General features: G+C 41.9%; 1 protein-coding gene across 1 annotated transcript; it reads right to left on the bottom strand.

The window, feature by feature from the left end:
* Positions 1 to 3,935: 3,935 nt before the first annotated feature.
* Positions 3,936 to 24,006, bottom strand: LOC120528354 (gastrula zinc finger protein XlCGF26.1-like). The gene is made up of 2 exons (XM_039752498.1): positions 23,518 to 24,006; positions 3,936 to 7,442 (listed from the first exon to the last, which is right to left on the bottom strand). Exons 1-2 carry the CDS (start codon positions 23,939 to 23,941, stop codon positions 6,064 to 6,066), a joined length of 1,803 nt encoding a protein of 600 aa, XP_039608432.1. The 5' UTR covers positions 23,942 to 24,006; the 3' UTR covers positions 3,936 to 6,063.
* Positions 24,007 to 72,089: the final 48,083 nt, after the last annotated feature.

Genomic DNA, 72,089 nt, shown 5'->3' on the forward strand with positions numbered 1-72,089 from the left:
CTTAATTTAAACTTATGGTTTACACCGTGCTTTGTTTCTGCAGTAGCTGCACTTATGAATATGCTTGAATGCGTCACTCGCTTAATATTCTTTTCCTGCTTTCTCAATTGTGTGTAATGCATTTTTTCTTCAGCGCTCTTTGGAGCTCTTCCTTGTTCTCTACGTACTGCGTTCACAGTCAGTTCACGTGATTACGTGGGAGGCGTGATGATGCGAGACGCAAGTCCGTCCCCCACGGCCATCGAGCTGCAGTCTATTACAGTATATGGACCCAAATAGGTTCCAGTTATGACTATTACGCGTACAATTTCGAAATGAAACCTGCCCAACTTTTGTAAGTAAGCTGTAAGGAATGAGCCTGCCAAATTCCAGCCTTCTACCTACACGGGAAATTGGAGAATTAGTGATGAGTCAGACAGTCAGTCAGTGAGGGCTTTGCCTTTTATGAATATAGATATATTTTATTTTTTGCATTATCTATTCCTTCTCAACTCTTTTTTTCTCATTTGCAGTTCTACGTATTTAATCTAAGACCTGTGAATCCTTCATTTTCCCAATAAATGAGACCACCATGTCAATAAGTCACACTGCACACTGGTGAAGAACCACCAGACTGATGCGTTGTGAATGTCAGTAAGACCAGAAGAAGCCTTTGTGAAGATCTCAGTACATAACAGGATCAAAGTAAGAGAGACATTGCTGCAGTGCTTAACACCTTCTCTCCCTTTCCCTGAATTTGCAGAAGGTTCCCCAGCTGTGGAAAACATCCTAAGTGGTCCCAGTGTCAAAGAAAGGGCATTCTAGTGACACCGAGGACTTCAGACCAGTTGCTTTCACTTCATACATCATGAAGACCTTTTGAGCAGCTGGTCCTAAAACAGCTATGGCCTCTTGTTTCAGCACATCTGGATGGTCTGCGGTGTGCCATTCAGACACATATCAGGGCGGAGGATGCTGTCGTCTGTCTGCTCCACAGTCCTACACTCACTTGGACAAAGCCGGCACCATAGTCACGATCACGTTCTTGGACATTTCCATGGCCTTTATCATCATTCAGCCTTATCGACAAGTGAAAAGGCTCAAGGGTATGCATCATGATGCCCCCCTCAGTCTCCTGGACTACGTGAATAACAGACAAGAGTTTGTGAGGTTCAAGGGCTGTGTGTCAGAACTGGTGGTTGTGAAGATGCAGGTTCTACACCACGCTCCCATCTAGGCTTCTGGGGAGCTCTCGAACCCAGCACTGTCAGTAATGTCACTGATGAGCTAGACAGTGAAGACATCAACAACGAAGCAAGCGATGGTGCAAAAAGTGCAAAGTGCTTTTATTAAAAACAAAACCCAAAACAGTGTCCAAATAAAAAAGTGCAGTGTCTCAAATAGTTCTTAAAAAAATAATCCGTTAAAACAGGTGAACTGTGGAGGTTAAAATCCAATAAAAACATCCTTTTAAAATGATAATGGCTGGAAGCAGTCTTGTCTTAAAACTCTATCGCTTTCTTCTTTCTACTGGCGGTTTCTTCTCCCTTAACCTTTGTTCCTGTTCTTTCCTTTTTTCCGACTCCCTTATCCCCCTCGCGCTTCTACTGTATATTACAAGGACGTGGATGAGGTGTGGCGATTAGCAACTCCCATCAACAATTATGGGTGTGCCCAGGAACTGCTCCAGCCACACTACCATGGCCCCTCTAAGCCATGAGTGTGGCGATTATCTATTTAAAAAATTTGCCTTTTTCATCTGAGCTGTGGACCCGCAATACCACAGTGGTGTGTAATACTGGAGCACCTGTAATGTTCTGCCTCTCTTCTTGTTCACCATCTACACAACAGCCTTCTAGTACAATCCCAGCACTTGCCACCTGCAGAAATTCTCAGAAGACTCCTCCATCATTGGCTGCATTAATAATGGAGAAGAGTCGAAGTACAGGCGGCTTGTGAAGGACTTTGGCTTGTGGTGCTGGTAGAACCACCTGCTGATCAAATATCAGCAGGACAAAAGAGTTGGTGGTGGACTTCTGGCAAGACAAACAGCCTCTGAGACCACTCGCTGTTCAGAGAGCGGACGACGTGCACGTGGTGTAGAGCACAAATACCTGGAGGACCATATGAGCAGCAAACTGGACTGGTCTGACCACACAGTGGTGCTGTACAAGAAGGGTCAGAGCATTCAAATGAACCACAAGGCCTAAAGAAACCCATCAAAAAGCTGCTCCATCACAGGGCAAGCCCTGGGCACTTTGGTGGAAGAAGGATGGGGGCAAAACTAGATGTCATCAGGAAAAGCCCCCTCCAGATGGGGCTCTCTGGGGGGTCACTTTTATCCACAGGCTCATTCGACCACAGTGTGCTAAGAAGTGCTTTGGGGGTCTTTGCTGCCTACTGCAAAGCTACTTCCTGACATCCTGAACAAAATCCTGATATTCTAAGTTCATATTGCTGTTTCTGCACAATTTACATTGATTGATTGATTCTGTTATTTGTCTTGTGAGTCCACATCCTTGATTTTTTATGTTTCTGCTGCTGTATGCTTCCAAAGTTCCCCTTGGGATCCATAAAGTTTATCCAAATTAATTTAGGTTCCCGCTTTAAGATTTCTTGCATGACGTGCCAGTCAATGTGGCCTCACTTTGAAGGGCAGGTTTGGGTCAGAGAGGACCAAACTGTCAACTTTCTTGAGTCTCCAGATGAGTTCAGTCTTGTAAAAGTGAGAAGTTTAAATAAGACCATTAATCAGGAGCTTCTCACACATAATTCAACATGGCCAAGCAGGACTTGCTGTTAAGTCACTTGGTAAGAGTCCTCATTTCTCTTGGCACACTCATGCCACTTTAACAATGCCAAGCCTTTAAGGATGATGTCCAGTGCTGTGTGGAGTAGTGTTTGTGCTCAGGGGTCAAGGGAAGACCCTTGTTGGTAGTGGAGTGCACTCATTGTCTTTCTGATGTGTTCCATCTTCAGGTCTTTGGTCTGACATGGTCTTCCTCAGCTCACTCTTAGACTCTTTGCCTTGATTCTTTTTGGCACTAAAGCCCCCAACCCAGCATAATGGCACAGAGCTATTAAAGCCCCCCAGCGGTGACACAGAAATTTCAGAATGTTCAACGCCAATACCTATAAAGAGGATACAGGCTGCTTTGATTTTGAAAAAAACAGCAGACCAGCCAAAGATGATGGGGTTGGCTTTGTGGATCCTTATGTTGAATGGACGGTGTTGTTGTGTCAGCCACTAATATCCAGAGATGATCTGCTGGACGGCAGCGTGAATAATGTCCACCTGCTTTTAAGTTTTAACTAGAACTGTCACCTGGCAAGAGTAAATGTGGCTAATAAGATGTTTGCACATCGAGAAACTGCAGCAGAACTCAATAGCTAAAGAATCAGAGCAGGCATTTGCCACAAACCAAAGTGCTTAACGGAATCATAATGAAAATCACCAGCAGTCACCGACTAGAAGATGTGCCTTAAATCTCGATGTTAAAACTGCAAACAAACTAAAAATGGTATTTCTCTGACTTGATCATCAATCCTATGAGTACCAACAGTGAAGATCTTAGAGGGTTGAATCCTCAGCCTCAGGCCATTGACAAACCATACAATAATTTAAAGGAATAACACCACAAAAATTGAAACTTACAACTTTGAATGTAGACAAAGCGAGATTTGTCAGGAGCCGATAATCAGATGACATACCGTCTCCAAAATCTAGACACTGAGCCATTAACGCGGTCAAAGTGAGAATAAGCCTGAATTTATACTCACACACAATAAACTAATTAACAGTTAGATCAGCAATTTTGGATTCTGCCTCACGTGTGATGAAGGGTGTGAGGCCGAGCGTCAGTGATGTGGCACTTAATTCTAGGGAGGCAACAGTGCAACACATCCTATCAACACAGTCAAGAAGGATAACGCTACAAAATAGCAACAGGCCACAATTACAATTTAACAGTAAAAACAGTTTATTAATTGTCAGTTCATTATTAACACCAAATGCTCATGTGTACAAGGCCACCAAGAAATCAAAGTAAAGAAGAAGAAAAAATATTTAAACAAACCAAAATGTCAAGAACGTTCACATTGTAACAGGCCTGGCTCATCTTTGATTAACTCTGCAAGTTATCAGATGAAACGCAGAAAGCAAGCTGATGAAATGTTGGCTAACAGGAGCACCGCAGAACAATCCCACCACTCAGGTGAGTCCTTCTGAATGAAGACAGACCAGGGAGGGCAGCTGCCTTTGTTCATGTCTTACAAGTCTGTCCTTCTCAAAGTGCCATCCACTTTGTGCTCCAGTCCCAAACTTCAAATGTGCTATGGAGTGCAGAGGGGTTGCTGATCTGGAAGTGGCACTCTATACTGGGCTGATGACAGGTGACATAAAAATCAACAAAAGTGATTGATCACAAATGCCACATTACGTGTTTGTATGATCTTTGTGATGACATTACAGTTTCAGAACATGCTAACTGATAAATAACAGACTTATTCAGTGCATGGTCACAGATTTGAAATCAAAAACACATGAACTCTGAAGTCTGCATGCCACGTTTGTACTCAACAGTCCACTCAGGAGTGACTGACAGTTCTCCCCACCAATCAGCTTTCTTCTTTTGTTTTCAGTTGGTACCTGCCTTTTCTGTGCTGTCCTTTCTGATTTTGTCCACGTCACCTCTGTCACTGAGCGTATTTCATTGATGTCGCCTATTCATTTTGTGGGCTCCACTTTTTATATTTTTCTGCCTTCCTGCATTTCATGACCAATGTACATTCCCTTTTTAAATAAGTCCTTGTAAGAGTCAAGCTATACTCACACATTTGAGAACATCAATGACATGAAATGTAAAAAGAGTGTGGCCAAAAAATGAAACATAAACTTACAAAATACAGAAAGTCCAAGCACAGTGAATCAATGCCGAGTAGAGACAGGGTCAAATTTGACCTTCAGTGGTGGGGGTACAGAAGGGGCCACTTCTGCTTTTTGGAGTTTTATGTGAAGTAAATGAATGAATACATTAATTGATATTCTTCACAACTTTGGTCCCCTTTGCTAACCCTGGTATGCTATTATGACTCCATCTTCAGGTCTTAAACATTTCTCTTTGAACCCTGGATGTTTTGATCTTCTTAACTTCCCACTTTTGGACTCCCCCTTTACACACAGCTGATGAATGTGCTTGGTTTGTAAAGACTCTTATCATTTATAAATGATAACCTAAATTAGCGTAAAAGTCTTATAAAGCCCCTTTACATTGGTCTGTCATGTGACGGCTCTCTTTTCAGTCTCCTGTCCCTCCCCAGTATCTGATTGGACAGCACTAGCTGTCAGCTGACGTCACTAAATGACTTCTTCATTATCAGGGTTAAGAACGGCTGTCTGCACTCAGCCCAGGCATCAGCCATCAGATGACATCCCAGAGACGGTACAAGTTCATTGCTCCTCAGATAAGGCCCCATCTCCAAAGTTCTGAAACAAAAATATTTCCCTTGTCAGTGGCACCTCCTGATAGCTGGCACCGCAGTGTTGATTTGACTTCTCCATTTTATAATTATTACATTGAACGTTTTCAGTTGTGATCTGTGATTGAAGTTGTTATCACTGCACAGTACCTCATTCTGTTGTCTGGTGTTTATATTGTTCACCATCTTATGTCACAGCACTGGTGCAGATATGATCAGTCCCTGTATGGCTGATGTCCTGGCAGTACAGTTTCTGAGTCCTTCATTAAATCTTACGTGTTGCTGATGACGGCTGATACAGGAGGACCACTTTCAGCATTCAGAACAGCTAAGAGGCTTACCAAAAGTGAGCCAGTCATTTATGAATATGAAGACCACTGCTGTCTGAAAAGCGTTTACCACATTTAGGACAACAATGAGGTTTTTTCTTGCACCTATAAGTTGTTGAAGAAGATTCCTATTGTTTGTGAAATATCTGTTGTATTCCAGTGTTAATGCATATGTGGCTCTGAGGTTACCTTACATCTAAAATCTGTTTTCTACCTTCAGTATTTTCTCCACTATTGTGATGTAGTTTTTAACGACTTTCAACTGGGGTCCTTTACCTCATTCAGATGATTTGTCTTCAATATTTTTGGTTGAGGAGCCAATGGAAAGATCATTTGTCATTTCTGGGACAGGCTTTACTCCAATATGACTTTGCGTGTGTCTTCGAAAACTTTTTCTTGAAGAGTACCCTTTACCACATTCAGAACAGGTGTACTGCTTCTCTCCAGAGTGGATCCTTCTGTGGCACCTAAGTGTTTTTGGATGTGAGAATCGTTTGCCACATTCTAGACAGCAATGGGGTTTCTCTCCAGAGTGAATTCTCATGTGATATTTAAGAGTCATGCCTTCAGAGAAAAGCTTGCCACAGTCAGAACAGATGTACTGCTTCTCTCCAGTGTGGATCCTTTTGTGGCTCTTAAGCGTGCTTTGACGTGAGAATCGTTTGCCACACTCGGGACAGCAATAGGGTTTCTCCCCAGAGTGAATTCTCATGTGATCTTTAAGAGTCCTGCTCTCTGAAAAAAGCTTGCCACATTCAGAACAGCTGCGTTTCTTACCAGAATGAATTATTTTATGTTTGTGAAGAGAACTGTTATATGAGAATCGCATTCCACATTCAGTGCAACTGTAAGGCTTCTCTCCAGTATGACTTCTCCTATGACTATAAAGAGAACTTAGGCGTGAAAATTGTTTGCCACATTCCAAGCAATTGTAAGGTTTTTCTCCAGTGTGAAGTCTGATATGAATCTTTAGGGTGCTTTGCTCTGAGAAATGCTTACCACATTCAGTACAACAATAAGGTTTCTCTCCAGTATGAGTTCTGATGTGGCGCTGAAGTGGACCTATATGTAAGAATCGTTTCCCACATTCAGAACAGCCATAAGATTTTTCTTCAGTATGAATTTTAGCATGTGTATTAAGACCTTTCTGGCTTGTATAACATCTACCACATTCAGAACATACATACTGCTTTTTCTCTCCAGTATGACTTTGTATGTGCCTTTTAAAACTGCGTTTGTCAGAATATTGTTTGCCACATTCTGGACAACAATAAGGTTTTTCTCCTGTGTGGATTGTGCTGTGGCTCTGAAGATCGCTTCTCCTTGAGAACGACTTACCACATTCTGGACAACAATGAGGTTTTTCTCCTTTGTGAATCTTCATATGCTTATTAAGATCACTTGTGTGTGTGAATTGTTTGCCACATTCCAAACATTTTGCTCCAGTATGAAGTTGGATTTCTTTCTCCACTTGTTGTCGATTAGTTTTGATGGCTTCTGTCTGTGTTACTCCAGTAGCGGGGAGAGAACTGCACTGCAAAAAGGCTGCTGTCAGGTCCTCTGATCCTCTTGTTGATTTCTTCATAGCTTTCTCTTTGTATTGAAGAGAGGGCTGACCAAATGAAGGTGGTGAGAAACTGCCATTCTTCTGTAAATCTGAAATAACACAAACATTTTAACTATTATTATAATTACTTTCCTGACATGTTTATCCAAGGTGACTTACAACATTTGAGACACAATTGGTTACATTTCTCTTCGTTTTCCACCTCGAGCACAGGCAGGTCACGTGACTTGCTCGAGGTCACATGGTGTCAATAGCTGAATTTGAACGTACAACTTTAGGGTTTGATGTCGAAATTCCTAACCACTACCTGCCTTTTAAAAATAAATGAAACAGTTCAAGTGGTGGCACACTGGTTGGAGATGCATCCTCACACTGAGGTGCCATTTATGTTCTGGCCACACCATGGGTGGTCTTTACATGTTCTGCTGCTGTCTGTTCAATTTCTTCACATTTGTCTAATAAGTGAAAGACACTTCGATCACAAATCAAAATCAGCCAATTTTCTCTCTAAGCAGGTAATGATCAGCAAAGTAGCTGATCTTAACATCTGATCATGAATGATAAAAAGCATTTAAGACAAAGTTCCAACATTACCAAAATACAGAAACACGTCCTCACCAATCTAACAATTTTATTGCCTTCCTACAGGAGATAACAAATTTGCGGTTTGGAATATATTTGCAAAAAGAAGTCAGCCATGGAGGATTCCCTGCAACACTTTCAACAATACAAACCTAATTCAGCAACTGAGAAGCCAACACAAAAGGGACTGGTGTGAAGAATGAGCTGTTCAAAGGCTGAGGCGACCAGCAAGCTTAGTCTAGCTCAGTCGCCTACTCTCACTCGGCCTCCAATAATGGCAGCACTTAAAAAACTCAACCTTATAATACTGACAGCAAGAACGCCAAAGACAGACAGCAAAAACAGTGGAATTCGTAAGCCTGGACAACCAGCCACGTTCAGTTCTGGAAGATGTCACCTTCAAGATCATTTAGGTCCACGATTCCATCTGCCAGGGCACAAGTATTTTACAGATGTTGCTTTGGTGGAGTTGTATCTAACTGTGCACAAAAATCTCAGCAGTCTTCTACAAGATAACGTCACTAAATTCAGTTTTACAAATGGCCTTTGGAGTTCAAGCACGTCTTCGGTGTCCATGTTCAGACTGGCCAAATGAAAAACTCTGAACTGATACAAGTGAGTCTCCTCCGCCAAGAATTCACAGGCTGGCATAAAACTGAAGCTCTTGATGCCGAGTGACACAATATGCTCTTAGCTTGTAACTTTACAAAATAGAAAGTGTATGTCAGACTGCGTGATAAAACTAAGAATATCACAAAGGCCACTGGAAATGCCGACTTACCAGCCTGCCATGCACGGCACTCGCCATTCAACTGGTGGTGAGCCAAGGAGTCCTGTCACAGCACATGATGTTTAATTCAGTGGCTGTATGAAGATGCAAAATTGGACACCTGATGCATCCTGTCCCAACTTAATCTCAGTTTGAAGATATTTTAAAAACAACCTGACCAGCCCATGAGAAGGTTACAGCAGGTGGGGGACACAGGGAGGAACAGTACATGATGTATGTTACACTTCCTGCGAGAGTAAAAACAGGTATTACTGGCTTAACTAGATGACTATAACATCACAATCATCTCTTCTGCACAGTGAAAATTAATACAAAATACGGTCTCTCACTAGACGAGGAGTTTGCTCATTGAGTGCGTCTGCCATGGATGTCATACCATTCATCAGGGCTCTAGAGAATCTCTGTAAGAAAAGTTCAGAGTCAAACCAAAGTGTAAAGACGTCAAAACCAACTATTTGTTAAGCAGGCGTAAGAAGATTGAGCAGCACAGAATCAGAACCTCTCTATGTAGTAGCCATTATATTCGATCCAAGGTAAAAAAAGAAGTTTTAGCCAGAAGAGGGCGACTACTCAAGATTTATGGATGTACTAGCAACGATACCTGTCCAAGGCAGATAATAGAATGGAAGATGGCGGCATCCATGCAGGCTGAGGTTTACAGAGCTACCGAGTCCGCTGTGTTTAGTTTTAATCTTTGTTCGTGTTTGTCAACTAGTAGAAGAAAAGAAGTAGATTTAAGTGATAGTGGTACGCAGACATTCATTTACAAGCGGCAAATCCTGCTCGATTTCTGAAGAAACTGTGCCGAAATATCCAGCGAGGTGACAGACACTCCGCAGCCTTTGCTTACTTTGGCCACCTGATAAGCTGAGCTGGGGGAAATGCAAGCGCAGCGATCATAAGCAGAAATGAGAGAAACACGACAGTGTTAGGACAAGGCTAAAAACTAACCCCACCAGACCTGCAATACCATTCATTCTGCTTGCGAACGTCCGATCGCTAGACAATAAGCTGGATTACATAAAGCTGCAGCGGGCCAAGCAGTGGGAAATCAAAGACTGATGCATCTTTATTTTCTCTGAGACATGGCTCCAGGAAAACATTGCAGGCTCAGCCATCCAGCTACATGGACTGACCATCTTCCGAGTGGACAGAGACACCTCTTTGTCCAGTATGACCCGTGGGGGGGACTGTGTGTTTATGTGAACAAAGAGTGGTGTATAAATGCTGCCTCAGTCACGCGACACTGTTCCCTGCTGATAGAGGTTTTATCAGTAAGGTGCTGGCCTTTCTACCTGCCATGGGAGTACAGCTGCATGCTGGTGGTTGCTGTCTACCTCCCGCCTAGCACAAATGCTAACCAGGCCCTAGTGGAACTCTATGAGATCAGCTGCAAACTGCAAACGACGCACCCCGAGGCATTTTTCATTATTGCTGAAGACTTCAAACATGCCAACTTGAAGTCAGTTCTCCCAAAATTCTTCCAGAATGTGAACTTTGCTACTAGAGGGGGAAGCTGTCTGGACAATGTTTACACGAGCTCTCCTGACTCCTACAAGGCCCTACCCCACCCCCACCTCGGCTACTCAGACCATACAGTATCAGCGTACTTATGGTTCCTGCATACAAAGTCCCTGCTGAAGCGCACTAAACCAGCTCGCAAGAACATCAGAGTGTGGCAGGTTGGTGCTGTTTCAACTCTCCAAGACTGCTTCAAATTGACAGACTGGGACATTTTCAGGGAGGCTGTTATGGATGGTTGGTAACTCCATCAATCTGGAGGAGTACACAGACTCTGTGACTGGCTACATCTCCAAATGCAGAGGATGTTACTGTTATCAAGGACGCTACCACAAGAGCCAACCAAAAGCACTGGATGACGAGAGAAGTGCACAAGCTGCTCAAGATCAAAAATGCAGCCTTCAGATCTGGAGACAAGGCCGCCCTCAGCGTGGCCAGAGCCAACCTGTCTCGTGCTGTAAGGAGAGCTAAGTGGGCATACCCACAGAGGATTAACAAACACTTCAGCAGCATCAGAGACGCATGTCATGTGGCAGGGCGTTCAGACAATTACAAACTGCAAGCCCAACCCACACATCAGCGACTGGATGAGCTGAACAATTTCTTTCCGCGAAAAAAGCAACACCTCCCTCCACTGACCAGGTACTCTGTCTCTCCATAACGGTCGTGAAGAGGACTCTATCCAGAGTCGATCCACGCAAGGCTGCAGGACCTGACAAAATACCTGGTCGTGTGCTCAAAGAATGTGCCAGTCAACTGGATGGTGTCCTAACAGACATCGTGAACACATCTCTGATCCAGTCGTCAGTGCCAGCATGTTTCAAGTCAACCACCATCATACCAGTGCCGAAGAAGTCATCAGTGACATGGTTAAATGACTACCAACCAGTTGCACTCGTGTCAATCATAATGAAGTGCTTCGAAAGGTTAGCCATGTCACACATAAAGACTAATTTCCCTGCCTCCCTTGACCCTCTTCAGTTTGCATGCCGCTCAAACAGGTCAACTGAGGATGCCAGATGCTCTGCCCTTCACCTCTCCCTGACACATCTAGATAAAAAAAAGACACATATCTCAGGATGCTACTCATAGACTTTAGCTCCACCTTCAACACAATCATCCCTCAAAAGCTGGTTGTAAAACTGAGCAGGTTGGGCCTGAACACCACCCTCTGCAATTGGATAATGGACTTCTTGACAGAGAGGCCCCAGTCAGTTCGGATGGGCTGCAACACCTCCAGCAACATCACACTGAGCACTGGAGCACCACAGGGCTGTGTGCTTAGACCTCTGCTCTTCACCCTGCTGACTCACGACTGCACAGCCACACAAAACACCAACCACATCATCAAGTTTGCAGATGATACAACGGTGCTGGGACTGATAAACAGGGATGATGAAACAGCTTACAGAGATGAGGTGGAACGGCTGTCCGCATGTCTAAAAGACAAGAGATAATCGTGGACTTCAGAAAATCACATCCTGCCCACATCCCACTCAGCATCAACGGTTTTGATGTGGAGACTGTTAGGAGTACCAAGTTCCTCGGTGTGCACATAACTGAGGAACTTACATGGACACATAACACCTCATCACTAATCAAGAAAGCCCAGCAGAGAGTACACTTCCTAAGGCGGCTGAAGCGAGCAAGTCTTCCCCCTTCCATCCTCACCATGTTCTACAAAGGCACCATTGAGAGTGTTCTGACCAGCTGCATCACTGCCTGGCATGGCAACTGCAAGCGCCTGCAAAGGATAGTGAAGACAGCAGGGAATATTATTGGGGTGCCTCTCCCTTCACTACAGGACATATTTTACAAATGCAGTCTCTGCAAGGCCTGCAGCATTGAGCAGGACCCCTTACGCACCTCACTTGGACTTTTCACACTTCTGCCATCCAAGAGAAGATATTGCAGCATCAAAGCCAGATCTGCCAGGCTGCAGGAGAGTTTTTACCCCCAAGCTGTCAGACTCCTTAACACTAGGCTGCCCCCTGGGATCTTCCACACGGCCTCAACCACCACTAAAACAGAACTTTTATACATGCAAGCCACTTTCCTGTAAAGATGAGTGTGCATGTAGAAAAGAACTGAAAATCTCATACTGACCTTTAAGGATTTTGACACTCTCGATATCCTTCTGCTGTAAAAAAAAACTCTGATTGTTTACTATTAACTGTTGTAAACTACTATTATTATACACTGATAATTTCTGTATTATCTATACAGGTATTACATATCTATTGCCTATATTTATGTATCTAGATTGCAAATACCATACATTGCATCAATGTTCATATTGCTGCTACTTCTTTGTCTTGTCTTTGCACAATGTCTTGTCTTATTTGTGTTTTAATTTTAAATTTAAATGTAATTGTATTTTTAATTCATTATTTGCACCTCATGTTGTTACACTGTGGGCCCTGATCTTCGCAATTGTGTCTATCTGTATACTTGTATATGGATGAGATGACAATAAATATCACTTTGACTTTGATAGTTAAAAATATATACCATCTCTTGCCCTACATGTACCTTCAGCACCTTTCCTCTGTATTCGCGTGTGTTAGTCTCTCTTCACCGTTGCTCCTTTTCTCAAGGGTTGTCCTGTAAAGCCTGCTTATCAGACAGTCATTAGTTTCGAGGTGCCTTTCTTGGCTCCCGCCTGGTTTAATACTTGCCATCTTTGAAGATGACTCTCTCAGCGTTCCTCATAGACCTTTACACCTCTTCATGCATCTCACACTCACACTTCCTCTCTCGCCGCGTCACCAAAGCCAAACTGACCAATCAGACTGCTCTATAAGAGACTGGACACACAGGCTTTATTCTTATATTAGAGAGTAGGTTTTTGAGGCTCTGCTCTTTTAATCTTTACAGTAGAAAATATAAAATATTATGGGACACAAGAAAACACACGTTAACTTTTCTTGCCAGAAGGCAGCCTGTTGTAATCGTGTCCTTGATATTTAGTGTTGATTTACAATTATGCATGAGTGTCTGTTGACTGATTTATTTGTATAATTAATTAACCAGGCATTAGATGTTTTGTCTAAAATCCCTTTTATTAGCCTTTCAGTGAATGTGTAGGTAGATGGGAGGAAAGGGATACAGAGTTTAATCGAGTTGGTAAATAAATATAAATCGTTATCAAGAGGATGTCGATTAGTTAGAAAGTGTAATCAGCCCTCTTATTGGCTTGTTGGGTAGAATGGTAAAAGCTGGCTCCACTCCCAATATATACACCCGGGCTAGTAAGGAAACAAATGGAGTGTGTGGACGAGACACAAAGGAGTAGGCAGATTCCTGGATTGAAAATAAAGGGTATTTATTGCACTCTCTCGGGGGAGAGAACTGTTCACCCCATTGAGATCAAGATCCCAGATAAATATGGAGTATCCCCAGGCCACCAGGTAGAAAGAATTAAAAATTGGGAATTCAATCCAGAGAGGTCCATCCAGGAGCAGGCTTTTGGTCTCTGGGAACAAGTGGCACAATGACTACAGCCATTCAAATGTGCAACATTTCAGATAGAACAGCAGGTAGCCTGCTTCCTGTTAATGAAAATTCTTCCCAAATATCTCACCAAGCCAGACTAGGGAGAGTTTAAAAACATGGAAGAGCGTATAAAGCTCATAGAACCATCTAAGACAGCCTCCCTAACTGAGAGAACAGAACGGTCCTCTGGTGAACTTGGGGGGGATTATGTCCTATAAACTCTGTCTCTTTCATACAAACATGAGCCTGTTCCGAAGTCCCCAGGAACGCAACCTAATCAGGAACAAGGAGGGATGAAGGTGGAGAGACAGGGGAGTTTATGTGCGCTTACAAACCCCCTGATGATATCACATATAGAAGTAGTAGTTGTAAATGGGTTCAGAGTTGAAGCTCTCCTTGATTCCAGCTGCAACATTTCCATTGTTGATTTGGCGATATGTACTACCGCGACAGTGGATGAAAATAAAGACCAGTACAATGTGTATACACTCAAAAATTCATAAATATAAAACCACCCTGTTTCATCAGTCATGGAGGATCACTAAAGAAATTTCCCATAGCGGTCCTCCCCAATCCACCTTTTTTGGTGATTTTAGGGTGGCACTGGTCTAACAATAAATGCGGTGTACTACTGACTACTCCTGATCAAAATTTAGGCCTACTTATAGACGGGAAAGACACGACTCAAGCGGTCTCCACACCGAGTAATCAGTGGAGGAGAGAGATATGGAAGTCCAAGAGGTGGATGGGGAGATTCCTGGGTCGTCACAGGCAGAAACGTCATCAACTTATGCCTCGACGAGCTGGGAGGATTCCCCGCTCCTTGAGGTCAGATCGGACCCTCTCTCCAAGATACAATTTCAATTTAGAGAGACACCGGCTTCTTTCAAATGGGAGCAGTGGAATGATGACTCCCTGAAATTTGTGAAAAATGCAGTGGTACTAGTCAATGACCAACGCACTCATCAGCTCATGCCACAGGGTCCTCACTTTGTGATAGAAAATGACCTATTATATCAGGTAGTGGAGCATGAGGGGGAGGTAGGGAAGCTGTTGTTAATCCCACAAAACTATCTGCAGCAGGTCTGTGAATTCATACCCACCCACCTGTGGTATAGCGGGTTCACAGCTCTCTCAGCAAGGGCCAGTTGTTTTTAAATAAATAATCACCGCACTTGCGGCTTAGTTAGATCTCAGGGCGATCTGCGCTGTGGGCGTTTCTCATCTAGTGCACAGGTGAGGGACTGCCCACATCCGTGATTGTTCCCGAGGCTGCTAATGTGCTGCAGCTGCTATGGCCCCTCTCAATATATAGAGGCGCGAGTCGGTTAGGAGGGGAGAACAAAAGAATAGATAGAAGGACGGAAGTTGCTGGAGGGTGAGGAGCAGGAGAGAAGAGAGAGAGCCGCTGTGAGAGGGCGAGCGAGCGCTCGCAGGCAGCTGTGTGGAAGCCTGGGTGTTAGGCCGACACCTGGGTGTCGTAGTAGTGGTCGCTCCCGCTGAGTGAGCATGTAGCGGGAGTGACCAATAACGAAGAAAGACTGTCCACGTAAGGCCGGGACGGCAGCGGGAGTCGGGAGGCTTGGTGGAGAAGTCCTTGGTGTGAGCGTCCTGCTTACCAAGGATTCCAAGTCTCGAAGCCAGGATCGGAAGGACTCCAGACCTCTGCGAGATGTGAGAAAGGACAGCTGCTGAGAGAGCGTCTCGCCTGCTGTAAATCCCAACCGGGAGAAGCAGGTGAAACGCTAGTTTAAAAGAGGCATTGGGCTTGTAGTTGGTTTTTAGAAGACTGCTTCCAGCAACGGTTTAACCTCAGCTTTTAAAGGATGTGTTTTTGTAAATATTTTTAAACCTCCACATTTCTTTTATGGATTATTTATTTAAGACTTTTTGTGAGCCACTGCACTTTATTTGAACACTTTTGTGTTGATGATTGTTTTAAATAAAAGCACTTTGTACATCATTCTCTTGCTATGTTGCCTCACTGCTTAGCTCATCTCAGTTACAGTGGTGTGAAAAACTATTTGCCCCCTTCCTGATTTCTTATTCTTTTGCATGTTTGTCACACAAAATGTTTCTTATCTTCAAACACATTTAACCATTAGTCAAATATAACACAAGTAAACACAAAATGCAGTTTTTAAAAGATGTTTTTTATTATTTAGGAGAAAAAATCCAAACCTACATGGCCCTGTGTGAAAAGTAATTGCCCCAGAACCTAATAACTGGTTGGGCCACCCTTAGCACCAATAACTGCAATCAAGCGTTTGCGATAATTTGCAATGAGTCTTTTACAGCGCTCTGGAGGAATTTTGGCCCACTCATCTTTGCAGAATTGTTGTAATTCAGCTTTATTTAAGGGTTTTCTAGCATTAGCCGCCTTTTTAAGGTCATGCCATAGCATCTCAATTGGATTCAGGTCAGGACTTTGACTAGGCCACTCCAAAGTCTTCATTTTGTTTTTCTTCAGCCATTCAGAGGTGGATTTGCTGGTGTGTTTTGGGTCATTGTCCTGTTGCAGCACCCAAGATCGCTTCAGCTTGAGTTGACGAACAGATGGCCGGACATTCTCCTTCAGGATTTTTGGTAGACAGTAGAATTCATGGTTCCATCTATCACAGCAAGCCTTCCAGGTCCTGAAGCAGCAAAATAACCCCAGACCATCACACTACCACCACCATATTTTACGGTTGGTATGATGTTCTTTTTCTGAAATGCGGTGTTCCTTTTACGCCAGATGTAATGGGACATTTGCCTTCCAAAAAGTTAAACTTTTGTCTCATCAGTCCACAAGGTATTTTCCGAAAAGTCTTGGCAATCATTGAGATGTTTCTTAGCAAAATTGACACGAGCCCTAATGTTCTTTTTGCTTAACAGTGGTTTGCGTCTTGGAAATCTGCCATGCAGGCCGTTTTTGCCCAGTCTCTTTCTTATGGTGGAGTCGTGAACACTGACCTTAATTGAGGCAAGTGAGGCCTGCAGTTCTTTAGACGTTGTCCTGGGGTCTTTTGTGACCTCTCGGATGAGTCGTCTCTGCGCTCTTGGGGTAATTTTGGTCGGCCGGCCACTCCTGGGAAGGTTCACCACTGTTCCATGTTTTTGCCATTTGTGGATAATGGCTCTCACTGTGGTTTGCTGGAGTCCCAAAGCTTTAGAAATGGCTTTATAACCTTTACCAGACTGATAGATCTCAATTACTTCTGTTCTCATTTGTTCCTGAATTTCTTTGGATCTTGGCATGATGTCTAGCTTTTGAGGTGCTTTTGGTCTACTTCTCTGTGTCAGGCAGCTCCTATTTAAGTGATTTCTTGATTGAAACAGGTGTGGCACTAATCAGGCCTGGGGGTGGCTACAGAAATTGAACTCAGGTGTGATACACCACAGTTAGGTTATTTTTTAACAAGGGGGCAATTACTTTTTCACACAGGGCCATGTAGGTTTGGATTTTTTTTCTCCCTACATAATAAAAACCATCATTTAAAAACTGCATTTTGTGTTTACTTGTGTTATATTTGACTAATGGTTAAATGTGTTTGATGATCAGAAACATTTTGTGTGACAAACATGCAAAAGAATAAGAAATCAGGAAGGGGGCAAATAGTTTTTCACAACACTGTATAACTATCAACGGTGTTGGGTTCAAGGGCTCCCTAACAGCGATTGGGAGCATGAAGCAGAACCCGCATCATCACACCACCTCCTAGGAGGTCATTTGGGCACCAAAAAGACATTAGAATGAATTAAACTCCGATTTTATTGGCCAGAAATTAATGAGGAGGTTCGCCGTTTTTGCGTCTCTTGTCCAGAGTGCCAATTACAGCAAACTCCTAGGAAAGAGAGATCTCCTCTTATTGCCCTTACCTTGATTGATGTCCCCGAGCGAATTAGGGTCAATATAGTAGGGCAACTAGAACCTCGCCTTTTGAATTATTATATGGACGGCAACCTCTGGGAATATTGGATATTTTGAAAGAAAGAAGGGAAGGAGAGGCCCTTCCCCCTACCAATATATTAGAGTATATCGCACAGTTGCACATTCGATTTGGAAAAATTCAACCTATAGTAAAAAGTCACATGGAAGAGGCGTAAGCAGCACAGGCCCACTATTATGACCGTGGTATGAATTTCCGAGAATTCCTTCCGGAGGATAGTGTCATGATTTAGGTTTCTACCTCCCATTCTAAAATTGCTAGCAAATTGGCAAGGCCTTTATGAAGGAGAGGAAAGGACTTGTTGACTATTTGGTGAAACAACCTAATCGTCGACCAAGCGAGCGGGTTTGTCATGTAAACTTAATGAAGCTGTGGAAGGAAAGGGTTCCCAATCCATCCCCTGCTCAGCCCCGCTCATTATTTACTCAGAAAAATATTCTCAACTTTGGCACCAAGTCCTACACAGAGACGGGAGCTCAATGCAGCTATCCTGTCCATCCCAGGGGTAGTTAGTGAAAAACCTGGAAGGAAGCATTTCATGTGTGTTCCATTTCTATAGTAATCCGAGTAAACACATTGTTAAAACAGAAACTTTTTCATATTTTAGTAATAAATTTTACAAACTGTAGGCATAAACTATAGAATGTATGAAGCCTGAAATCCAAAGATCAAATAAACACTTTCACAAAAAGTTCAAAGACAATACAACAGCTTCTGTGGCGTAACGCTAAGATTTGCCGACTTGTAATCAATGGGCCACCGGTTCGATCCCCACAGCCTCCTATATTTGCCATTTTCAGTAGTGAGCTGCTCTTATTGTTAATATTATGCAGTACACACATACATTTGGTTTGCGTCTGTAACAGACGCGCACATTTATAGTACTGTGGTTAATAATAATAATAATACATTTAATTTATATAGCACCTTTCCCATGCTCAAGGCTCTTACAGAATAAAAGAAAGAATGGCAGGGTATACAGTATATAGCATAGTATAAACCAAATAAAGAAGATTAAGACAGTAAATTCAGAGAAAGCCTAACAGACAACATAACTGATGGTCTCGCACACACACACACAGGTTACATGAGCATCTTGACAGAGAGGTAAACTGAGAGAAGGGGAATGAAGTAGAGCTAATAAGCCTTCCTGAACAAATGAGTTTTGAGTTGTTTTTTAAAAGAATTCATGGAGTCAGCTGACCTGATTCATTTCGTAGGTCACTCCAGAGTCTGGGCACTATACAGCTGAAGGCCCTGCTGTCACCCATGGAGTGTAGATTAGTGGGGGGCACAACAAGATTACCAGAATCAGAAGACCTTAGTGGGCAGACAGGCACATAGTGATGGAGAAGGTCACTGATGTAGTTTGGCGCAAGGTTATTTAAGGCTTTGTAGGTTATTAGTAGGATTTTATATTCGATTCTGTAAGACACAGGGAGCCAGTGAAGACGGAGCAGGATGGGTGTGATGTGTTCACTGCTGCTGGTTCAAGTAAGGACTCTTGCAGCTGAGTTTTGAATCAACTGGAGCTGTGATATAAGATTAGAAGGGCACCTGCCAGCAGCGAGTTACAATAATTGATGCGGGATGTGATAAAAGCACGGACAAGTTTCTCAGCATTAGAAAATGAGGGGAAGGAGCAAACACGGGATATGTTACGGAGGTGAAAGTAAGAAAGTTTCTTAATGTGATTTATGTGGGTGGAGTAAGAAAGGGAGGAATCAAAAATGACACTAAGATTCTTTGCAGTAGAGGCAGGTCTGATGAGATCACCACCAAGATCGACTGGGAAGGAGCTCATTTTATTAAGTTGCATTTTAGTCCCAATTTGCAGGAGTTCAGTTTTGTTGCAATTTAATTTTAAAGAGTTCTGCTCCATCCAGGTTTTAATTTCACTAAGGCAGGTTGTGAGCTGAGAAAGCTCTGATGAAGTTCCACTTTTAACATTGAAGTAGAGTTGAGTATCATCTGCATAAAAATGATAGCCCAGTCCATAGCTACGAATAATATTGCCAAGGGAAGCATATAAATACAGAAGAGAAGAGGGCCGAGGACAGAGCCCTGAGGAGCTCCTTATATGACTGCTGCTGAGCTTGATCTGCTGTTGCCAAGACTAAAACTCTTACCTATCAGGCAGATAGGACTTGAACCACTGGAGGGCAGTGCCAGAGATACCCAGCATGTTCTCCATTCTGGACAGTAGAATGTCATGTCTGACAGTGTCAAATGCTGCACTGAGGTCTAACAGAATTAATATGCTGGTTTGTCCAGAGTCTGCTGCCATAAGCAAATCATTGGTTACCCGTAGCAGAGCAGTTTCACAGCTGTGCTGCACCCTGAAACCAGACTGAAAGGGTTCCATCAAGTTATTAGTGGTTAAGTAATTGGTGAGCTGGGAGGCTACAACACACTCAAGAACTTTTGACAGGAAAGGTAAGTGGAAATAGGCCGGAAATTGTTAAGATTGTCAGCATCAAGACCAGACTTTTTTAACATTGGGGTTACAGAAGCGATTTTAAAAGTGAGCGGCACAGAGCCAGTGTCAAGGGATGAGTTTATTATTGTTGTAACAGTCGGGATTATGGCATGAAGGCAGGATTTAAGTTGTGTGCTGGGGATGGGGTCCAGTACACAAGTAGTAGGCCTCATCTTACAAAGCAGGTTATTAACAAACGCAGATGTGACTGGTGAGAACTTAGAGAAGGAGCTGGATGGAGTGGGAAAACAGGGAGAGATATAAACAGATGATGTATTTATGTTAGTTGAATTATTTAGATCTTTAATTTTGTTACAGAAAAAGTGGAGGAATTCCTCACAGACTTCAGTAGAAGTAGTAGTTGGGCCAGATGTGGGTTTGAGTAGTTTATTAACTACAGAAAACAAAACCCTTGGGTTATCATGGCCACTTTCTATTATTCTGCCATAGTGGGTGTTCTTAGCAGCAGTTAGTGCTTCTCTGTAAGCTCTTTGGTGGTCAGAGAAAGCCTGGATGTACCCGGTGAGGCCAGACTTACGTGACATTCTCTCAAGGGTGTCGGCCAGCTGCTTTTATAGATCGCAATTCTGAATTATACCAGGGAGCTGAACGCTTAAAGGAAACCTCCTGATGTTTTAAAGGAGCTGTTTTATCTAATGCTGAATGAAGGGCTCAGTTATAGTAGTCAACAAGACTATCTAGTGTTGATAGAATAGGTGAAGACAGTAAAAGATCAGAAATGGATCCAGAAAGGATAGAGGGACAGATATTTTTAAGGTTTCTGTAAGAAATTTGTTGTTTACTTGTGAAAGTTACCTTTTTTTCACTTTTATTCTCTCACTCACGATTACAATACATACACTGCCCCAGGGATCTGACGCTGTTAGTTTTTATTTGAAACTGGGAATAACTGGACATGTGAGTGGTGTTTTGAGACAATGGAACTGGACATTCTCTGATCTGGAGGGATTAAAGCTGACACAAATGCTGGTGAATCTGCCTTCTTCGTATCTCACCGTCACTTGATTTTTTTTGTATTCAGTTTTATTGACTGTTCCTGCTCACGCAGAAGTAGTATGCACCTTATGGTGTATGATGTCAAAAAAAAAAAAAACACAGACGTAGGTATTGATGATATTTTGAAGAAATCATTTCATGACTTGCATAGTACCAATCAGAAAACATCATCGCACTAATGCAATACTACTTGAAAACGAACAGCGTCAGTTCGGGTGTGATTTTACGCTGGCGCTGTTACTTAGTGTCAGATCAGGAGAGACGGGTTGGGGGGTTAGAGCGTGATCATCATTGAGAGAATAAAAACGTTTACAACTACCACAAATTTATACCCAATGTCCCATATATTTGTCTCTTTCTTTATCTCCGTGCTGCATTTACGACGTGTGTACCTGTTGCAATGCGCACACTTTTCTCTACGCTGTGGTTCCTATTACATTGAAAGGGCACCTGTTACTGACTCAGTTTACTTTACTGGGGAAGCGGCTGTCTTGGAACAGAAGCTTGTCGATGTTGCATCCTCATTTTCTTTTTCCATCGCCTTTTCTAGTAAGGCGTGACGACGAATGTACGAAAGACGGTTCTTGCAACACGGAGAAAAAAAAGAAAGAGACAAATATATGGGACATTGGGTATAAATTTATGGTAGTTGTAAAAGTTAGGTTTTTTCAGTTTTATTCTTTCAATGACGATCACGCTCTAACACCCCTCCCTCGCCTCTCCTGATCTGACTCTAAGTAACAGCGCCTGCATAAACTCACACGCGATCTGACACTGTTCGTTTTCAAATAAAATTGCATTAGTGCGATGATGTTTTCTGATTAATTTTTACCCAATGTTCCATATATTTGTCTCTTTCTTTTTCTCCGTTCTGCGTCAACATCGTGCACCAGAAGGCGTGAGCTTATTCAGTGCAGCAGGAACACTCAATAAAACTGAATAAAAAAAGAATCAAGTGACGCTGAGATATGAAGAAGGCAGATTCACCAGCATTTGTGTGTCAGCTTTTATCCCTCCAGATCAGAGAATGTCCAGTTTCATTGCCTCAAAACACCACTCACATCCCCAGTTACTCCCAGTTTCAAATAAAAACTAACAGCGTCAGATCCCTAGGGCGGTGTATGTATGGTGATTATGAGTGAGAATAACAGTGAAAAAAAAAAGATAAAAAAAAAGTAACTTTCAAGTGTACAGTACTATAAATGTACACGCCCTGTTACAGACGCAAACCAAATGTATATGTGTACTGTATAATATTAATAATAAGAGCAGCTCACTACTGAAAACGGCAAATATAGGAGACAGTCAGGATCGAACTGTTGGCCCCGTGATTACAAGTCAGCAAATCTTACCGCTATGCCATGGAAGCTTTTGTATCATCTTTGAACCTTTTGTGAAAGTGTTTATTTGATCTTTGGACTTCAGGCTTCATACATTCTATAGTTTATGCCTACATTTTGTAACATTTATTACTAAAATATGAAAAAGTTTCTGTTTTAACAATGTGTTTACACAGATGACTGTAGAAACGGAACACACATGAAATGCATGTGTTCCAAATAATGATCTATTATTTCCACTCTAAAACTCCAGCAGTTCACTCACTCCCAGATAATCAAACAAGGTATGAGCTGGGAGAACTCTGTGAACTTTCTGCGACGGTGGGGGGATGGAATAGACAGCTGCATGCTGCTTGTCTTAAATCGGCACATTAACAGGACAAAAGAAGCTGACGGAGAGGTGCGAATGGATTTAAGATGGGCCGGATTTACGAGTTTTCTTGTAGTCTCTGGTAATTCTAGTGTTAAATGGGTGATTACACAGTTGAGGTACTACCTTCTTGGGTGGTGAATTAATTCTTGCGATGGATCATGCACCCCTACAGTGGATGGCCATGCACAAGGAATTAAATCCGCGGGTCACTAGGTGGCTTTTGCTTGTTCATCATAAGGACTCTCTCCATGCCCACGCCGAGGTTTTCTCTCTCGAGTTCACAACCACTCGGTCAAGGCCGCCCGACCTGATGGGTCTGGGCTGAGAGGGGGCCATATTACACACAAGTGATTGGGAGACAGCTGAAGGGCCTGAAGGAAAGTAATTCCATGCCAGACCAGAAGACTGTCTCTTTCAATCCCTTGTAGATCATCAAAGGTAAATCCCGCAGGGTTTCGGCATTATATATATTACATAACCTATTGTTTGTTATCATGCACCCGAGCAGGTGGTCTTTATCCAAGTTCAATTAACCGTGATTCCACTGATATTTAAATCTTCAAAAAAACATCAAAGCACCCACTGTTAGAATTTATAAACGCTCTCTTTCTTTTGTATTTAATCACATTACTCACTTATTTCCACACTCCCAGGCGACTCTTCTCCTTCACTCCCATTTCCCTCTGTGATTTTCACTTCAGACTCTGATAACTCTGATTTCAGCTCTGCAGAATTCTCCTGTGTAGCCAGACATCCCGTATTAGTGGACCAGGGCTGTAAACTGGATGGAGATTCTTCACAGGCATCTTGCTTGAAAATATCCTCAGTTTCATGCTTTTGAAGTTCAAGACCAATGGAGAAATCATTCAGATCCTCAGCTTTAATGGTAACGATCACCCTCTTGCACTCCTCCTCCTCCTCCTCCTCTTTAAAAACTGAAATTCTTTCTTCGTGATCCTCAAGCTTCACACACACATCCTCTGGTGTGAGCCACTCACAGTCCTCTTCTTTAATGTCCACCTTTCTTTCATCCACACCATCTTCTTTGGCAGAGGCCATGCTCTGTGGAAAACTCTTCTCTCTCTTAAAGTGCCTGCCCTTCTCTTCTCAGATTCACTTCTCACATGGACAGCCCTGGGCTGGAGGCCATTAGACACCTCAGTGTATGGCCAAGTGAAATGGGAAAGCCCTGTGAAAATAAAAAAGTGTAGAATTAACTTCATAAAGTAAGTAAAAATAATGAGCACACTTCAGGGTCACAGTGCCCAGCATGAGGTTTGGGTAAAAGAGACATTTCTCTTGATTTCCTCCTCTGCCTCGTAGTTTACAATTACAAATCAAACAATTCAGATGTGATCAAAGTGCATTGCAGACCTTCATTAAAGGGGATTTGCATACATTTCAGTGCCACCATGTAGATATCACAACACTTTATCTACATGGCACCGTCATGTTTGGACACAGCAATTGCAGGTCTATTAAAGCCATCATATTTAGGGCTTTGTTGGATATCCTCACTGGACTTGAACTGCGCATTGGGAACTTCATTCTGTTAACTTGTTATATTCTATATCTTATATATGTGCTCCTATTTGTGGGATTATGGGACTGCATCCCGACTGGGAGGAGGACATTCGGGGTTTGAGAACAGTGGTTCTGTAGGAGGTTATTCGTGACGGGTGTGTTTTATGGGAGAGAAGAATAAAAAGTGTGTGGCTAACATCAAAGGTGTTGTGTTGTTATTAAAGTTTAACATTCGTAGTAGAGGATGGTTGCTAATTATAGAATCCTGACTGCATTTGACAAGAGAAAGGCATATGAGAGTTGGAAAAATGAATATTTAATATGGACATGGGTTACTGAACTTAAAAATAAAAAACACGCACTTGGGGTTGGACTGTCTCTTACAGGGACAGCATAGAGATGTCAATTTGAGCAGAAGACCTGAACAAAGATGAAGGTGTGACTATTCTGATAGAAAGGCTTGATGCGGAGTTTAAAGGAGCGTAAGGATTGTATCTATGAGGATATTCAGATTTTACAGAGTTAACACTAGAATTATCAGAGCCTATGAAAAAACTTGTAGATCCGTCCCACCTTAAATCGCTTCTCACCTCTCCATCAGCGTCTTTTGTCCTTTAAATGTGTGGATAAAGCAGCCAGCAGCCTACTATCACACCCCCCACTACTGCACAGTTTTCTCAGTTCAAGTCTGTTTACCTGTGTGTCAGTTGCTTTGAGTTGTATAGAGTGAGAAGTAAAGCAAAATGACACAGTTTATAAATACTACAATATTTTGAACACATACATTTCATGTGTGTTCCGTGTCTACAACAATCTATATAAACACATTGTTAAAACAGAAATGTTTTTCATGTTTTAGGAATAATTGACAAAATGTGGACATTAAGTGTATAATATGTGAAGCCTGAATTCCAAATATCAAATAAACACTTTCACAAAAGGTACAAATATAACAGAACAAATGCACTTCTATTCAAGAATAGAACTGCAGAAAAAGAACCCACGTTAGGGTGTGATATTGACATGCATTTCCTATGACCGCTTCAGTGGCACAACGGTATCAACTGTTGACTGGTAATCAAAACTTCACGGGTTCGTTTTGAGAAGTGAGCTGCTCTTATTCTTACTATTTTAGAATAAAAACATACATTTGATTCCAGTCTGTAACAGCCGGTGTAAATGTATGATACTTGGAAAGGTTAGCTTTGGTTTTTTTGTTTTTTTTTATTCAGTTTTATTCTCGAATAACATTCGATCTGGCTTTTATGTAAGTAACATATAAATGTTAATGTTTTGGGCACATGCACCGTCCAGATCTAAACACTAGTGTGAAGAGTCCATAGCTGGAGGTTGAAGCTGCCGTCACTGTACTTTGAATATAAGAGCCAGATCGAATGTTATTTACCTTTATTTACTTACTTCCTACAGCGTAAAGTCACAAGTAGATTGTAGAGCTTGCCATGTACATACACAGAGTGCAGCGATGGCAAAAGTGAGGCTTGAGTTCTTGCTCCAATGTAGAACCATCAACATCATCTGAATACACTTCTGTTATAGCGCGTCTTTATGTAAAAGCAGCAGTGTCAAAGGCGCAAGTGGGATTGTGAACGTGACTCAGAGAATAAAATTGAATAAAAAAAAAAAAGCTAACCTTTCCAAGTATCATAAATTTACAACAGCTGTTACAGAATGGAATCAAATGTATGTTTTTATTCTAAAATAGTAAGAATAAGAGCAGCTCACTTCTCAACACGGACACGTCCGGGATCGAATCCGTGAAGTTTTGATTACCAGTCAACAGTTGATACCGTTGCGCCACCAAAGTGGTCGTAGCAAATTCGTGTCAATGTCGCACCCTAACGCGGGTTCTTTTTCTGCAATTATATTTTTGAATAAAAGCGCACTTGTTCTGTTGTATTTGTACCTTTTGTGAAAGTGTTTATTCGATATTTGGACTTCAGGTTTCACACACATTATACACTTCATGTCTACATTTTGTCAATTACTACTAAAACATGAAAAATGTTTCTGTTTTAACGATGTGTTTACATAGAATGTTGTCGACACGGAACACACATGAAATGCATGTGTTCCAAATAACGATCTAATATTTATAAAAGTTGTCATTTTGCTTGACTTCTCACTCTATACAACTCTAAGCAACTGACATGCAGGTAAACAGACTTGAGCTGAGAAAAGTGTGCGGGGTGGGGGATGTGATAACAGGCTGCTTGCTGCTTATCAACACATTTACAGGACAAAAGATGCTGACAGAGAAGTGCGAAGCAATTTAAGGTGGGATGGATCTATGAGTTTTTTCGTGGCTCTGGTAATTCCAGTGTTAAAAGGACGAGTGCGGTTTCAATGGTGGATTATATCATCGATTTGGAGCATAGATACTCCTGATGGGTAATTCCACGTCAAATCATCACACATTTGGACCTCATCATCACAGATTTAAAAAAAAAAAGTCTGGAGATGTTTATGATATTATAAGGTAGCTTTAGTAAAAAAATTGGCCAATTTTAAAATATAGGGTTTTCTTCCTATTCACATTTTAATATTATATTATAATAACTCATAACACGATCATTTTTCACTTTGGGGATAGCATAGTATTTTCACAAACTACAGAGCTGGAAAAGAGCATTAAAACAACATGAGAACCATTTCTGAGCAACTTATATTTAGAGAGAAATAGCCAGTCAAAGTCATAATCCAGCACAGTGTTTAAACTTTATTATCTTAAATCTCCGTATTAACGTTGATCCCAGACACATGCAATTTCAGTTCCATGGGTCACTCAAATGACCAAATCAGCAGGCCAGGTCTCATTAAAATCTGTGACGATGAGGTCCGTAAGTGTGATGGCATGACATGGAGTGACCTGCATGTGTAGATATAACATGGCTGTCCCCGATACTGTGCAAGCTTTTAAGCTGTTGGACATGGAGTATTTAGATACAAACCAAAGGCAGCTGGCATTAACAGCATGGATGGCACTTTTTTCTTCAATGGAATTGGCACCAATGAGACTTTTTGGAGAAAAGTCTGGTAACAATGGGCACTTCTGTCACACATGAAACTGCATATTTCACCAGTCAGAGACAACACAACAGGTAACATTCAAAACGCAGCCAGGACTCACCATTGCCAGGCAATAATCTGTTAGAAAAATATGGCAGGAGATCACAATGCATTATCGTCAGAGCACTGGGCTAAAGACTGCACAAAAATAAAAACAGGTGACAATAACAGAGGAGACTGGAATACAGAGGACTGCGAAGAATGAAACGACGTTATTTACAAAGGAATCAAACTCAGACACATTTAGTATTTTGGTCGAATCTTTAGAATTAGCGGTAATTGATTCTACTTGCACAACAACAACATTTATTTCTATAAAACATTTTTATACAAATTATGTCACTCAAAGTGCTTTACAGGATGAAGAAAGATAAAAAAGACAAAATCTATATACAGTGGTGTGAAAAACTCTTTGCCTCCTTCCTAATTTCTTATTATTTTGCCCATTTGTCACACAAAATGTTTCTGATCATCAAACACATTTAACCATTAGTCAAATATAACACAAGTAAACACAAAATGCAGTTTTTAAATGATGGTTTTTATTATTTAGGGAGAAAAAAAAATCCAAACCTACATGGCCCTGTGTGAAAAAGTAATTGCCCCCTTGTTCAAAAATCACCTAACTGTGGTGTATCACACCTGAGTTCAATTTCCTAATTACTGCCACACCTGTTTCAATCAAGAAATCACTTCAACAGGAGCTGCCTGACACAGAGAAGTAGACCAAAAGCACCTCAAAAGCTAGACATCATGCCAAGATCCAAAGAAATTCAGGACCAAATGAGAACAGAAGTAATTGAGATCTATCAGTCTGGTAAAGGTTATAAAGCCATTTCTAAAGCTTTGGGACTCCAGCGAACCACAGTGAGAGCCATTATCCACAAATGGCAAAAACATGGAACAGTGGTGAACCTTCCCAGGAGTGGCCGGCCGACCAAAATTACCCCAAGAGCGCAGAGATGACTCATCCGAGAGGTCACAAAAGACCCCAGGACAACATCTAAAGAACTGCAGGCATCACTTGCCTCAATTAAGGTCAGTGTTCACGACTCCACCATAAGAAAGAGACTGGGCAAAAACGGCCTGCATGGCATATTTCCAAGATGCAAACCACTGTTAAGCAAAAAGAACATTAGGGCTCGTCTCAATTTTGCTAAGAAACATCTCAATGACTGCCAAGACTTTTGGGAAAATACCTTGTGGACTGATGAGACAAAAGTTGAACTTTTTGGAAGGCAAATGTCCGTTACATCTGGCGTAAAAGGAACACAGCATTTCAGAAAAAGAACATCATACCAACAGTAAAATATGGTGGTGGTAGTGTGATGGTCTGGGGTTGTTTTGCTGCTTCAGGACCTGGAAGGCTTGCTGTGATAGATGGAACCATGAATTCTACTGTCTACCAAAAAATCCTGAAGGAGAATGTCCAGCCATCTGTTTGTCAACTCAAGCTGAAGCGATCTTGGGTGCTGCAACAGGACAATGACCCAAAACACACCAGCAAATCCACCTCTGAATGGCTGAAGAAAAACAAAATGAAGACTTTGGAGTGGCCTAGTCAAAGTCCTGACCTGAATCCAATTGAGATGCTATGGCATGACCTTAAAAAGGCGCTTCATGCTAGAAAACCCTCAAATAAAGCTGAATTACAACAATTCTGCAAAGATGAGTGGGCCAAAATTCCTCCAGAGCGCCGTAAAAGACTCATTGCAAGTTATCACAAACGCTTGATTGCAGTTATTGCTGCTAAGGGTGGCCCAACCAGTTATTAGGTTCAGGGGGCAATTACTTTTTCACACAGGGCCATGTAGGTTTGGATTTTTTTTTCTACCTAAATAATAAAAACCATCATTTAAAAACTGCATTTTGTGTTTACTTGTGTTATATTTGACTAATGGTTAAATGTGTTTGATGATCAGAAACATTTTGTGTGACAAACATGCAAAAGAATAAGAAATCAGGAAGGGGGCAAATAGTTTTTCACACCACTATATATAATTCACTAAGGCAAGACAAGCATGGAAAGCACGCCGGAAGGGGCGTGGATTCACTAAGCCGCTGACAAGTGAGACACCTATGGCGCACGCAGGAAGGAGCCACGCCCACCAACTCCAAGACCATTGGATACGACGACAACTCACAGAGCCACGCCCACCAACTCGGACGCGACGACACCGAAAAAACCGCCGTTATTTATATTCGTCTGTCGTAGAGGTCACATGCAGCTCCGACCCACGTTGACTGTTAATAGAGGCATGTTTCTCATGGAGGTGAATCGCCATATGCGCCGTGTAAAACTGTTTGCGAGGGGTATCCCATGGGATCCTTAAAATGTTCCCTTACAACTGAGGTTAAAACACAATGAAGTGAGCAGTTTTTTCTAAAAATTCGGTTACGATGCACGACCGCGTGTACTATAGCAAACTGTTTTACACGCTACATACAGCAATTCGCATCCGCGACAAACATGCGTCTTCTTAGATACTCCTGCACATTGTACACACCCCCCTCCCACCGTGGCCGGGTGTCTTGGTGGATTATACTGTATATAGAAAGGCAGCCAAAACCGCACAGAGCAATGAAAAGTCTACGTGAGTCACAGGTGCATCTGGACTGTACAAAGACGACAACGACTCGAGCAACAAGTTGGAGGTGGGCACATGAGCAGGCAGTGTATACTGAATGAGAAATCAGCAGACTAGCATGACGGAGGGAGCGGAGTGGATGTCCTTCTCCTCTCCTCCCGTTCCACCCTAAGTGCCACACGGACGATTGTGTGTTGGTTCGTTCCGTGCATTGGTTAAAACCCAATGAAAGAAGCAGTCTTTAAAAACCAATAAGCCCTGTGCGTCCGTTTCATTACCGTCTCACCTGCTTCACCAATGCAGGCCCTGCAACAGGCATTCCCATGACCCGCCAGGCAGCCAACCAGGTAACCAAAGTCTTTGGGTTCAGGGGGGAGAAGGTTACAAAGCTGAAACTTTAAAGGAATTGACGGAAGGGCACCACCAGGTGTGGAGCCTTTTGCTTCATTTGACTCAACACAGGAAACCTCACCCGGCCCAGACACGGACAGGATTGACAGATTGATAGCTCTTTCTTGATTCTGTGGGTGGTGGTGCATGGCAGTTCTTAGTTGGTGGAGCAATTTGGCTGGTTATTTCCGAAAACGAACGAGACTCCCGCCTGCTAAATAGTTACACGACCCAACAGCGGTCGGCGTCCAAATTCTTAGAGGGACAAGTGGCTTTCAGCCACGTGAGATTGAGCATTAACAGGTCTGTGATGCACTTGTATGTCCGGTACTGCACGCGCGCTAAACTGAATGGATCAACGTGTGTCTACCTGGCATGGGTAAGCCGTTGAACCCCATTCGTGATGGAGACCGTGGCTTCCAATTGTTCCCCACGAACGAGAAATTCCCAGTACGCGCGGGTCATACGCTCGCACCGATTACGTCCCTGCCCTTTGTAAAGCTCCCCATGGTCGGGTGACCTGGTGGATTATATATAAAAAGCAGCCAGAACCGCAAAGAACAATGAAAAATCAACGTGGAAACCGACTTGGTGGTTGGAAAATTAACAGTCAACGTGACTCACAGGTGCGTGTGGACTGTACACAGACGAAAGCGACTCATGTAGGGAGTTGGGGGCGGGCACATATGCGGGCAGTGCATACTGAACGAGCGCCGTTCAACCCCGTTCTTCGCTTTGGAAGGAGAAAGCGCGACGGCGCTCCTCCGGTTTTCAGTCACGGACAATTGTATGTTGGTTCATAGCGCGCATTGTTGCAATGTTACTTTTCTTGGTGGTTTATTAAATTACGGATTTTTCAAATGTTTATTTTTTTCCTCTGTGCTTAAAAATCATTTAAAAAGCGGCCTGATTATGCGGCGTATGCTATACCGCGGGTTGGCTAGCATATTAAAAAATAAAATTAGGCAATACTAATTAACATAGGATAAAAGTAATGTCCAATGGCAAGGGAGGACAGAAAAAAAAAAAAAAACTCCAGACGTCTGGAGAAAAAAAAAACTCTGTAGGTGGTTCAGAGGCCACGAGACCACCCCGCCCCTTCTAGACATTCTACCTAATATCAATGACCTCAGTCAGTCCTGAATGTAATCTGGATTCATATGGAAGAACTTGATGATCATGTGGACTTCTGACCTTTAATTAATCAATGTAGGGACATCACGGTGCTTTGATCGGGTGGTGGTGGCGGCACAGATCGCAATGCTGGCATTGTCATCCAGAGTCCTTCACATTACATAGTTAAGCAGTCAACCACAATGAGGGTGTGAAAATAAAATAATCTGAGTCTTGCCAGTAGTCATTTCATCCAAGGCAGCAGCCATCACATGGGCAGCTTGCATTCTAAGATAATCAACGTTGGAGCTAAAAGAGATCCTTACTCTGCATGCTGAAAACATACACCTTGATAAATTTAAGGATTCTTAAAAAAAGATAAGTGCCTTGTGACTTCACAACAACGAAGGAAAGCCTGGAAAATAACACTCCAGTATTAGGAACTATGAGACGCCTTCCTTTCCAAGTCAGAGGTAATGAGACTGACGCACACTCACAGTCTATGGAGAGAAATGCTTAGACAACGACATTAGTCAGCCTGGCCAGAATGTCAAAAAGTTGAGGAACTCAAACATTTCAAGCAGCAGAGCTTTCATATTTGGAGGTGGTAAAGTTGTGCAGTCCACCAAACGAGTGAAAATCCCTGTAAAGATTGGAGAGACATGACATGGCACTGAAACAGAAGTAGTGCCAGCTGAAATGCCAATGTTGTCAGAAAACATCCTTAAAAAGGGCAGAGACACTTTTAGAAAAGGAAAATGACAAAGCAGTGATGTTTAATCAGCCAGTGACTCTTGAATAAACCAGCTCTGCTCTGCTCATTACTGTGTGAACATCTCAGATAAAAAAAATTAAAACAAAGAGCATTGTGACCGCGAGATTCCAAGAGTCTCAGAAAACAGGAGTACAAGAGAGAAGAAAAAGGCTTTGTTAAACTTCACCTCCAATGTGGACCTGCTTCACTGGACTGGACTGGACTGGACTGGACTGGACTGGACTGGACTGGACAGATAGATAGATAGATAGATAGATAGATAGATAGATAGATAGATAGATAGATAGATATACTTTATTAATCCCAAGGGGAAATTCACATAATCCAGCAGCACTGATTACACAAACTGCTTCACTCCTCAGGATTCAAAGAAGCAGAGTGGGCTTCCTTCCTTAAATAAATTGTTGAGAATTGTGAAGCTCACCTGAAATATGGCAAACCCAAACTCGGAGCAGCTGTTGGTTTGCCGCTAGCCTATGAATACAATGAAACTGCGGCTATAGACTGACATGAATGTCAAACAGGAGGATGGGGTCTTCACATTATTAACACGTTTCAGTGCAGGAAGTGTTATAAAGACAAAGAGACCATCAGAAAATGCGAGACAATTCATTCATTCGTTCTCAGATAAGAGTACATGGAGCTCCTCAGAAACTACTTAATGATAATGGTGGGGAATCAGAGAGATGGCAGAGAATTTTAAAATTGAAACAAAGACCACCGCTGCATACAGTCCCTGGAGTAATGGACTACCTGAGAGACACAATCAGACACTCACAGCAATTATACAGAAAGTGATAAAAAATACTGGATGTGACTGGTTAGTGCCAGATTAGCGCCATGGGGCACTAATGGTAAAGAATACCATGCACAATATTTATATGTACAGCTCATATCAGCCGGTGTTTGGCCGAAATCCAAACCTTCCTTGTGTACTCGTGGACAGACCACCCGCCCTAGAAGGTACCACTAGGAGTGTGTCAGAGGAGCACATATTCCAGCGCTGGACATTACATCAGATAATGAAGACACTGGAGAGGAGAAGGAGACTCTAAACTCTTCAGTCCCAGTAGAAGATGTCAATGTTGAAGTTGAGCAAACTCACAGGTTAAGACAGAGTCATTGGTTTTGTCTAAAAAAGGGGCAAACTGTGAGATACAGATTTTTTTCAAAACATGGCAGAATCTAATCAATAATATTTAGGAATAAGCTCTCAAAGCATCGAGGAAGCAATTATTTCCGCCTTTCTTTTTCTTCTCCATTCACCTATATTGGCCTATCAAACTCCTCAATTTAGGTATGCTTACAAGCCGTAAGTTTTACTCCGTTGGCCATGCTCTCTCTCTCAGGGGTGGGGGTCGACTTGTTCTCAATCCTATTTTTTGTAAAAAATTGATCCATTTGTATAGAATGATTACAATAAAATCAATATAAAAAAAATAAAAAATAAATAAAAAAGGGGCAAACTGTGAGATATGTGGGCAGAGATGGTGGCATACAGCTAAAGTATTAGATTGGGCTGGCAAAGCAGAAATTGGTATAATTTAGAGTTTACTGATCCTGACAGCACTGATGACACAGAAGGGTCTTTTGGCGCATCAAGTGTGGATAATCTGCAAGATGAACCAGAAACTAATGAACTGCAACAATGGGACTTGTGTGTGGAAATCACCGAGATATCAGCCGAGTCGGCAAAACAGGAAGAGATAAGCAGCTGGGAAAGAAATGGAGCATCTGAGAAGGTGGAAAAAGAGAGACTTCAACAGGAATCGTACCTAAAGACCACCTAGTGGCACAAGGTTCTGAGGGGCAAGATAGGAGGGGGCTCAACAGGGATTAACCAACATGGGCATCAGAATCTGCTCACCAAGGTCCCCGAGGTGGCACTGCCACTTTAAACAATGAGGACAGACAGTTGAGCTCCAGCCCATAATAGCTGAGTCACAGCTCTGCTCATCTCTGCCGTTTTCACATTTTTATGGCTTCGTCTGGTTGGATGCAAACAGCCCTAATGGGCTCACCACTACCCTGATTTGAGTCCTGGGGGGTATTTTTCATATGTGGATTACTCGTTCAGCGTGTAATTAATGACAATTTGGCCTGATCCTGGATCTGTTGGTTTTTTGAAACTCTTGCTGGATGTGTTGTCATAGCAGCACATCCAAATCCTGAAACATGCTCGGAGCAGGTCTTCTGTATAAAAAAGGATTAGCTCACACACGTAATCAGTGACGGTGCGTGGAATTCATTCAGTCATAGCTTCACTGTTCAAGAATGAGCGACCAATTGCTATCAGTACGCAAATTATAAGAAAAGAATTTCATATAGAGAGGGTTTTGCACGATCGGCAAGACTCTTTATTTCTCCCGGAGGAAATAATTTTAGAAGGATACCGCTTTAGCCGGGTGGGAATATTGTACCTCAAAGATTTATTCAAAGTCAAACTCGGGCCCTCACAACCACACAGACAGTATGCATTGCTTTGAGGTTTTTGGCAAGCGGCACTTTTTTTATATACTCTAGGTGATGCGGAAAATCTATCTAAAAGTGCAGTTTGCCAGGGAATTTGTAAAGTCTGTTTGGCTCTGAAATATTTCCTTCAGGTTTTCATAGTGTTTCCTGGACACCTGCGTGTGCAGACAATAAAAGAGGCGTTTCATGCCATTGCAGGTACACAGACAAAAACACCCACAGTTCCGTAAAGAATCTCACAATCTGCCTAACATTCTCATTACCCAGGACTTCCAAATGTGATTGGGGCACATGAGATTGATCAGAGTGGAGTTTGATCAAACATTATTTGGAAAATTTACCTCTCCTCCTGATGAATATTTAGACACAGTGACTTCATCAAATATTTGACCTTATTTGTCAATATCTCGTTGGTCAGACACAAGTTCTTGGGATATGACATTCCCTGCAACTGACCCAGCAAAAAGAGGGCTATATGGAACCTACCTATGGCACACACTGAGGACAAATATATGCAATGACCAAACTTTACCTGAAATGAAATGACCACTTCATCCTGCCACTGGCTCTGAGGAGGAGCTTCCCCCTGGAATGCCCTTAGAAACAGGGCGGTGGGCATTTTGCTGGACAGCCAACTCTTCTGCAGGGGTTAGGTCTGGATCGCGTGGACCTCCACCTGTTTGTTACTAGTCTGTCTTCTAATTAGCTTTAAAATGGATGTTTTTTATATTATATATGATTCGTTATGTCAACAATTCTTTAGTTATATACCAATATTTATCACTTTGATGTATATTCTTGTACTTCATTTTAACCTGTTTCCATGTTCTCCTTGTGTTCACGTCTGATCTGAAATTATGACATATTAAATAATAATTAATCTGACACATAGGAAATGAAACGCTATATTCAGTAAGAACAATGCACACTACTTAGCGTTTAATTTGTCAGCCACTTTTTGCCAGTCGTCTTTTCTGGTTTGGCCTGCTTTTGCAGTGTTACCTCTTGTGTATTTTAAATCTAGAAATTCTTCATTTCCTTCGAATAAAAGGTCTTGTTCCACTTGTGTGAAGAAAAAAAAAAATTGCGCCCGTTCTTTCGTTTTTTTTGTTACAACCCATCAAAGACTTGCTGATCATGTATTCTAGACTCAATATACAGTATATGGGCTTTTCAATCAGCGGGGGCGCGCGCATTCATTTCGGGTGATTAGACTAGGTGGCTCGACTAATCTACTACACCGCTGCGTTTGAAAAACCGACTCATCCCGGATGAGTTTCACCGGCATCAACTCATCCAAGATGAGGCATCTGATCTCGGATGATTTAAAAGACGTACGGAAAATACCCCCCTGTTCTTCATTTAACACGACCATCTGTACTAAGCAAAAGAATAAAAGTACTGTACATAGAAATACTGAAAGTAGTTGTAAAGGATAAAAGACATTAAATAAAACAATACCATTTCAAATGTCACTAAACTGTACTCGTAATGCCAGGCCAGCTGTAGATTTTACTGTATCCCTCCAGCAGCACTAGCTTGTGTAATGTTTATAATTTTTTATTTCCCATTAAACAAATCAAAATCTCCCTGTTACAGCGAAACCGCACGATCATATTTCCTGATAAGAAAATACCAAAAAATTGAGTTATGGAAATTATTCCTAACAGGTCTCAGTATGAGACAAACTGGTGGAAAAGAAACCTTTACGCGACCTGTAAATTTAAATCAGAAATGAACGACAAGGCCGTGCGAAAGTGAACGGCAGAACAAGCGCGTGCCCGCCGGAAAGCACAGTTCGGAGCATGCGTGAAATCAAAAGGTGAAGCGGCGCGGAAAAGTGCACGAGCGCGAAGAAAGCAGAAGTATTCCCGAGTCAACGCGCCTCCGCCAAGTCAGATGTAGCATTACATTTCACGGGACACCGACCGGAAAATAAAGTAACGTAGCACTAGCAAAACAAAGTGCGCAAACCCCGTCATCCGCAGTAAACTCGTGAAGGTGAGATTTGCTCTGCCGCCGCCGCCTCCTCCTCCTCCGCCGCCGCCTCCTCCTCCTCTACGCAGCGCTCAATCCCCAACACTTAAGAGCGAACCACGTGGCGTCAGGAACCTCCTCAAATTTAAAGCCTCTCAGCATGTCGCGGTCTTCCTCACCGCTGGCATTCCCACCCGTACGCGATCGCCACGTTCGACTTTGTCTCACCTTCCACACCTTTGCTTGATCCTATGGTCGTGAAGAAATCGGAGCGAGAGGGTCTCATAAGAGCAAACTAGTGATGTGCTGCAGTGGATACCGAAGTGTCGAGCTTTCGAAGAGCCTCTAAGATGCTTGTTTGAATTGCGACTGTCACGTGATTTTGAGGCACGCATGCGTCCTGACGTCATTGATATCCGCGCCATAGACATAGAATAACGAGACGCCTCATGACCAGCCGAATCGTACGTTAACTTCGCCGCCATATTGTGAGTGGCACTGCTATGGAGTGAGGTAATGGATTAGATGCCTCATACATGTTCTGCTTCGGATTTTACAAACCGTTGTACGCTCCAAACCAGATCTCGGGGGATTACATTTCAATTGTTTTGGTTATATTTGGCCATTTGAAAATCTCATTTTATAATCTTTACTTTATCTACGCCAGACTAAGCTAACAAAGCTATGCACTGCATGTGCTCAAGTGAGCCTCCAAACAACATTTTGGCTAAACGTATTTAGACACTAACTATGTAGATTGTTGTTAGCTGTTAACATTTCTCAAACTTGATGATGTTTTTTCTCAAGGAGCACATTGAGGAAACACAATTTGAAATTGACAACTATCATTTTATGCTCATGTCTTTAGTTCTGTCTGTCTTACACAAACTAAGGCTGCACCATATTGCCAAACTGAATGCTCTCAAATTACAGGATCTGAGTGAGTGAGAGGGAGTGTCAGTCTGTAGGTCAGTAGGAGATCAGTGAGGTTGTGGGGAGCTTTGAATGTTCAGAGCGGTTTGTGTATTGTATACTGTAGTTAACAGTGAAGTTGAGAGAGAGTAGGTGTAATATGTTCAGTGGAATTAGAACAGCAGGTTATTATCTTGGCAGCAGAATTTTGAAGAAGTTGTAAGTGATGGATACGTTTTTGTGGGATGCCACATAGAATAGCATTACAGTAATCTATATGTGACGTGACTCGGACATTAACCAATAAATCTGTACTGTGTTGTGTAAGAACAGGATGAAGTCTAGAAATGGAAGAAGGCAGCCCGAGAAATGTTACTTATATGGGAGGAATTATTTAATAATAATAATTATTAGTATTTAATAATTGCCATTATTAGTGTATAAATGGATATAAATAATTGCATTTAAAAGATTCGCCAAAATCTCTTGTATCTAAACGATACTGTTTTAAACGTTATTGTTTTTTCATCAGAAAACCCGGTTTCCACGTCTACCTGTATTAGTTTAAATGGCACTTTTGCCACTCGCAATATGGCGTACGAGCTGACGTATCGTGTCGACTGGGAAACACAGTGAATGCGGCGTCTATTTATATACTGTATGTCTATGATCTGTACAGTCAGCAGCCGATTCGTCAGCCCCTCATCTGCTGAGCGGCTTTGGCTCAAAGCGTAAAAGCAGTTGGCCCTGCTGCATCTGTAAGGTGTGCTGACACAAGTTTAAATTCTAGTTGGGCTCACGTATGATCCCTGCCCAAAGTTAAAAAAAAGGTCTTTTTAAAAAGAGTTATGTAGTACTTGTCTGTAAGTTAACAAATACGTTTAGCAGACATTATGAATGATTCACATGGGGCACTTATTCTTATTATTATTATTTCTTATTGTGTAGTCTTGTCCACCTAGAATCTGTAACACATTAATAAGCATGTTTTACGTAAGGCAGCATGTATTATAACAATCCAGCGTCTATTCCACCCCATGTCGATCATATCAGAGAGGCTAAGAAACGCTTCACCAAAGCCGACTTGTATAAGCGCACGACACTCCTTATTAAACGTTTTTACTATTCAGTGATTCCCAGATCTGTTGCTGATTTGTATTATTGATTTCCAAAAAGCAATGTGAGTAAAAACGAGCTCTGCAGAACTAATGACAACTGTCTTTAAAACAGAATCAGTAGTACTAGGTTGTTGTACCGTGTTAGCCATTATGAATGTAGAGAAAAGCCAAGCAAAATGACACCTTTTATTGGCTAACTAAAAGATTACAATATGCAAGCTTTCGAGGCAACTCAGGCCCCTTCTTCTGGCAAGATGTAATGTATCAAGTACTGACAAGAAGGTGCAGCTGGATAAGCACATCTGGAGCCAAACTATCCAAAAAGCACCCGACTTTTTCAGCAACATCCTTTCCTTGTGAATTCATCTTTTCAAAGGGGGATAAATAAGTAATCTTCTGAAGTGCAGCACCACAAAGTAAATCATTGATGGAAATTGAATTATTGAAAGACTAAGCTTTTGTCGTTTCTGTTTTCTTAAACCATCTTCAGTCCCACAATCCCCCGCAGTCACTGACACGTTTAACGTTCCCTGCTCCTCACCTGTCGTGTTACCCGAAGCATCAACACCGAGTTTTATTCAAGGCTTTACAGTCCGTCCTCTCACATAATAAAATAAGAAACACATTATGCTACATACTGTATGTGTTCAATAATAATAATAATATGGCAATAATGAGAAAAAGCTCAAGATAGTAATATTGATGAGAAGAGCCCTCATGTCATCAGGGTGAGGAGGTGCCTTGTCTCCCGTTACGTGAGCTCGTCTGCCGCCCCTCTCTTACACTGGCACGCGTTACAGTGGGGGCAAATACAATGGAGAATACCAACAATGTACACCTTCAGAAGTGGAATAAATCGACTGTACGCTGAAGCATTCCATTGACAAATGTAAAAATACAAAGGAGAACATTTCAGATAAATGACGAGCTTTGTTAGTTATGAACAATGCAACATTATTATACAGGTATGTGTTGCCACTCTTTTTTTATTCCCAAACTTTACATATGTAAATGGAAATTAATATGGATTATATGTTTACAATAATTTTAATTAAAATACACTGTCAAAACATATTAATGAACAAACTGAGACACATTGGCCTTTTATCAAAAAGCGTGTGCGCTGTCATTTAGGACACAATGCATTGTTAACGTCACGCACTCTCTACTGACGCGATGTCACGAAAACAAAGAAACAGCGCAGTCCATGAAACTCACAGCCTCCTTGATTTCTAATCTTATGATTAGTTGTCAATATCATATAAATAAAGTCATTTTAAGAAGATGACAAGTCTGCTATAGTCAGTTCAATAAACGCTCCGTTTAAAATGTTTGCATATACAGAATATAAAACAGAATCTTAATGAAGCGGGACTCGTTAGTTTTAACGAATATTATGTGACACTGAGAAATTATTATTCATAATAACGGGAACAAGTAAAAACTACGACTTCCTAAAAACGGACACTGTAAACGTAGCCATTTCAATAACTGATTTAGGAGGCTTGTATTTGCATTTCAATGTCGATTTAAGAGCTCAGTAAGCCACCTGTTGTACTAAACTGCAGCTCAAACAGCACTTAACAGTAAATAGTCTAACAACTAAGTATAAGACAATGAAACGAGGAGGCCGCGCCGCCGACAATGAAGGCTCACGCTGTCCAGCTGCGTGTTTGGAAGGCGCCGATTGGCTGAAACTGTTTATAGCGAATTGTCCCAGGGTGGAAGTGCCGTATAGCGATCAGAAACTAGAAGACACATTTTACATTCAACCTACCAACAGATTTTATATACAAGAACTGCCGTGGGTGTTGACATATAAATGTAAAATGCTCTCAATTGAAAGATGTGTTCCTTTGTTAAGTGCTCGCGTGATTTTGGTGCACGGTGGTGCGCATGTGCATGTAAAATGATTTTTTTTTTTTTGTAATAAAAGGTGACTACGTTACCGGTTTATTTTACGCTGGTCATGAAGCTTCAGAGAGTGTTGTTATTATTCCTACGTCTGTTTATTACCCAAGCGTACGCTGTTAATAATTTTCTTGCAATCGCAAGGACATTCAGTCTTCATGTCAACACACATGAAGCCATCAAAACAAAAATGTGAAAGCTGCAGAGCTCAGCAGATCCGCGACTCGACTATTATGGGCTGGAGCTCAACTGTCTGTCCTCATTGTTTAAAGTGGCGGTGCCGCCTCAAAAAAAAAAAAAGTGACAGTATTTTTAGTTCTATAAAAATGTTATTTTTACGATTAAAACTGGCAGCTGGGTTACCGGAATTTTTTCCGTAATAAATAAGGTGACAGTATATTTAGGTCTGCGGTATAATTTTGTTGTGAATAACTGTTTTTTTTTTTTTCTTTACAACACATTCCAACAGGTGGAAATGTTTAACCATAACCAGAAATTCATGCAGCATAATAAATATGCCAATCAATAAACCATTTGAAAGCATTGCCAGGGTTAGGCAGCATATGCTTCAGTAATGGAAAAGAAGGGGCGGAGAGAGGAAGGTCCTTGCTGTTCCTTATCTTGTCTGGAATTACTGGAAGCAGAAATATTTGCCATTTAATAAATCAGTTAGGGCACACAAACCCCCCATTTTTAAGACCACTGTTCTCTGCCCCCATAATGCCATTGGCACGACACAGAGCTGAAGAAAGACACAAGTCAGTGACGGCCTCACCGGAGACCTGCTGTGTGTCCTGTTGGTCAGAGACTTGTTGTGAAGTTCAAATGCTTAAAATGAGTGTCAGAGAACATTAAACTGAGAATTAGGAAGAACTGCCTACGGTACACAGAATGGCCTTCTTCTCGTGTGGAAACTGAAGACGGCCGTCTTGGCTGGAAGAAAATAAAAATAAAAAATCAGAAATACTGTAAGCTGACAAATTCTGACAGCTGCGGATCTTCCCTTAAAAAAGCTTGAAAAGTTAAACACCTTTAATGCTGGCTTTCCAAAGTAAGAGAAGACACCTGAGAAATGTTAATCAGGAAATTGCAATAAATTCTATAAATAAAAAATAGCATGTTATTTATTTTGATCAGAACAAACATTATAATAAAAGATACATGCAGCCAATGATGCTTTTAAACATTTATGAAAATATATTATATGATGTAGGTAATGTAACTCCACGCTTATGTTCTTAAAAATGAAAGTATTTATACTATGATCTTTGTCATGTTCTGCTAAATATTTTAAAAGAGAAAATTGTGTTAATAGTACAATGCTATATACTGTATACCCTGCCGTTCTTTTTTAAACTCTGTGAAGAGCCTTGAGCATGGGAAAGGTGCTATATAAATAAAATGTATTATTATTATTAATACACAGTCATGAATTCATTAATCTACAATTAATCAAAGCAAGCTTTTCAAAAGGTGTAAGGTACACGGTATACTATTTTGTCAAATCAAATCCTGCTGTTAAGGTGGAGATCGAGCTGCATTGAATTGTGTTAAAAGTGTCAGCTGATCAAAGTTTACAAGTTGTGAGAGCTTCACATACAAAGCCACCAAAGGACAGTGATGGTCCATGGAGGTGAGTGGCTGACGAGGCCTGGAGAATCTGACAAGCAAACTCCTGAGCACCAAACTAACTGTAGGCTCCTCTGTGGACTTGAATATACTTATGTGTCTCTGGTGAATATGAAATAGATATAAAGTTCTTAAAACTGACAAATATGCACAAAAACAAACGTTTCACTTTATTTAAACTAAAAAAACAAACTTCTAAAGCAGTATTTTTGAAGAATGCAGGAGAGGTCAGCATGAGATATTGAATATTGTTTTAAGAGATTAAACAAACTATACTATCATTAAAAGAATTTTACAAAATAATAAAATAATAACTATTTTTATTTTCCTCATTGTCTAGATTCTAATTTGAACTTTCTTGAACAGGAGGTAATTGAATATTGCTGTAACACGTGACCTTTGTTTGTGGCTACTTGTTACAATTTTCCGTTATGTACTGTAAATATATACACAGAACTATGAAAAAGGTCATCTAAAGTGACCTAAGTGTATTCAAACTTTTGACTAGTAACATTACTATACGAGAAAAAATAGTATATCCACTATTAACTGCGTTTGTCTTAGAAACTTGTGCTCTTTTTCCACTTTTCATTGGAAGATCACTTGATATTGGCTCAATCTCTCTTCACTGTCTTTCTGAAATATATTTTATTATCTAAACTACCAGGTTACAGAAAGGTTTTGCTTCTGATTAACTAGTATTCGTGATATACGGGACAATTATAGGGCAGGGCAGTTATACAGTGGTGTGAAAAACTATTTTCCCCCTTCCTGATTTCTTATTCTTTTGCATGTTTGTCACACAAAATGTTTCTGATCATTAAACACATTTAACCATTAGTCAAATATAACACAAGTAAACACAAAATGCAGTTTATAAATGATGGTTTTTATTATTTAGGGAGAAAAAATCCAAACCTACATGGCCCTGTGTGAAAAAGTAATTGCCCCCTGAACCTAATAACTGGTTGGGCCACCCTTAGCAGCAATAACTGCAATCAAGCGTTTGTGATAACTTGCAATGAGTCTTTTACACGCTCTGGAGGAATTTTGGCCCACTCATCTTTGCAGAATTGTTGTAATTCAGCTTTATTTGAGGGTTTTCTAGCATGAACCGCCTTTTTAAGGTCATGCCATAGCATCTCAATTGGATTCAGGTCAGGACTTTGACTAGGCCACTCCAAAGTCTTCATTTTGTTTTTCTTCAGCCATTCAGAGGTGGATTTGCTGGTGTGTTTTGGGTCATTGTCCTGTTGCAGCACCCAAGATCCCTTCAGCTTGAGTTGACGAACAGATGGCCGGACATTCTCCTTCAGGATTTTTGGTAGACAGTAGAATTCATGGTTCCATCTATCACAGCAAGCCTTCCAGGTCCTGAAGCAGCAAAACAACCCCAGACCATCACACTACCACCACCATATTTTACTGTTGGTATGATGTTCTTTTCTGAAATGCTGTGTTCCTTTTATGCCAGATGTAACGGGACATTTGCCTTCCAAAAGTTCAACTTTTGTCTCATCAGTCCACAAGGTATTTTCCCAAAAGTCTTGGCAATCATGGAGATGTTTCTTAGCAAAATTGAGACGAGCCCTAATGTTCTTTTGCTTAACAGTGGTTTGTGTCTTGGAAATCTGCCATGCAGGCCGTTTTTGCCCAGTCTCTTTCTTATGGTGGAGTCGTGAACACTGACCTTAATTGAGGCAAGTGAGGCCTGCAGTTCTTTAGACGCTGTCCTGGGGTCTTTTGTGACCTCTCGGATGAGTCGTCTCTGCGCTCTTGGGGTAATTTTGGTCGGCCGGCCACTCCTGGGAAGGTTCACCACTGTTCCATGTTTTTGCCATTTGTGGATAATGGCTCTCACTGTGGTTCGCTGGAGTCCCAAAGCTTTAGAAATGGCTTTATAACCTTTACCAGACTGATAGATCTCAATTACTTCTGTTCTCATTTGTTCCTGAATTTCTTTGGATCTGGGCATGATGTCTAGCTTTTGAGGTGCTTTTGGTCTACTTCTCTGTCAGGAAGCTCCTATTTAAGTGATTTCTTGATTGAAACAGGTGTGGCAGTAATCAGGCCTGGGGGTGGCTACGGAAATTGAACTCAGGTGTGATACACCACAGTTAGGTTATTTTTAACAAGGGGCAATTACTTTTCACACAGGGCCATGTAGGTTTGGATTTTTTCTCCCTAAATAATAAAACCATCATTTAAAAACTGCATTTTGTGTTTACTTGTGTTATATTTGACTAATGGTTAAATGTGTTTGATGATCAGAAACATTTTGTGTGACAAACATGCAAAAGAATAAGAAATCAGGAAGGGGGCAAATAGTTTTTCACACCACTGTAAATACTTAATCGCGGTAACAGATAATTTGATTACGATCCGTTAAACTTAACTATGGTCAGTTATACACGACAATGGACAATTACATATAATGATAATTATTATAAAAAATAATCGACAGCTGAATCTGTCAATTTACTACTCCAAATTGAGTATTCTGAACAGCCCTGTAACAATAAGCTACACAAACAGACCTGCTTGTTGTTTAATACTTTCTAAGAGCGCTTAGTATTGCACAGCACCTGAAAGTCGATTCAACTAACACTCTTGTATAACGTACCCTGCCAGTAAAGTATGATATTATCTAATATTAATAAAACTTACAAAAAACTCACTGCCATCTTGATTTACAAATCAAACTCTGTCTTGTTCTTTTTTCCACAAAAAGCTTTCATAAAGATTTATTCAAAGTCCACCATTCCTTCGAGCGCCAGCAAAAACAACATATCAAGAAGGCCTTAAGAGTTTCCCAGAGTATTCCTGCAGAGATCTCAGGGGATGTATTTGTCTCTAGAAAGAATTCAATTTGTTTGGATATAAATTCAGTACAATTCTCGTCAGCTAATAGAAGCGGGTTGAGGCGCCATCTGCGGGGTGAGTGTATGGGGCTTAGTAATTTCAGCTCCAAGATCATCGGAGCATGGTCTGAAATAACAATAGCATCGTATTTACAAGATTTAATCTTAGGCAAGAAGTTATTATCTATAAAGAAGTAATCAATCCTTGAGTAGCAATGATGTACTGGTGAGTAGAAAGAATATGTTCTTGAATTTGGGTTTAAAAACCTCCAGGGATCTGATAAGTTGTGATCAGTTATAAACTTTGTAATTATCTTTGCGGTGTTAGTTGCCGCTCCCCCTGTGGAGGAAGTCTTATCTAAAAGTGGATTTAGAACACAATTAAAGTCCCCAGCCATTATAAGTTTATGAGTGTTCAGATTGGGAATGGATGCAAATAAATTTTGTATAAATTCCTTATCATCAACATTAGGTGCATAAACATTTATCAAAATCATTTTACAGTTAGATAAGTCTCCCATGACCATCACATATCTCCCTTCAGGATCCAATACTACATCTGATGCTACAAATGGTACTGTTCTATGTATGAGAATTCCCACCCCTCTAGTTTTCTTTGTAAAACTAGAATGGAACATTTGGCCAGTCCAGTCTTTTGCAGCCGGAACTGATCCTTACTTAGTAAGTGGGTTTCCTGTAAAAATACTATTTTAGCATTTAGACCTGTTAGGTGAGAAAGTACTTTCTTTCTCTTTAATTCGTGATTCAGGCCTTTAACATTCCAGCTTACGAAGTTAACTGTCCCATCATGGAGACACTGATTCTGAGTTTTGGTGTCATATTATAGTCTTAACTGGAAGTGAAATAGTTTAGGTCTTAATTTCCTATTCCCCAAGAGTTGTTGCCATGCAGCTTATTATTACGTTGATAGTTATAATTATAAAGATTGAGATGATAGATTAGATATAGATCAAGCCTGCTCTCTTTCTCTTCCCCTTAACCCCCACCCTCCCTTTTTGCCTCCCCAGGTGAGGCTAAAACCCACTTCATGCAGTCCCAGTCCTCTGACATACCCAGAGACAGAGCACGCCCAAAGCACATCAAGCCCCATGCAGTGGCGCTTTAAGGTTAAAAGATAGAGATATCTGTTACCAATATAGTCTTTAAAAGAGGAAAAGAAAAAAAAAGAAAAGAATTTTGCACTTAATATATATATATATATATATATATATATATATATATATATATATATATATATATATATATATATATATCTTCATCAATTTTAGTGCATTAAGATGATATCCCCAGATAATAAACCCAGGTGATGGTGTTAAAGATGTGTCCAAAACAAGCATAACAAGTCTTAATGCAGTAATAGCAATAACAGCAAACCAAGGGTATGATATTGAACAGTCTCATTTAGGGTACACATGAAATAATTAGAAAAGAAAAAAGAGGAGGAAAACGTAATTAAGCACAATAAAACATAAACATTTAGCCCTAGTAATACTAAGTAATGATAAGTAATAAGTAAGTAATAATAATATAAGAATATGAGAATATATGCTGATAAAAACCCGTATTTTAAAACAAATAGATCAGACAGTAGATTATTAATCCTAGCTTTATCATTTACCGCCATGACTCACAATTATGTATCAGAATAGTCCCGGGATCAGCTTTCTTAACTCATTTTCTGCCTCCTCCTTGCTAGCGAAAACATAGAAATGACCCTGCCATTCCACTTTCAGTTTTGCCGGATACAGGAGGCCGATTTGACATTGGCTTGCCGTAGCAGCTGTTTAATATTATAGAAGGCGCGCTTGATAGCTGTTGCTGGAGAGAAGTCAGGGAAGACGCGAATGTGGCAATCTTCATATATAATATCTTCCTTTTTTTTCCTGAGGAGTTCCATCACCTCTAACTTAAATGATAATCGTTCAAAACGAACTATAAAAGATCTTGGTCGGGTCTGACGGTGTTTGATCAGCGACGCTGTAAGCCGCTGCTATCTCAGATTCTGCTTTAAAGTCGCCCGATTATTTTAGAAAAAGTTCAGTTGCGAATTTCACCGGTTTAAACTTTCTCGATTCTCCGCAGGCCTTCAATTCTGACATTATACCTTCTATTCCCATCTTCTAAAGCAGCCAGTCTGTCTCCAAGTTTTTCTCCGAGTTTTTACATTCAACTGACATTTACTGCTCTTTCCTCGGCACTGGCAGCTAGATGTTCGGCTATTTCGATCCGATTCGTGAATGTCTCACTAAGATGCTCCAATCGATCAGCAAGCGTGCTCAGTTTAGCCGAGTTTTTCTCAATGCGCTCTTCAATTTTACCCAGCACCTGTCGAAGTTCAAGTTGTACCTCTTGACGCAGCCTTTCATTTGCCTGTTGGATTTCCTGTTTTAATTCCTGTTTCAGTCTCTCAAGTGCCTTTGCCGTTGCTTTCTCATTAGCCTTCGCTTTTCTTTATATCTTGCCTGAGCTCAGCGAGCAACACTTTCAGTTCAGATAGCTCAAATGTGCCTTCTTGTGCCGTAGATGAAGCAGCAGACTCTGCTGAAGCCGGTGTCACCGCTGCTCCAGTCCCGCGAATTGCGTAACTGAAGCCGCGGACCTCCCGGCCTTTTCCAGTTTCAGGTAATCCTCTCCAATCGGCGAGCTATCCACATCTGCACTCACGATCGCACCTTCGCTCCCCTTTTCGCTCTCAGCCGGCGACGATGTAGCGGACCGTGGTCCCGAGGAGTCTGTACTTTCCCATCTGATCCAGGTCTGTCTCTGAGAGGCCGATCTCGAACTAGGGCTTGCTGATCGCAGCTTGATGTAGCTTTAGTCTTCGATTCTTTCGACCCCTTCTTGTTGGCCATGTTTATATGTGTTTACATATACTGTAGCGGTCCCTCTCGGTTGAATAAATACAGGATATCTCAGAATAATAAGCAAATAATATGAAAAATAGCACCACTGCTAGCGGAGCTCCACTTCAGACGTCCATCTCTCGCATCGGACGAGACCAACTCTTAAGGCCTTCTTAAGAGGACAGATTATCTCATATCTTTCCCACAGAAATAAATCCGCTTAAGAAAGTAGCAGAGATAAAAAGCGAAATTACTAAAATAGATGAAGAACATGCCAGACTACCAAGCAGACTCTACATAAGAGGAGGCAGGCTCTACATTCAGAATTAAACCTCTTGACAACTAAAGAAACCGAACAACTAATTTACAAATCCAGACATCATTATTATGAACATGGAGAGAAAGCTAATAAGCTTTTAGCAACAAATTCACAAGCAAGATGTACGCAACGCAATCTCGTAATTACTAACACGAACGGAGATAAAATCATCGAACACAAAAATATAATGTACACTTTTAGAGACTACTATAAATCCCTATATACTACTGAGTTTAAAGAAGACAATATACAATCTAATGCATTTCTGGATAAATTACAGATACCACAAATTGACGCTTTTAGTGTGGAGGAGCTCGATAAACCTCTGTCATTATCAGAATTACTGGATGCTATAAAGTCACCCAAGGTGGAAAAGCAGCAGGCCCTGACGGCTACCCTGCAGAGTTTTACAAGAAATTCTCCGCTCAGCTAGCTCCCCTCCTATTAGCAACATTTACAGAAGCCAGAGATAACCAATCTCTTCCACAAACCTTTCGCCAAGCACTAATCACTGTCTTTCCAAAACAAAATAAGGACTTATTACAATGTGCATCATACAGACCAATTTCACTTCTGAATAACGACGTTAAAATACTCTCTAAAATCATAGCTAGAAGGATGGAGAAAGTGCTCCCTCAGTAATATCACAAGACCAAACTGGATTTATTAGGGGCCGACACTTATCTTCAAATCTTCGACGCCTGTTTAATGTAATATACTCACCAACTAAATCAAACACCCCAGAAATATTATTATCATTGGATGCAGAAAAGCATTCGACATGATTGAATGGAAATACCTTTTACTATTTTGGAGAAGTTTGGGTTTGGCCCAACATTTGTGCATGGATTAAATTACTGTATACTAACCCAGAAGCTTCAGTTTGCATCAATAACATTTGCTCAGACTACTTTAAACTAGAACGTGGCACAAGACAAGGATGCCCTTTGTCACCACTGCTGTTTGCAATTGCCATTGAACCACTGGCAATACATTGTCGAAATACTGATCAGATAAAGGGGATTAGCAGAGAAGGACTGGAACAGAAAATCTCATTATATGCAGATGACATGGTACTGTATATATCGGATCCAGAAAATTCTGTGCCTGCAGTCTTAGCAGCACTCACAGAATTTCAAAAGCTCTCTGGTCTCAGAATTAATCTGAATAAAAGTGTACTCTTTCCGTGAATTCGCAAGCATATAATATTAGATTAGACACCCTTCCTTTTATCATTGCAGAACAGTTTAAATACCTCGTAAACATCACAAGTAAACATAAAGCTCTTTATCAACAAAATTTCGTCGTCTGTATGGAAAAAATTAAACAAGACTTGCATAGATGGTCAACCCTTCATCTCACACTAGCTGGAAGAATTAACACTGTTAAGATGAATATTCTTCCTAAGCTCCTTTTTATTTCAAAACATACCAATATACATTAATAAATCGTTCTTTAAGCAATTAGATTCAACAATAACCTCATTTATTTGGAATTCTAAACATCCACGCATCAAAAGAGCGACCCTACAAAGACAAAAGGCAGAAGGTGGCATGGCTCTACCTAACTTCCAGTTTTATTACTGGGGCAAATATACAGTCGATAAGAACCTGGACACAAATAGAAGAACATACACAGGCATGGACCGCAATAGAAGTAAAATCCTGCAGTACTTCTTTGTATTCCTTGCTTGTGCTCCAATAAACACACGCTATCGGCAATACACTAATAACCCAATTGTGCTCCACTCACTTAGAATCTGGAACCAATGTAGAAAGCATTTTAAGACGGAGAAGCTTCTTTCTGTGGCACCCTGCAAAAGAACCACCTCTTTCAACCCTCACAAACATATGCAGTTTTAATATCTGGAAAAATTTGGAATTAACTTGCTTAGAGATCTTTATATAGACAACGCCTTTGCATCCTATGAACAATTACATTCCAAATTTAACATTCCAGCTACAAATTTCTTTCACTATCTTCAAATCAGGAACTTTGTTAAACAGAACCTTCCAGATTTTCCTCATCTTGCACCCTCATCCACGCTGGAAAAATTATTGCTCAATTTCAAGGAGTTAGACTCCATCTCTACAATATATAAAATCCTTTTACAATCCCTTCCTTTCAAAGATCCAAGAGGACACTGGGAAAATGACCTCTCAATTAATATATCAGAAAAGGAGTGGAAAGTAGCAATGCAGAGAATTCACTCAAGCTCCATATGCAAAGCATACAATTATACAACTCAAAATTATATATCGAGCACATCTGTCTCACTAAAACTCTCAAAATGTTTCCAGGGCATGATCCAACCTGCGAACGTTGCAACCAAGCCCCAGCCTCACTAGGTCACATGTTCTGGGCCTGCTCCAAATTAACATTATTCTGGACAAAAATTTTAATTACCTCTCAGACAGTCTTGGACTCACAATCCCTCCTAACCCATTAACAGCTGTGTTTGGGGTTCTTCCAGAGGGTCTTAAAGTGGAGAAAGACAAACAAATTGTGATTGCATTCACTACACTGTTGGCACGCAGACTTATTCTGATAAACTGGAAGAACCCAAACTCTCCTCTTTTAAGTCAGTGGGAAACTGATGTGTTATATTATTTAAAATTGGAAAAAATCAAATACTCAGTTAGAGGATCTGTGCAGACTTTTTTCAAAACATGGCAGGATCTAATCAGTAATATTTTGAAATGATTTTATAAAGAACAGAGAATTTGTTGATTTAGGTATTTTTAAAAGCCTTAAATTTTACACCGTTTGGCTTGCCCTCTCTCTCAAGGGTGGGGATCGATCTGTTCTTAGCATAATTCTTTTTTTTTGTAAAAACTTGATTGCTATGTATTGATTGTAATAAAATTAATAAATAAATATAAAAAAAACCAAAAAAAAAACAACATATCAAATGTGACATCCGAGTGTGTTCCATGACTGGCATTAGGGGCATTCCGTGATATGAAGGGCGTTTCATGTCTGACGTCATAGGTATTGCAGGCAGCAGCTAGACCCTTATCCACGGCACTGTCATTCATTTCCTTTTTCCTCCAAAGCCTATCATCGGTAAACTTTGTTAAAGTTGCGTCGAATGATGTAACTTTACAGGGCGCGTTCGGTTTCATTTCCACCAGTTTGTCTCATACTGAGACCTGTTAGAAATAATGTTGGTGAATACCTGTTGAGCCCACTCCTATCTAGCCCCTCAGACCCTCGTGCCACTAGGTGGTCTTTAGGTACGATTCTTGCTGAAGTCTCTTTTTAAAGGGCATATCCATCTTGTGGTTTTCCACCTCCTTGGATGCTCCATTTCTTTTCCCAGCTGCTTATCTCTTCCTGCTTTGCTGACTCCGCTGATATCTCCGTGATTTCCACACACAAGTCCCATAGTTGCAGTTCATTCGTTTTTTTGTTCAACTTGCAGATTATCCACACTTGATGTGTCAACAGAGCCTTCTGTGTCAGCAGTGCTGTCAGGATCAGTAAACTCTAATTTATACCAATTTCTGTTCTGCCAGCCAAGTCTAATACTTTTTCTGTATGCCACCATCTCTGTCCACAGTTTGCCCCTTTTGTAGGCAAACACAATGACCTGTGAATTTGCTCAATTTCAACATCGACATCTTCTACTGGGACTGAAGAGTTCATAGTCTTTAGTTTAGGTCCTCCAACTTGCAGTGAAAACTTGGGTGTTGGTATCAGGACTGGCACTCCAGCCGTGGTAACAAACCTCCGACTGTTCAGTGTGCTGCTAAGGTGTCACCTGCTGCACGTCTGCACTCGGATCTCAATCTGGGGGGCTCACTGTGTGGTGGGTGTGACAGCTCACTGTAGGGGCCTGTGGTCACCGCCAAGGGGCGCCCCCCATGCCTTTGGAGCCCTGGACCTCAGCACTTCCGCCACACCAGGAAGTGCTGAGGGGAAGAGGAACAGGGACACCCAGAGTGCTGAGGGGGATACAGCCGGCACTTCCGCCACACAAGGGCATGTCGGTGGGAGATTGCCGGGAAGCACCTGGAGCACATCCGAGTGTGGATAAAAGGGGCCACCTCCCTTCATTCGAGGCAAGAGTTGGGAGCAGAGTGGACTTAGCTTGCTGGAGGAGGCAAGGAGGCGGCCTGAAGCTAAAATCTTCCTTGGACCCTAATACAGGCCCCTCATAGTTCTTCTTAACCCATCGACACCCGTACTCCTCCTCTGGCGGCACAGGAGCCAAACATTTCCCCCCATCAATCAGCAGAGAGGAGTAAAAGACTTACTGGATCTATCCTAACAGTCAAAAATATGCATAATCAATCACGAGGACATTTAAAAGTGAATAACATGGGAATATAACATAATACACGAAGGTTACAAGAGAATAATGCATAATACTTGAGGCTTATGAAAATAATAAAGTAAATGTCCATAATAAGTGCTTTTCCTTCTTTTGGAGAAAATATGTTTCAACAGAAATGACATTTTTCTTCTACCCAGGTACTTTGCGCACCGTAGAGGGTCACCTCCCTGGGGAGCGGTTACCAGCACTTCACCCAGAGAGCCTTTGGGTTTAGTATTTCATTATCCACATTGTCATCAATAAGAGAATCCAAATCTGTAGTTGAAGATGTCCATGGTTCAAGAACTTGGATGTACAGTGGAACCTCGGGTCACAACCCGATTTGGTCGTGACCTGAAGTAATTTCCCCCATAGGATTGTATGTAAATACAATTAATCCATTCCGGACCGTACAAGCTGTATGTAAATATGTATTTTTTAAAAGATATTTAAGCATAAAAATAGTTCATTATACCATAGAATGCACAGTGTAATAGTAAACTAAATGTTTACTTACTTCTTCTGGTCACTCCAGCTCCTTGGTTGCTCAGCTGGAGCGACCGCTTCCTTCTGCTCCACTGAGTGTCGGCCAAAACACCCCTGCTTGGACTCTCTCGCTTGCGCGCTGCACAGGGAATGAACAGGGAGAGACTGAACACGTGCGGAAATCATCGGTGCGTATGAACCAGAAAGGAAACTGGCTTGTTCATCACCCAAGTGTGTGGTCATGAACAGATGCAAAAGTTTGGCGATCTTCTTGGTCGTAACCCAATTTGTACGTGGTCTGAGACATTCATGACCCGAGTTTACATTTGTTTGAAAGCAATTCTGGCAGCAATTGATTTGAAAACTGGTAATAAGCAGCAAAATACCATTCAAGGACGCAATGATGCAATCAAGAGAGTAATTCCTGCTTCGGCAAGTATAGCTCCTCATGTTCCTAGCTTTAAATGAAGCCAATCCTAAGTGTACTGGTCTTACCTTTTGTTTCTAAGATGAGTTTACAATAAACACATAATGTCAGAATTGTCCCAATTCCTAAATATGGTGAAATAACTATATCACATATAGCACAAATATTTATCTTAAAAATTCAAGATTTCCCAGTTTTATGTTGCCACTGCGGTGGTACAGTGGCACAGTGGGTAGCGCTGCTGCCTTGCGGTTAGGAGACCCAGGTTATCCCCGTGTCTGCGTGGGTTTCCTCCGGGTACTCCGGTTTCCTCCCACAGTCTAAAGACATGCAGGTTAGGTGCATTGGCGATTCTAAATTGTCCTTAGTGTGCGCTTGGCACCACCTACTCAAAGCATCATGATGCACCAACATTGATGGACTGAAAGCCAGAAGTCTACGTGACCATCATCATCAGGTCCTTCCATGAAAACCCTAAATACAAAGAGGACTGTTTGACTTATGTTAGGTAGATTGTTCAGAGGGGACTGGGCGGTCTCTTGGTCTGGAACCCCTACAGATTTTATTTTTTTTCTCAAGCTTTTGGAGTTTTTTTTTTGTTTTTTCTGTCCACCCTGGCCATCGGACCTTACTTTTTCTATGTTAATTAATGTTGACTTATGTTTTTTTTTATTGTGTCTTCTATTTTTCTATTCTTCATTATGTAAAGCACTTTGAGCATTTGTTTTGTATGAAAATGTGCTATATAAATGAATGTTGATTGACTGATTGGCGTGTGGGTGTGTGTGGATGTGTATGTGTGCCCTACTGTGGGCTGGCACCCTGCCAGGGGTTTGTTTCCTGCCTTGCATCCTGTGTTGGCTGGGACTGGCTCCAGCAGACCCCCATGAACCTGTAGTTAGGATATAGCATGTTGAATTATGGATGGATGGATGTTTCCACTGATGTGCACAATAATGACCAGAGATAAAGTTCTTACACACCTCACCATGATCACATCCTAACGCTTTCATTCATAAAGTTGCCAGAACTTTACACCCAGTGATGGTCTTAAACCTGAACCAGCTTTATCACATTAATGCAAACAGTTATTTTGTGGACAGTAGGTGTTAATCCTCCCTTAAGAAGATGTCAGCACTACCTTCCAAAATGCAAGTCACTGGGTCATCTCTGAGGTCACGTTCAGATTTCAAGGGTTACACCCAAGCTTCTCATTAAGGGTTCAGATCTTCAGAGATCTTCAGACTTTATCTGGGCTTTTTAATTCACAGACTGCACATTCACCACTGCATGTATAAGACACTCCATCTCCTATGGGCCAAATTATTACTTCATTTCGCTATCTTTTATAATATATATACTCACTAAGCCATAATGTTAATCATTTGTCCTGCATCGCCATCAACATGCCAGCCTGAACTGTATCATCCTATTCTAAAGCTTGTGGATGTTCTGACCTACAGTAAGTGTCCCTTACTCCCAAAATACTAGTTATATGTGCCATCCCATTTGGTTACTATTATTCTTCTCAATCAATAAATGTACCTACATGTTAAGCTCTACATTATTATAATATTACAATCAATAATCTAGAATATCTAAACTGGACTGGCCCTAACTAGCAATGGAGGAATGCCTCTGTAATGACAGTCACTAACGTAATCTCTAATAGATATATTATGCTATATTAGATTAGATTCTGATTAACTCCAGATTACATAAATCACTGGTCCTTTAAGGTAACTTATTATTTCATACGAAATGTCAACAGACATATAAAACATGTATCTAATAATATCTATTCTTAACCACTTTGAATTGATAATAATCATGTAGTATTTCCCATCAATGCAAACATTCTTTAAATACATATTATGTAGGAGTTCCTGTATTCTGCTTTGCTTGCAGATAATTAGCTTTTCCTTCTACACCTTTCATAACTTCATGGTCCAAATACTTTTTGAAAGATGTTGCTGGTTGTCAAAACAAGTGGACAGTTAAAGTGGGCTTCAGCAAAGGGCATCAAGCCCTGCAGAGTAAAATTGTGACAAATGTTCTTCTCTAGTAAGAATTAAAGCAGGTGTTGGGGTCCAATATCCCAAGGTAAAAAGGACCACGTCTAGAAGTCTTGGACCAAAGCAGACGGATGCCATCTACAATTCGGGGCCCACGATGATCTCTTGGGCTCAATCATCACCAGCACAGCTGAGCTCTTTGCAGCAGGGAGCCATGATGCCTTGGACTGGAATTGAAGTGTGTTATTCAGTAGTTATTTGGTCGATGGCCTGATCCACGAATTGATCCCATCTCTAGTACAGGAGGGTTCTACTTAGAGTCAAATGATTAGGTTATCTGCAGACCTTCATCACAGCCCAATCTCTGGGTTTAACTTAAAATACTGTCTTCTGTGATTTACTAGGACAAACCAGCTTTCACCTGCAGATGTAAAGACTTAAAAAATGTTCACTTAAACAATCAGCATGTTAAATTCTTCATTGTTACTTACTTTTGGATCCCAGAAATAATGTCTCCTAAGGTGTCAGATCTGTTTCGTTGGGGGAAATATTGCTAGTCATTTCAATCTAGTCTGTAATTGTCTTAGTCAATTTGCTTTTAATAGTCAAAGTAAAGTTTGAAATTGATAAACACAAAGTTCAGCTTTCCACTCAATTTGACTTTTATTTTCAAAAATAAATCTTTAAATGAAAGCCTTCCTTTAAAGCTGTTTCCAGTTTGGCTGCAGTTGAAATTTCTACTCAATTGAAAACATGTCCCTCATAACAAGTAAGTCATTATTAAAATAAAGTCAATCTTAATATCCTTATATATAATTTGATACTATCCGTATGTATGATGTTCGCAGCAATACTTCAAGCGGCCACAAGAGCATCGCCGCGGGAAGGATGCGTAGCAAACGAAGTCACATGACTGACGTGGAACGTAGACTTGCTAATACGACTACACATTCACAACGTGCACAGCAAACGGATGAGCAGCGTATGGCTACAAATGCTGAAAGAAATTGTGCAACTCGGATACAAAGGACAGATGAAGAACGTGCGCTACAGAATGCTACTAACGCTGACAGACATCGTGCCAGCTGTGCACAAGCGACTGAAGAAGCTCCAGCAGCCGCAAATGCAGCTCAAGTTGAAAGAAATCGAGCAGCCCGTGCCTTGCGGCAGCCGAAAAGATCTGTTTTAACCACAAATCAGTGCCATGATGACAAAATCATTTCAAGGACTTAACAAAACAAATAATTCTTTGCAGAGAAAATATGGATTTCACAAATGTTGACTTTGTAGCCAGATTCGATCGGGCTCCCAGTAGCTAGTATATATATATATATATATATATATATATATATATATATATGGGTCATAATCTTTGTTTGTCTGCGAATGAATTAGAAGAAGAAGCACTAGATGGCAGTAGAGAGACAGCTAAAACATAGGCATTGCATTAAGAATCTCCTCCAGGCTTATACTACTGAAGACTGTAGTACTCCAGTCACACCTCAAAACATAGAGATTCAAACTAAACAAATTGTTGTGCTTTAAATTAACTAATCTCTTCTCTATATATAATCTTCATTTGGATCTTGATCTTTGTCCGCGAATTCATGTTCAACCGACACGGTATCCTTCAATAAGGGCGCGCACAAAAAGGCGAGCTTCAAAAGGGTGACCTTAATTGGGCGCATCGAGTAAAGGGAAACGCATCAAAATTAATTACCCAAAGGCAATGATTGAACGTATAAGAAAGTGAAAGCAAGAATATCAAAACATCCAATTAATTAATGCATGAACTTTTCCAATCCTATATTCAGTGCATTTCCAGATGTGTTTCCATTCATAGTTTTCTCCTTTGTGAATGTGTAGCCTTCGACTATGAGTAGATCTGCACCTTTGTTGCTCGTTACATATTCCAGAGCCATTTGAACTAAATTATCTACGAACGCGTTTATTCACCGCGCTCAATTGAGATTGCCGTTTTGAAGCTCGTCTTTATTTACACGCGCCTTTATTCTCCGCGCCCAATTGAGGTCGCCCTTTTGTAGCTTGCCTTTTGTGCGCGCCCTTGTTAAATAGAACATATAAGTCAGACACACTTCTGTGATTTTCCATCAGTCGGCGTTTGGAGTTCAAGAAAGAAGCATTGGTTCTTCCTTACTCTTTCGATTGCCACAAAGCAACCTACAAGATTGGACAACGTGTGGTGTAACTACTGTCGACACCAGCATCTGTGTTTAATTAACTGGCGATACCAATTCTAAAAGGAACTGCACTTTTCAGTGCAAACAACCCAACTGCCCTTCTCATGGCAACAAAAAATTCAAAGTCCACTTTGAGTGCCAAACAAAGACTACATTGAGTAGCAATCGTGCCTCGAGTACAAAAAACTTAAATTGAAAAGAAACAAACTTGATGAGGAGAGAGAAGAAAGGTTGAGAAGAGATCATGAGAGGAAATGACAGCGTCGTGAAAACGAGACAGACTGTGAACGGAGTCAGAGACTCTCAAAGCAAGGTCAAAGACGTCGACACCAGTTGGCAGAGGAGACCGAGAATCACCGTGAACAAAGGCTGGCCAGGCAATGTGAAATAAGTCAGCGAAATATTTCCAGAGAAAGTGAAAACCGACGTCTACAGAGGATGGAACGACAAAATCGTAGACGTAGACAAGAGTCAGACGGTAACAGCAACAACGATTAACGATGCAACGTGAAAGTGACCAACGACGTTTAGCTAACGAAACTGACCAGGAGAGAAATGTTATGCTTCACATTCCACGTTCTATGTACCAAATGTCAAGACAACCACAACCTGAACTTGAATATATTGCACTTCACACATTCAATGAAAATGATGTTCCTGAACATTATTGTTGAGCAATGACAGAAATATGTCAATATTGTCAATCAACTAACTTTAAATCGGAAAGACCAAGTGATGGCAAATTTACATTTTGCTGCCATAAAGGAAAAGTCCAACTTCCACCGTTGCATGATTATCTAGAAATGATGAAACAATTGATAACGAATACCCATGAACATTTCAAAAATTTCAAAGACAACATACGTTCATACAACAGTGCTCATGCTTTTGCATCAATGGGAGCGCAAGTTGAACACGTAGCGGGACGGGCACCATATTGCTACAAAATACATAGACAAATCTATCATAAAACCTCAACTTTGCACCCACCTAACAGTGAACCAAGAAAATTTGCTCAAATATATATTTTGGATGCGGAACAAGCACTACAACAATGCATGGGAATTTTAGAGAACGCTGGCTGTTTACCATCCATTATGGAAATTCTTGGTAACATTTTCAATTAAATAAATCCATATGCAGAAGCATACAAAATGATGAAAGATTTTGATCAGGAAGAGATTAACAGAGCCAGGGAGTAAGGGAGACCAGAACGAGAAGTTTACGTGTGGATCCACTGAGATAAGGCAAATGATCAAAGACGTTACAACGCTCCTACAGCAAATGAAATAGCAATTGTATTTCGAAGTGATGATGGTGAGAGATATTTGTGTCCACCCAAAGAATGCACCAATGCAAAATATATCTATCTTAAGTCAGCACTGTGATCCCATGACTTACCCAATTTTGTTTCCATATGGGGACAAAGGATGGATAAGTGGAACGTAATTAGTAGGTGCTGTCAAGTGAGAAAACTTGACTTATCTCCAATATTATGCTTACCGATTGGCGACTCAAAATGAGTTCAAACCTATCTTCAGTACTGGAAAACTATTCCAACAGTACATGGTGGATGCGTATTGCAAGATAGAAGCTAATCAAATTCACTTCCATAGATCAAATCAAGCTCAACTCAGGAGCGATCTCTACTCTGGTTTAATGGACCACGTAAATAATCTTACAGAGAACGAAGGTGTAAAGCCTGGTACTATCTGTATTTTGCTTTCAACATTTCAATGAAGCCCTAGAGCTCATCAGCAGAACTTCCAAGACGCTATGGCCATTGTACGCAAGCACGGTGGACCGGATGTATTTATGACTAAGACCATGAATCCAAAGTGTCGTGAAGTAATGGAAAACTTGAAGCCTGGAGAAAGATCAGAGGATAGACCTGATCTCGTTGCACATAGTTTCAAGGAGAAACTTACAGCACTACTGCAAGACTTATTCGTGAACAAAGTACTTGGAGTGGTGATCGCTCATGTTTATGTAATAGAATTTCAAAAACGTGGCTTACCACATTGCCACCTCCTGCTTTTTCTAAGACCTGACGATAAACCAAGAACTGTTGAAATTATTGACAAGATGGTATGCTGTGAAATTCCAGATCCAGTCGAAAAACCGAGATTGTATGAAATCGTCAAGGCAACTATGGTTCATGGCCCTTGTGGACACATGAACATGACAAGCCCATGCATGAATGAAGAAAAAATATGTTCCAAACATTATCCAAAAGATTTCAGTGAGGAAACCAAGCCGAACATTGATGGTTACCCAGTTTATCGCAGGAGAAACGATGGGAGAAAAATTAAAGTTGGAAAGTTCACAGTGGATAACCGCTGGATCGTTCCATATAATAGGTACCTAACCCTAAAGTACAACGCACATATTAATGTGGAAATTTGTGCAAGCATTAAAAGTGTGAAATACTTATTCAAAGCCGAACTCTTTCATAAGCCAAGCAAGCTCAGAGAGCTGTTTGGAATTATATGTGCATTGTGTCATCCAGCAGACCCAGCAACATTATGGGAGAAGCACAAAGATGCAATGACAGAAGACGTCATGCAGGTCATCCTGCACCTGAAAGCAAACAGCTTGCTCTAATTGAGATTGAAAGTATTCTCAAAATTCATAACACAAGTTGTGCTGACAAAGGATTACCTGTACCAACTATGGTGTCGACACCTGACAGTCCAATCTTTGACATTTTTGAAGAGGCCAGGTTAGGTGAAGAACTGGTTGCCCAGTTAAACCCAGAACAACTTAACGCATACCAACAAATTATGACTGCTGCTGAAAACCCACAATCACGTGAAAGGAGCTTCTTCCTTGGAGGTCCTGCAGGAAGTGGAAAGTCGTTCACATACAACACTTTGGTACGTTTCTGGAGAGGAAAAGGAATCCACTACAAATGTGTAGCTTTGACTGGTATCACAGCGGAACTCTTGCATGATGGAGCTACCGTACACTCTACATTTGGGGAGCCATTTAAAATCACTGAGACTTCGACCTCAAATATAACAGCAAGATCGTTCAAAGGACAAAGTCTTATTAACACTCAAGTGATTATATGGGGCGAGTGCACAATGGCGTTGGGACATTTGTTAGAACTGATCGATAGATTGCTCAAAGAATTTGATGAACACACCTGACACTCCATTTGGAGGAAAGGTAGTGGTTTTGGGTGGTCATTTCTGCCAGACACTTACTGTTGTAAAAAGAGGCGACAGAGCTGCAATCATTGGAGCCTGTATTAAAAGAAGCCCATTATGGCAATATTTAAAAAAAAATTAATTTCATACAAACATGCGAACAGATCCTGACCAACAGGCCTTTGCCAAATGGCTTCTAAAACTGGGAAACGGTCAACTGTTGAACAGTGAAAACTTAAGTACTGAAACTGTCGAAATTCCTGAACAATGTGTAGTTACGGGAGACTTAATTGATAAAGTATTTGGAAAGACAATTAAGTTAGACCAACCAGAAAGATTCAAGGACACAGCTATTCTATGTCCTAAGAATAAAGACACCTTGATGTTGAACGATCAAGTACTTAGACGTTTAGAAGGCGAAGCCAAAACATACTTCAGCGTAGATGAAATAAAAGTCACACAGAGTGGCGATGACGTTAACTACCCAATTGAATTTTTAAAATTTTCTAATTTTCTAATTGCCACCACACAAGTTGACACTGAAAGTTGGAGCAATTGTTATGTTGCTTAGAAAGCTGAATACGAAAAAAGGACTGTGCAATGGAACACGTTTAATTATAACTAGAATGCTTCAGCATGTGCTTGAAGCAAAAAGTGTTACCGGAAAACGTGCAGGTGAAACTGTACTAATTCTAAGAATTTGCCTCGATATGATGGACGACTGTGAAATGCCATTTGACATGCACAGACGACAGTTTCCCATATGACTAGCGTATGCGATAACTATCAACAAGTCACAAGGACAAACCCTCGAGGTTGTTGGAATATTACTTTCAGAACCAGTGTTTTCACAGGTCAATTGTATGTTGACTTCTCCAGAGGCAAAGGCTTTAACAAAGTAAAGGTAAAGATTTTGAGCTCACAGACACAAGGCAAAATGCTTCCTGATGCACACAAATATTTCACACAAAATATTGTATATCAGGAGATTCTGGACACAGAACCTATGGAGACGTACCTTACTGACAACTTAGCCAATATTGATTGGGACAGTATTGATGACATAGTAGATGTCATACAACATTTTGAAAATAAAGAAGAACCCAACATGGCAAGACTATAATTTTGAGGGTCTCGAAGACGATGTGGAAGACGGCGCTTATGATTAACCATCCATAAGTCGTGCGAAGACAACAAGAAATGCTCCTCCACCACCACATAATTATATTAGGACAGTGATTCCGAGTAGGCCGTTCCTATTGAATCAATGTCCAAGGGTTTTGTTTTGTAATTTTATTTCCCTTATAAAAAATCATAATGCTGTGCGTCGAGGGGCCCAGTTTATATAAGAATGACAGCCGCGTTTAAACAGGGAGCCCTTCACAGACAACTTTAACATGCGCAACGTAGTTGGGTGCACATGGCTATATATATATATATATATATATTGTGAACGCCACCCGGGCACAGACAGGCGGACATGTTGTTATCAAACCACCACACGTTTATTATACAAATTATTTACAATAATGGGTCACTAAGCCCCCAGCCAATGGTCACACAGACCCAGTCACGTGCACAAACCCCAAAACAGTCACTCAGTCCTGGCCACAATGCCTTCTTCTCGGGCCGCCTCACAACTCCTCTTGCCTCGCCCTTCTTCCACCCGACTCTAGCCCTGAATGAAGGGAGACGGCCCTTTTATGGAGGACCCGGATGAGCCCCAGGTGTTCCCGGCAATCTTCTGGCCACGCCCAAGAGTGGCGGAAGTGCCGGCTGTCCTCCCGGCTGCTCTCCGGGCGCCGTCATAAATCTTCCCCCCAGCACTTCCTGGTGTGGCGGGAGTGCTGGGGAAACAAGTCCCCAAGGCATTGGGGCCCTCCTGGCGGTGACCCCGGGCCCCTACAGGAAGGGCTTCCATGCCCTCACCCGTGGCCCCCAAAGCAACCCGGAAGGCAAACCCCACGTGGTCCAGGCAGGGCTCTGACCCTCTTCCGTCCCTCCTGGCGCCCCGCCGGGTCATGGCCCCTGGCATCCCTGACAGTGCCCCACAGCCAGCGAAGACCACTCGTGGGTAAGAGCGACCCGGCCCGCGAGGGCAGCAGAGCCCCGAACGGGCCCCACTCGAGGATAGCCGGGGTCCGGCCCCGCACTCCTAGCAGGGACAGGGCGGAGACACAATCCGAGCACCAGCCCTTGGTGCATCCTGTGCCTCGCACAGGTTGTGCTCCCCTTTACCGCACCCCGGGCCTCCTCGATCGGCACCCTCCGAGGCCTCCACGCCTTTGTTCCGAGCCACTCGCCTCTCGTAGGCTCCTCCAGCTGTGAGCGCACCGCGCACCAGCAGAGAGATTATTCCGCAGACGCCCGACATCAGAGGGCTGTTCCGCCACGGGGGCTCCTTCAGCTCGCCCGGGTCTGTCCCTACAAAGAGAACACAGGGCAGAACCGCTGCCAAAGCACCCAGCTCGTGCCACGCACGGGCAGCGCCCTCCAATCGCCTGCACTTGCCTGATCGGCACCTCTCCGCTGCTTCCGTGTCCCTCTCAATGATGGAGCCGCCGCACCGCCTGCTCTCTCCGCCGCCTCAGGGATTCCTCTGCTCTCCCAGAGGGCAGCCAGCCGCACGCTGCACCCAGCAACGCTGCCTCACCAGATTGGAGGAGGCGGCACCCAGCCGCTTAATCCTCCTTCACTTTCGACGCCTTTGACGATATGCGACTCGATAACCAACACGAAGCCCTTTCCCGCCTGCGCTCAACATATCGGAGGAATCGCACCCAGCCTCTTATTCCTCCATTCACTCTGGGACGCCATGACGATTTGAGACTCCTTATGGGATAAAAGGCGCCTCTGTCCCGCTCTGCGTCCTATAGTGCGGCGCAAGACCGCAGCTGACTTGGGGCGGAGGGCGCTTAGGACCCGGGCACTTAGCAGCCCGTGACACTCAGCGCCCTCTCGACTCCCCTCGCCAAGATACAGCCCATGGCGCCGCATCTCCTGTCGGAGGGCTGCTTACTCGAACTGATCGTTATCATCACAGCCTTTTTCAACAGACCTCCCGTATGCTGTACGGAGTCGGCTGTACTCACCGCTCCGCTGTAACTCTCCGCTGGAGATTCCAGCGCCGCCGTCCCGCTGTGATCGAACAGTCTCAGCGCCGAACGCCTTCCTCTCCAGTTCCAGCACCTCAGCCCGGAGGTTACAAAGCACCTGCAACACACGCTGCCCGGTGGGCTGAAGGGACACCCCAGCTCCGCCAAAGCAGCCGCAAAGACGGGAAGTGAAGCGACGCTGAGCCTACCTTTCTGTCAGCCTCCAGCGCCGCCACTTCCTGTGGGCCTTCTCCTCCGCCCACCGGTCTCCCCTGCCCGTGATGGACATTCCTTGGTCCCGCCTCTGCAGTCATCGGCGGCCCGCAAGACACACCGGCCCAATCGCGTGCCTGTCAGGGGAGGGACTTCTGGTCCGCTGCCATCTTGCCTCCCCTTCTGCGGTGGCGACGTGCCTGCCGGCAGCCCTGGTGTTGCCAGCGCCTTCGAGCTGCAGCGCTCCTCCTCCACAGCCCTGCGGCTGCCGCCACGCTGCCGGAGCCCCGCAGACCGGCATGCGCCTGCCACCGACGTGGATCCGGGGGTCCCTGCCTGCAAAGAGAAAACACGCCCGTCCCCATGGGCCGGCTGCCGCTAGGCAGGGAACTCACCTTCCCGACTCACAAACCGAGGACACTTCCTCGGCGTGGCCTTTCTTGACGCCATGCGTCCCGGGCGCCTTCAGCAACGGCCTGTTTGTAGGAGACCGCTGCACTGCTAGGCACGCCACCTGCCCGCATCAGGGAAACATGGCCTTCCTGCGGACTCCTGGCGGTCCGTGGGTTCCTTTACCCGCTGGGCTGTGTGCACGCAGCACCCGCGCACGCAGTGGGGTCCCTGCTGCGCCGGTCGCCCACAACAAATTTTTGATAACAGGTCCCGCTTTGGAACAGGCGGAGCATCCTGCCGCTACGCCAGATGTGAACGCCACCCGGCACAGACAGGCGGACATGTTGTTATCAAACCACCACACGTTTATTATACAAATTATTTACAATAATGGGTCACTAAGACCCCAGCCAATGGTCACACAGACCCAGTCACGTGCACAAACCCCAAAACAGTCACTCAGTCCTGGCCACAATGCCTTCTTCTCGGCCGCCTCCACAACTCCTCTTGCCTCGCCCTTCTTCCACCCACTCTAGCCCTGAATGAAGGAGACGGCCCCTTATGGAGGACCCGGATGAGCCCCAGGTGTTCCCGGCAATCTTCTGCCACGCCAAGAGTGGCGGAAGTGCTGGCTGTCCTCCGCTGCTCTCCGGGCCCATAAATCTTCCCCCAGCACTTCCTGGTGTGGCGGGAGTGCTGGGGAAACAAGTCCCAAGGCATTGGGCGCTCCTGGCGGTGACCCCGGCCCCTACAGGAAGGGCTTCCATGCCCTCGACCTGGCCCCAAAGCAACCCGAAGGCAAACCCCACGTGGTCCAGGCAGGGCTCTGACCTCTTCCGTCCCTCCTGGCGTCCCGGCCGGTCATGGCCCTGGCATCCCTGACAATATATATATATATATATATATATATATATATATATATATATATATATATATATATATATATATCAGATGGCAGCTTTAGTCCCTGCCACGGGTTACATTGGAACACAGGGCACTGATGTTTAGAGGGTCAGTCATTCACAAGGAGTTTAAGGAGGCCGGGGTTACACACTCATAATGAGAAACAGGCAGAGATATTAATAAGAACAAGGGATAAGCTGGGATGAATATTCGTATGAAAGTCAAAGTAAAAAAAATACATGGTAATAAAAATACAAATATATATACCAAGGGAAAAGTACTCAATAATAAATCATTGCAAAAATTGGTCTCATAATAGTGTTGGCATAATATTCAAATTACCAGCATTTGTCCTGTAATCATTGAAAAATGGCTTCAAAAATTACAAATTTACTACAACAACCCTTCCCCGTTATTGACACTTGTCTCAATATTTCTATTATGATCTCACTATTAGAGGCAATGTGGAGTAGGATGGCATCTGAAACTGATCCCATTAATATAATGATTTAATAAAAGCCAAATGTTCTAGCTCTCTTACAGAGAATACAGATGGAAAACAAACAAAAGCAGAGAGAAGGTTGATTGTTATGGAGGTTATTAGTTACAGAGCCATGTTCTGTGGAGGTTGGTGTCAAAAGCAAGAAGACTTCAGCCAATTGTTCTAAATATAAATTTGTCTCCATGTTCGCTGTACTCTCCCCCTAAATGGACGTCATTGCATACCAGCGACCTCCAGAGAACATCTCATAGTCAGCTAAGCAAGCAGAGTCAAGAAAGAAATCCACAGTCTGGATGGGTAAAATCTTAATTGTTTTTAGCCATTAAATATAACAAACACAGTTAGGCTCCACATTTCCTCTCCTATGTATCTAATTATAAGATATTGTTCAAATAAGTAAAGTCTTAAAAACATTTTTTCTTTTATGTCGAAATTTATATTTCACTATTTCTAAGATTAACAAGGTCAATGGTATAAAATACTTTATTTCTTCCAACTCAAAGTCCTGTAAATGAATTCATAGGTCATTTAGGTCAGACAAATGATCTTGCAGCTCATCTATTAACACCTCGTGACCTGCCGTATGAACACTTTTAGTTTATTTACACATATCCTAAGAATTATTTATTTCCTCTTTCTTCACTAAATGTTTCACTAATTCAAGTACCACAAACAATTCTATTTTATGGGTTAAGGGCTTAATAAAAATTGTCTTGTAAGCCTTAAATTATAAAAAAGAACCATTCACAAGGTTTGTGATCATATAAACACCAACATGCATTCTGCTTCATATTTTAAAATATACAAACAAGAAAGGGACGAAAAAAGAAATTAATAAATCAAAATGCCTTTTAATACAAAATCTATGGGATTTTTAATCAGCAATTAAGGAGTGGACTGGAAGCCTCTGATTGTCTGCTGCTCCCTTACTGTTATAAAGAACGTCTCCTTCCATTTAATTTTACCCTTTCATTTATTTATTTATTAAATTCCTCTCTCCATTTGAGCCTGGCCAGAACTTAAAGCAAAGGGCTGCTCAAACATCATCAGGTCTAATCTGGAGACCTTGTACACCAACTGTTCTTATCTTTTTACAGGTAAGAGCTCTTTTAACTTTTAAACAAACATTCTTATTTCCATTTTTGCACACATGTTTATCATTCGTCTTATCTTTCAAACAGCAGCACATATGTGGACACAAACACTCAAACACAGAGATCCCTTCAATACACACACACACCAAATCACTCAAACTGTATTAACACATTCAGACTCATCCCAGTATTATTAATATTTATAACATTAACCCACCCTTTATCTCTCAGCCTTCTATTTGCTCTCGCTCAACTCACCACACATGAAGACATCTTTTTACTCACACACTACTGTATATTTAAAAGCAAACAAGTGACCGTGCAGTACGACACCACAGCAAGAAAGCACCGCCATGCGGGCACAGAGAACAAACCAACTCAACACAAAGGACATACGAGTTTAAACCTTCACTTCTCACTGCCAAACAAGTTTGTTAACCACTGCGCCACCACGCGCTCCACTGTAATAGTTCACAAAACACACAACTTCACACACCTACACGCACACATTAGAGACAAGAAAGGAAAGGATCTCCCTTTTGTTTTGTGCTTATCAAAAGAACATCTTTCCCTAAGACTTGATCAGGATCTAAAGGAAAGGTGATTTGCATGTTCATAAATATTTATATAACCAAAAGTGGAGACTATTCATTTTATCAAATATTACACGTACTATAAACTAATTTTAACCCAAATTTGCTCAGAGTTCTGGAAATTTATATGCACAAGGTAGTTTCAGCAATTCACAATTGAACTACATTACCCAGAGGTCTCCATGTTTCGCTTTCTACTCCTAAACACTCGCACACACCGCGGCACTTCTCTCTCCAGGCTCGCACAAAAGTCAGTTTGAAAAAGCTGAGCACATCATCAGTGAAAAGACGCGCACACAATGAATACGTTCAGCAAAGACACGCCGAAGAAATGACGCGCGTGCGCACAGAGACATCGGCATGCGCTCGGTACCTTTGAGGCTAAATACAGGGCACATCTCTTTTTATCTGTCTAATTACAGTCTCAAACGTACTCAGATATGTACACACACACACACAGTCTATATGTCTTTTCTATCTTTTCTGTCCCCCCTGGCCATCGGACCTTACTCTTATTCGATGTTAATTAATGTTGATTTATTTTGTTTTCTTATTGTGTCTTTTATTTTTCTATTCTTTATTATGTAAAGCACTTTGAGCTACTGTTTGTATGAAAATGTGCTGTAGAAATAAATGTTGTTGTTGTTATTGTATACTCACATTTTTCTATCGCTTCATTTTTTATTTTGGTACTTTCCTCTTACATTTCTCTCATGGGTGTTTTGCATAACAAACTGTAAATACGACTCAGATTGTAACATGAAGCACAAGTATTTGAATTCGTTTAACTTTTTCAAAGCTTCTCTTACATTTTAATATCCAAATTCTAATTAAAATGCTCGTCCAATTCCCAAATGTTCATATTTTTCCTACTACTGATTTTGCTATGCTTGTCTCAGTTTCTTGATAATTTTATGTAATCCTACCGCTGCAAAGAATGAAGCCTACGCCAAGTGAAACAGTTTAAATCATGGCATTGAACTTCCTTTAAGACATCTTGGCAAGTAAACTTCGTTAACGCTTTTCCGGATGCATGTTTGCAATGTGTTCTCTCTCTGATCTTTCATATAGTGACTGTGAGCGATCAGCAAACATCTAACTTTTCCAAATGCACACAAATTACAATATCAAGTTTATCAGCTTTATTTATTTATTTGTATAGCACATTTTCATACAAATAATGTAGCTCAATTGTTCTCAATTCTTAATTGTTATTTTTATTTATTTATATTTTCATATATATATATATATATATATATATATATATCCATCCATCCATCCATTTTCCAACTCGCTGAATCCGAATACAGGGTCACGGGGTCTGCTGGAGCCAATCCCAGCCAACACAGGGCACAAGGCAGGAACCAATCCTGGGCAGGGTGCCAACCCACCGCAGATATGTATATATATATATATATATATATATATATATATATATATATATATATATATATATATATATATATATATATTCATCTTATTTTTGGCTTTCATACATTTAATTGCTGTACTTCCTAACAGTGACACTGTCTTGATAAGAATCTCTCAATGTATCTCCAATTCAGAGTCGCCAATGAACCCAACATGCACATTTGTGGAGTGCGTGAATCAAAGCAGGAGTGACACGAGGAGAACATGCAGGCTTGACAGTCAAGACGACTAATGGTCGCCAAATTCAAAGTCTGTGAGGCTGCAGCTCCAACCCCTCGGCCTCACAGATGAGCTCAACTTCTTTCCTTTCCTTATTATTTTGAACCCGCATCTTTTGATTTTAAAGTGTCCCCTTTACTGCCAGAGTGGCTTCAGCTCACTCCATGATGACTTTCCACATGAACTGCACGTCTCCCAGCACTCGATGGCCATCTTCTTTGCTGCAATCATTGAGCTGTCAGTCACAAGTTTTATTCATTATAAACATATCATTTTCAGGCATTTCTGATTTTATTTTTTATTTTCATATTCTGTGTAACCATGACCTGCAGGGTGACCCCTAAATGTTTAGTAGAGTACTGGAAATGGAATAACAAAAGACTGGGAATGAAAGGGGCAGAATGAGGATCAGGGCTGTAATATGAGGAAAGGAAAAATCAGTTTGGTGATGAAATGTGACAGAGGATTGATTCTAAATTAAAGAGGTGGACAGTGACAAAGGGCCATTTTAATAAAGCCAGCGGTCCGAGTGGACAGTCCATTAGAATTCTGACCTCGATGGTGACCTTATGACGTATATTGTAATTCCAGAATTTTATTTTGAATTCCCACACTTTCTGTCCAATCAGATGAGCCCTTTACTGTTAGTGTCTCGTCAGTGCAGCTTCTGATTGGTTCTTGTTAATTATCTGTGTTGTGCTCCGCCCCCAGTCCTGTTACACACTCCCAGATTTCCTCACTCGTTTTCTTTTCTTTTCTTTCAGACTTCTGTCCCCTCACACTGGACATCAACATGACACACAGAGACCTCCGTCTGTCTGAAGGGAACAAGAAGGTGACATGTGAGGGGACAAAGACTGAATATCCTGATCATCCTGAGAGATTTGACTGGTGGTCTCAAGTTCTTTGCAGAGAGGCTCTGACTGACTGACTCGCTGTTACTGGGAGGTGGAGTGCAGTGGATGCTTCATGAGGACTGGAGTCACATATAAAAGATTGAGCAGGAAAAGAAGATGGTGGGGAGTCCCTCCTTGGATACAATGACAGGCACTGGGGTTTGCAGTGCTGTGTGTCACAATGAGAAGCAGACTGTAATCAGCACCCCTACAGCCCCAGAATAGGTGTGTATCTGGACTGGCCTGCTGGCTCTCTGTCATTTTATAGCGTCTCACACACAATGACCCTCCTGCACAGGTTCAACACCTCCTTCACTGAGCCCCTCTATCCAGGGTTTTATCTTGTCTTAAATCCAGTGTAAAAATCAGCCATCTGACACCATGTGACCACTGACCAGTACCCTCCAACAGTCACAGTAAAGTGCAGTCCTTCAAAAGATCTATTAAATAAATAATCCATAAAATAGTTGTGAAATCCTGGAGGTTAAAATAAATAGAAAAATCTTCTAAAAACAACAAGGTTAAAATAGCACAGGAAGCAATCCTTTACAACAACAACAACAGTGATTTATATAGCACATTTTCATACAAAAAGTAGCTCAAAGTGCTTTACATAATGAAGAATGTTTAAATGAAAGACACAGTAAGAAAAATAAAACAAGTCAACATTAATTAACATAGAATAAGAGTAAGGTCCGATGGTCAGGAAGCACAGAAAAAACAAAAAAATAAAACTCCAGATGGCTGGAGAAAAAAAAAATCTGCAGGGATTCCAGACCATGAGACCGCCCAGTGTCTTCTTTTACTTGACATCTTTCCTGTTTCTCCCATTTGGGCCCCGCAACAAGAGAGTCGCCCTCTTAGCAGCTGACCTTTTCTCGACTGGTCTGGAGGCCTCCCAATCCCTGGCTTCGGACGCGCACTCATCCCAGACCGAGACTTGGTTTCCTTGATGACCAGGACGCTCACATCAAGGACTTCACCCACCGAGCCTCCCGACTCCCACTGCCTTCACAGCCTTACGCGGCCTGTCGTCCTTCAACTAGTCACTCCAGCACCTTAATCGCTCAGTTGGCGCGGCCACTTCCTTCTGCCCCATTGAGTGTTGGCCAAACACTCCCCTCGTGGGCTCACCTCCCAGCTGCCTACCTGCGAGCCTGCACTCACTCACTCACTCACACCGGCCCTCTCACCACACTGCTTCCTGTCTTCTCTCACAACCTCCCATTCTCGTTTCTCTTTTCTTTCCCTTCTTAGCCGACTCATGCTTCTATTTATCAAGAGGGCATGGCAGCTGTGGCAAATCAGCAGCCCCAGGAACAATCACGGATGCGGACAGTTAGGTGAGAAACGCCCACATCGCGAATCTCCCCGAGAATTGCTTCAGCCACACAACCACCACGCCCTCTCACCAAGCCGCGAGTGCGGTGATTATTTATTTAAAAGTGGCCCTTTTTACATGAGCTGCGGACCCACTACACTCCAGGATCGACGGTAGACACCCCTTATCTAAATTAAACAAGGAAAAAGTGAAGTCTCCATGTGCCTCATGTGTTCTTGAAAACGGTGATGGTAGGCAGGTCTGTGTGTGTGTAATGAAGAGTTACCGCTCAGGAGAAGACATCTATCCTACCAAACAGCACAATATTGTACCATGTACAAAAAAGGCAAAAAATAAAAAAATAAAAATTAAAACATAAAATGACTATGAACGTGTCTTATTGTTCTT

This window comes from Polypterus senegalus, chromosome 4, assembly GCF_016835505.1.
Source record: "Polypterus senegalus isolate Bchr_013 chromosome 4, ASM1683550v1, whole genome shotgun sequence".
NCBI lineage: Eukaryota > Metazoa > Chordata > Cladistia > Polypteriformes > Polypteridae > Polypterus > Polypterus senegalus.

Bases quoted from the DNA above. Each gene is read 5' to 3' on its own strand.
- LOC120528354 (XM_039752498.1), bottom strand. From the start codon at position 23,941: ATGGCCTCTGCCAAAGAAGATGGTGTGGATGAAAGAAAGGTGGACATT. The intron at 7,443-23,517 runs GTGAGTAATGTG...GTGTTATTTCAG, and splicing joins GCCTGGGAGTGTGGAAATAA to ATTTACAGAAGAATGGCAGT.